At 40.3% G+C, this 63,832-nt stretch overlaps 5 protein-coding genes across 5 annotated transcripts; 1 reads left to right on the top strand and 4 right to left on the bottom strand.

The window, feature by feature from the left end:
- The first annotated feature begins 2,072 nt into the window (after positions 1-2,072).
- LOC107574263 (meteorin-like protein) lies at positions 2,073-3,441 on the top strand. Its single transcript, XM_016260712.1, has 2 exons — positions 2,073-2,191; positions 2,876-3,441. Exons 1-2 carry the CDS (start codon positions 2,167-2,169, stop codon positions 3,196-3,198), a joined length of 348 nt encoding a protein of 115 aa, XP_016116198.1. The 5' UTR covers positions 2,073-2,166; the 3' UTR covers positions 3,199-3,441.
- Positions 3,442-13,246: 9,805 nt separating this feature from the next.
- Positions 13,247-16,007, bottom strand: LOC107574262 (B-cell receptor CD22-like). Its single transcript, XM_016260711.1, has 9 exons — positions 15,942-16,007; positions 15,287-15,634; positions 14,940-15,188; positions 14,594-14,851; positions 14,256-14,504; positions 13,755-13,842; positions 13,623-13,665; positions 13,334-13,539; positions 13,247-13,256 (listed from the first exon to the last, which is right to left on the bottom strand). Exons 1-9 carry the CDS (start codon positions 15,994-15,996, stop codon positions 13,247-13,249), a joined length of 1,506 nt encoding a protein of 501 aa, XP_016116197.1. The 5' UTR covers positions 15,997-16,007.
- A 3,464-nt stretch (positions 16,008-19,471) lies between these two features.
- On the bottom strand, positions 19,472-25,635 carry LOC107574260 (B-cell receptor CD22-like). The gene is made up of 9 exons (XM_016260710.1): positions 25,581-25,635; positions 25,141-25,488; positions 24,794-25,042; positions 24,388-24,642; positions 24,048-24,296; positions 22,240-22,321; positions 20,036-20,072; positions 19,694-19,959; positions 19,472-19,523 (listed from the first exon to the last, which is right to left on the bottom strand). Exons 1-9 carry the CDS (start codon positions 25,633-25,635, stop codon positions 19,472-19,474), a joined length of 1,593 nt encoding a protein of 530 aa, XP_016116196.1.
- Positions 25,636-30,842: 5,207 nt separating this feature from the next.
- Positions 30,843-34,367, bottom strand: LOC107574264 (B-cell receptor CD22-like). The gene is made up of 5 exons (XM_016260713.1): positions 34,313-34,367; positions 32,076-32,420; positions 31,729-31,977; positions 30,999-31,247; positions 30,843-30,922 (listed from the first exon to the last, which is right to left on the bottom strand). Exons 1-5 carry the CDS (start codon positions 34,365-34,367, stop codon positions 30,843-30,845), a joined length of 978 nt encoding a protein of 325 aa, XP_016116199.1.
- A 6,904-nt stretch (positions 34,368-41,271) lies between these two features.
- Positions 41,272-50,658, bottom strand: LOC107574259 (B-cell receptor CD22-like). The gene is made up of 10 exons (XM_016260709.1): positions 50,580-50,658; positions 48,736-48,804; positions 44,901-45,248; positions 44,554-44,802; positions 44,085-44,333; positions 43,933-43,996; positions 41,921-41,966; positions 41,668-41,748; positions 41,442-41,507; positions 41,272-41,312 (listed from the first exon to the last, which is right to left on the bottom strand). The coding sequence occupies exons 1-10, from the start codon at positions 50,656-50,658 to the stop codon at positions 41,289-41,291; spliced, it is 1,275 nt and encodes a 424-aa protein (XP_016116195.1). The 3' UTR covers positions 41,272-41,288.
- Positions 50,659-63,832: the final 13,174 nt, after the last annotated feature.

The following is a 63,832-nucleotide window of genomic DNA, read 5'->3' as shown; positions in this document are numbered from 1 at the left end:
CCCCCGCGTCCCCCGCGTAATCTACGCCCCTGTGTGTGTGTGTGTTAGTGAGTGTGAGTATGTGAGTGTGTCTGTGTGTGTGTGTGTGTGTGAGTGTATGTGATGTGTGTGTGCGTGTGTGAGTGTGAGTGTGTCTGTGTGTGTGTGATTGTGTCTGTGAGTGTGTCTCTGTGTGTGTGTGTGTGTGTGTGTGTGTGTGTGTGTGTGTGTGTGTGAGTGTGAGTGTGAGTGTGTGTGAGTGTGAGTGCGAGTGTGTGTGTGTGTGTGGGTGTGTGTGAGTGTGTCTGTGTGTGAGTGTGAGTGTGAGTGCGTGTATTTGTGTGTGTGTGAGTGTGTCTGTGTGTGTTAGTGAAAGAAGTTTTTTAGGACTGTCCTAACTCTTGTCTTGTAAGCATTGAAAGTGGTCTGTGATTTATACAAGCTCCAAAAAAAGTACCATAAAAGTCATCCATATGACTAAAATCCCACTTTTGTCAGATTTTCAGTGAACAATTTTCATTCTGTTCATCATAGGGCTATCAAATTGTGATCTGTTGGTTCAACTGGCCACGACAGCTGTTACAGTCATTTCTGGTTCCCTTGAAGTTTATAAAAAAAAATCTAAGGTTTATAAGTAAAAATCTAAAACATAACCATTATGGAACGTTTTGTAAAAGTCACTTTACAGTTGTGAATATAAAACCTGAAAATAACCCGTAGTGAATGTGGGGTGGAAGGTGCTGAGAGTCGTTAAAGAGCGGTTTGAGTCGGGATCTGTTTGCAAGTGTGAGTCTGAATGTGTTAAATCAGGTGAGAAATCACATTCACATTGAATCGCTTCACAGGGCGAGTCTGGACATAAATGCTTTACATTTGCATTTCACCCAATGTGTGAGACTTAATTAAATGTGTTGAGGAAAAGATGATAAATGTCTTATTATTTTGTCTTCTATAACAAGCAAAAACAAACATGCAGCACGATCAGTGTAGTCTGATTCACTTCTGATCTGTTTGAATCATTGTAACAAATCTTTAGCTGATTCATCAGAACATCTGATTCACTTGAGTGAAACATGTCAGCCTGTTGCAACACTTTTTATAATAAATGATATTGTAGTTTTAATCAACATTAAACCACATTGATACACCTAGAATATTAAACTGTGACTCTTTAAAACATTGAAAATATTACTAGTTACTGTGCTTTTTTTCTATGCGTTTGTTTTGCGCAATATTTGTTTGCCAGAATGTTCTGAGAAAGATTTTGGTTCCCACAATACATTTTTAAGTTTTATATTAAGAGTGTAACATTTATAAATAAAAGTTATTTTATAATTGTACATTTAAAATGTAAAAATAACATTTAAGAAACATTCCGTTTTTTATTGTTGTAAATATAAAATCTAACCATTAAAGAACGTTCTATAAATGTTGTTTAATCGTTGTGAATATAAAACCTATTCTGAGAATTGTTATAATAATAACTGTTCAGAGAATGTTAGATTTTGGTTCACAGAACATACTTTTTTTACGATGTTACTCACTGAGCATTGTGAGTAACACAAACAACAACTCGACACTTCAAAACATATTGGTGCTGTCAAGCTCGTCGTCATCTTCAGCCAAGTGCTTTGTTTGTGTGTGTATGTGTCTGTGAGTGAGTGTGTGTGTGTGTGTATGTGTGTGTCTGTGTGTATGTGTGTGTGTGTGTGTGTGTGTCTGTGTGTATGTGTGTGTGTGTGTGTGTGTGTGCGTGTTCATGTGTGTCTGTGTCGTGTGTGTGTTCGTGTGTGTGTGTGTGTGTGTGTGGGTGTTTGTGTGTGTCTGGGGCGTGTGTGAGTGTGTGTTCGTGTGTGTGTGTGTGTGTGTGTGGGTGTTTGTGTGTGTCTGGGGCGTGTGTGAGTGTGTGTTCGTGTGTGTGTGTGTGTGTGTGTGGGTGTTTGTGTGTGTCTGGGGCGTGTGTGAGTGTGTGTTCGTGTGTGTGTGTGTGTGTGTGTGGGTGTTTGTGTGTGTCTGGGGCGTGTGTGAGTGTGTGTTCGTGTGTGTGTGTGTGTGTGTGTGGGTGTTTGTGTGTGTCTGGGGCGTGTGTGAGTGTGTGTTCGTGTGTGTGTGTGTGTGTGTGTGTGTGAGTGTTCATGTGTGTGTGTTTCAGCTGCATACAGGCCCTGTGCTGATGACGAGCTGCTGATGGCGATCTGCACCAGTGACTTCGGTAAGATCCACCTGCTTCTTACTGTTTTAAACTCTTATTTACCCTATTATTAAACTCCTGTGAAGTCAGAATGTATTTCCAGAAAATAAGTCACACCTGACTATGTCACACAGTCTCATTGTTGAGGGAAAAAAAGTTGCAAAATAAGTTGCATAAGTGGTAAAGTCACATTTTATTACTACATTCATAAATAATGTAAAATACAGGTTAATAACATTACTATAGACAGGTATTTTATGTTTTGTGTGCTTGACATTAATTGCATTACATAAGTTGCTTTGGAGAATAAGTCGTCGCATGTTTCAAAGTAAAGATCATGTTCCATGAAGATATTTTGCAAATGTCCTACTGTAAATATATCAAAACTTAATTTCTGATTAGTAATATGCATTGCTAAGGACTTCATTTTGACAACTCTAAAGATGATTTTCTCAATATTTAGATTTTTTTGCACCCTCAGATTCCAGATTTTCAAACAATTGCATCTCGGCCAAATATTGTCCTGTCCTAACAATGGAAAGCTTATTTATTCAGCTTTCAGATGGTGTATGAATCTCAATTTCGAAAAATGTACACTTATGACTGGTTTTGTGGTCCATGGTCATATTTCAGATGTTAAAGATTGTGACTTTTATTCTGTAAGTCGTGGTAAATCTCTGTCACTGCTGCTGCTCTTTCTCTCAGTGGTGCGCGGCAGTATTCATCACGTGGAGGAGGATGATGAAGATCAGATGTCAGTGGTGTTGTCTCTGAGTCACGTGTACCGTCAGAAGAGCCGTGTGTTTGTGTCCGGAGGCGGGGGGCGCGGGTGCACCCGGTGGACGGGTCGTGTGAAGATACTGCGGTGCTGCGGCCCGCGAGCAGCACAGGGCGAGCTCCTCTTTACGGGCGCGGTGCGGTTCCAGGAAGCATGGCTGCGATGTGCTGCTCTCTATAAAGACTTCATCAGACTGTACCGAGCGGCTCTGGATGCAGGAACAAACCCCTGCCACATAGACACAGACTGAGAGACGCACAGACAGACCTCTGCTGGCGTTGCAGGACTCTGGCTGAATCTCATCAAAACATGCATGCTTTTTTTGTTCATGCCTCGGTCCGGTTCACATTTTATCCCAAAATCCAAAGAAATAAATAAGAAACTATATTTAGGATGCTTGTAAATGAAATTAGGATTATTTTAGAACCAGTTTACATGATTTTAATAATAATTAAACACATTGCCCCTCCAAATTTATCATCACTGTATTTCATCCAGAGGCTTTTTTAAATTTATTTATTTATTCCATTTTTATTTTAATTTATAATTCATACTTTTCAGCTGGGGTTTCTTTAGATTTATTACTGCCAAATGTTTCAATTTTGCAGTAATACTGTTCTTTAATCAGCATAAATTAAATTTAAATTCAATACTGTATATTCTGCCATTATGTATGAATATTTCACTTATTTCAATATTTAATTTACTTTATCTTTGTTGATATAATAATAATAATTATTATTATTATAAATTATATTATTATTACAATTATTATTAAGCTTGATTTGTGAATAATAATTAAACATATTTAAACAAAACTTAATAATGTATGTTCTGTGACCCAAAACACTGTCATAATGTTAGAATTATAATAATAAAGTTAGGGGGGGAAAAACAATAACAGTGCATTTAAATAGTGAAATAGTTGTATATAATGGCTCTATTTGTCGTGCTGAATTTAAATAATATTTTTTTCATATTACTGTAATAAAAAATTGTCCTGAGAATAATGGCACAATTTATTTTTTGATTTATTCCCAAAATATTTCTTGATTTGTGTTGATTTTGGGGTGAAATGAGGCCTGGGTGTGTTTTGGCAGTTTTTCAGTGGGTCCAGATGGATGGATCTCTGTCATCAATCCTCCCTTAAGTTGCGGTTCTTGGTTACACACAGAAGTTGTGTTTGTTTGTTTCTGTCTGTTCTTGTTGCCTGATTTCATACGTCTGAAAGTGTGAGAGAAAAGAGAAAGTGTGTCGTAATGTGTGTGTATGTATGTGTGTGTGTGTGTGTGTGTGTGTGTGAGTGAGTGAGTGAGTGAGAGTGTGTGTGTGTGTGTGTGAGAGTGAGTGAGTGAGAGTGTGTGTGTGTGTGTGTGAGAGTGAGTGAGTGAGAGTGTGTGTGTGTGTGTGTGAGAGTGAGTGAGTGAGAGTGTGTGTGTGTGTGTGTGAGAGTGAGTGAGTGAGAGTGTGTGTGTGTGTGTGTGAGAGTGAGTGAGTGAGAGTGTGTGTGTGTGTGTGTGAGAGTGAGTGAGTGAGAGTGTGTGTGTGTGTGTGTGAGAGTGAGTGAGTGAGAGTGTGTGTGTGTGTGTGTGAGAGTGAGTGAGTGAGAGTGTGTGTGTGTGTGTGTGAGAGTGAGTGAGTGAGAGTGTGTGTGTGTGTGTGTGAGAGTGAGTGAGTGAGAGTGTGTGTGTGTGTGTGTGAGAGTGAGTGAGTGAGAGTGTGTGTGTGTGTGTGTGAGAGTGAGTGAGTGAGAGTGTGTGTGTGTGTGTGTGAGAGTGAGTGAGTGAGAGTGTGTGTGTGTGTGTGTGAGAGTGAGTGAGTGAGAGTGTGTGTGTGTGTGTGTGAGAGTGAGTGAGTGAGAGTGTGTGTGTGTGTGTGTGAGAGTGAGTGAGTGAGAGTGTGTGTGTGTGTGTGTGAGAGTGAGTGAGTGAGAGTGTGTGTGTGTGTGTGTGAGAGTGAGTGAGTGAGAGTGTGTGTGTGTGTGTGTGAGAGTGAGTGAGTGAGAGTGTGTGTGTGTGTGTGTGTGTGTGAGAGAGAGTGAGTGAGTGAGTGAGAGTGTGAGTGAGTGAGTGAGTGAGTGTGTGTGTGTGTCTGTGTGTGTATCATGAGCTCTTGCCTGCTGCAAGATGATGAACGCTGCTTTTGTTTAAAGCTTTGTTTATAGTTATTGAGCGGTCAATTCTTCTGACTGACGTCTGGACTGTGTTCATGAGTGAGTTTGTGGGGATAACGTGTTTATGCTGTGTGTGTTTGTTGAGTTTCTGTTCCTTGGACTCAGAACGAGTCTGGAATAAAAATCTCCTAATGGAAACATCATGGTGTCATTTTCATGTTCCTTGTGTTTGTGTTGCTGGGTGTTTTCTACAAACTGCCCAACTGTGGAGAACATTGTGAAATGTTCATTTTATCATGTGAGCACAAGCGCTTTCAGAAACACAAGCCTGATTTCATTGCTAAAAGTATGTTACCTGAACACCTTTATAACAGGATTTTGAGGAAACAGGTCTGTTTTCTTTCAGATCAACTGCCGTCATTTGGTTTAATAAATTATGCATCTAACCCTAATAAAGCAGGTTAGATAAACATGTTGATATATAGCTAGCTGTAATGATAGCACATCTGGTTTAATGACACATGTATTTGAAGGAAACTCTAGCGCCCCCTTGAGTTTTGCGGTTTAAAAACATTAAGTATGAAATTAAATGTTGAACAAGCCTTGAGAAAATACGGTAAATGAATAATTATGTGCATTTATTATGTCTATTAATTATTATTTCTTCCTAGACAATTCTAGGTTCCTCGAACGTTCTGGGAAGGTTATTTTCTGGATTTAAAAAAAGAACCAACAGAGATGTTGCTAAAATGTTATTAGGCTGTTTGGTTCCCAAAAACAGCCATATGAGAACGCTAGAGGAACGTTCTGTGTTTGTTGGGTTAATGAATGCACTGGTATTGTAATACACAATTCATCGGTGCTTCTTATTTTAAAGAAAAGGGCAATTTTTCCAATTTTGAAACGTTTGAAATGATATTAACCAAATTCCATGTCAGTTTCACATTTAGAAATGCTTCGCAGTGCAGATGCCAAATACATTGAGATAACATTTCATGTTGTCTTTGGCGTTCACTTTTTCTCCACCTTTAGCCTATTCCAAGTTAAAGTTAACAATAATAACACAGCAGCGCACTGTGCCAGTCTCATATTGTGTTGCGTTCACTCTGAGATTGGATTTCCAACCTTGTGTGATTCTGAAACCAAAGTTTTATTAATCCTTCATGTAAAATATGAACCGTTCTTTACCGCTTTACTGTTTTTCCATGAATTTTTGCCAAGTTGGATCATTCCTGTGTGTCGTTCAGGGACTCCATGTGTTCATGGATGAATACCGCTGTACTATACTTTCTCTCAAAGATTAAAGGGGTCATATGATGCAATTTCAATTTTTCCTTTCTCTTTGGAGTGTTACGCCGCCCAAATGTTGACGCAAAGAAAGGAGGTGTAACTTTTATTCTCACTGTAGTATTGTTGCTGCCGCCACCATGTCGTGAAGGCGCTGTGTGCTTCGTGGTGAAAGTGAAGCTACTTTGTTTGGTCTTCCAAAAGAGGACGATATCGCTTTGTCAAGCCTGGAGCTGATCCGTGCTGGTCGCTGAGGGAACACAACAACTTTGTTGTGGATCGCCGGATCGAAGCGGAGTCTAGCCCGGGGTCATCACATGTGGTTGCCGCAGGCATCACAGTATGGTGAGGGGCATAACATTTCCGTCACACACTTGAGGTATTCAGCCAATCACAACGCACTGGATAGCTGGCCAATCAGAGCACACCTCACTTTTTCAGAACGATGAGCTTTGTAAAAATCAATGCGTTTCAGAAAGGCGGGGCATAGAGGAGAAACAATAATGTACAGTATGTGGAAAATAATGTGTTTTTTTTAACCTTAAACCGCATAAACACATTTCATTATACCAAATACACAAAATAATGTTATGTTTATTTTTAGCAACATCATATGACCCCTTTAATGCAATAAAACCAATGACAGCCGATTGTGATTTAAAGTCATGCTTATCTACAAACCATTTCATGATTGATGTATTAGTATCAGCCTGTTTATTTTATGGTGTTACTATGTTTTCAATTAAACAACGTTTTGTATGCCAATTTTAATATGCAGAGATAGCTACGGTAGGCGAATAGGTTGACTTAACGTGACTGTGCAGAACAGTATAGCCTACTGTCATATTTCTGTGATCATAACTATGTAGGCTATTGAGCGGAGTACACATTTTCTGTATTAACGACGTACTTTGATGACCATTTGTCAAAAAGTGCAGTACACAACTGCACTGCATGGAATACCATGTCCCACAATGCAACGCGTTCGACTAGAAAATAAAAAAATAATCAAGAACTATTGAAAATAATTTCTATATTGAGGCATCACTATTGGTTTGCACAACGTTTTGTGTGTGTGTGGCCTATAACCCTTGACACATGTTTGTGTACTCACCTTATTTTTAACGTAAGGAAGTTTGTAACTTAACTGCAGTGTTGCCAAGTGACCGCCCACGAAATTGGGCTACTTTAACACTGTTTTCATGTCCAGGGGTTGAAACGACCCCAATGACGTGATATTTAGCGCATGGAATGCGACCGAATTTTACCTGGGGATCCCCGCCAAAACACGTGTATTTTATCCCCCGAATGCGGGAATTTTAAGGGCTATCACGCTGGCCTGACCCTCGAGACACCCAACAGCTCTGACACACACACCCCAGCACTGGACACCCAACACCCCCTGCGGCACACGAGTCTCTGCTGTCCGGGGTCAGTGTGACCGGCCGTCGGCTGGAGAGCAGCTGAGCGGAGAGAAACTAAAGCCTGCACTCAAATACGATTCTACGATAGACTACAGTGCAGGACAGTATAGGTAAGTGCATCACTGTATAGATTTACTGAAAATGCGTTTTCCCCAAGTGTGCCACACAAGTCCTGAAAAGTAAAGCCAAGTCGTTTTGATCGCCCCCAGGTGGTCATAAACCTCGCCCTCTCCATGTCTAATAGGAAGTGGGACAAACTAAATAGTTATTCTTTTTTTTTTGTCATTGTATGCAGTTTTTAACACGCTGATGTAAGTTCAAGTGCCCGTTTAATAAATAAGCTTGCTTTAGTTCATTATTTCATGCTATAAAAACATGAGTGTGACGTCATGATCGATGGCTGATACAGCTGTATAAAATATATTAATTTGTTACTTTTTAAATATGACTAGCCTAGGTGGTTAGTAGTTGTATTTATCTTATTTTAACAAACCTCTTCTACGGCAGTCGGCAGATATCAAAATTGGAGCAGTCAGGCTAATTGAAAAAGGCTCGCGATCGACGCACTACTGCGCATGCGCAGACACGGGTCCTGAATCAGATATAAAATCTGCGCCCTACAGATTGTTCGCATTTGACGTCATTGCTGTGGTGCGAAGTGCAGCTGGAGGGCAGGAAGCGATTGTTCTATATAGGAATTGCTAGCAGAAACTCAAAATTCCTATGTTTTGCGTTGGTTATCGATGCTCAAATCGGTCAAACCAAGAAACCACAAGGAGCTTTTTATCATGTACGAAAATGTTGTTGTTCATAAGTGGGGAAAAGGCAAGAAATTGATTGAAAACCGCAGGAAAAAGTGTCTTGTAAACCTGCGTCTGCGGTCGGGAGGAGCCGAGTCGGCTAATGCTCATATGTGCAAATGGTTAACATAGTAATATATTAATAATATATTAATAAAGAAATACATAAAAAGATACAGGGCTACCAACTCTCACCATTCAAGCATGATACAGTCAAAATTCACTCAATGCTAAACGCCACATGCAGACACGATTTAAATAAGATATTAAATGTGCAGTTTAGAGAGCTTCATTGATTATAACAGAGCAATGTGAGACTGTGATAAATTGGAGTGAGTGACAGCTTTTTAGTGATTATGTGGAAGCGCTATTTGCTTGCTTTCTAGGCTATAATCAGTTCAGAATTTGAATAAAAGTTTTGGTTTGCGTGCTGCTAACAGGACCAGCGGCCACATACCCTGCACGAAATTGGGCTACTTTAACACTGTTTTCATGTCCAGGGGTTGAAACGACCCCAATGACGTGATATTTAGCGCATGGAATGCGACCGAATTTTACCTGGGGATCCCCGCCAAAACACGTGTATTTTATCCCCCGAATGCGATTTTTAAGGGCTATCACGCTGGCCTGACCCTCGAGACACCCAACAGCTCTGACACACACACCCCAGCACCGGACACCCAACACCCCCTGCGGCACACGAGTCTCTGCTGTCCGGGGTCAGTGTGACCGGCCGTCGGCTGGAGAGCAGCTGAGCGGAGAGAAACTAAAGCCTGCACTCAAATACGATTCTACAATAGACTACAGTGCAGGACAGTATAGGTAAGGGCATCACTGTATAGATTTACTGAAAATGCGTTTTCCCCAAGTGTGCCACACAAGTCCTGAAAAGTAAAGCCAAGTCGTTTTGATCGCCCCCAGGTGGTCATAAACCTCGCCCTCTCCATGTCTAATAGGAAGTGGGACAAACTAAATAGTTATTCATTTTTTTTTGTCATTGTATGCAGTTTTTAACACGCTGATGTAAGTTCAAGTGCCCGTTTAATAAATAAGCTTGCTTTAGTTCATTATTTCATGCTATAAAAACAGGAGTGTGACGTCATGATCGATGGCTGATACAGCTGTATAAAATATATTAATTTGTTACTTTTTAAATATGACTAGCTTAGGTGGTTAGTAGTTGTATTTATCTTATTTTAACAAACCTCTTCTACGGCAGTCGGCAGATATCAAAATTGGAGCAGTCAGGCTAATTGAAAAAGGCTCGCGATCGACGCACTACTGCGCATGCGCAGACACGGGTCCTGAATCAGATATAAAATCTGCGCCCTACAGATTGTTCGCATTTGACGTCATTGCTGTGGTGCGAAGTGCAGCTGGAGGGCAGGAAGCGATTGTTCTATATAGGAATTGCTAGCAGAAACTCAAAATTCCTATGTTTTGCGTTGGTTATCGATGCTCAAATCGGTCAAACCAAGAAACCACAAGGAGCTTTTTATCATGTACGAAAATGTTGTTGTTCATAAGTGGGGAAAAGGCAAGAAATTGATTGAAAACCGCAGGAAAAAGTGTCTTGTAAACCTGCGTCTGCGGTCGGGAGGAGCCGAGTCGGCTAATGCTCATATGTGCAAATGGTTAACATAGTAATATATTAATAATATATTAATAAAGAAATACATAAAAAGATACAGGGCTACCAACTCTCACCATTCAAGCATGATACAGTCAAAATTCACTCAATGCTAAACGCCACATGCAGACACGATTTAAATAAGATATTAAATGTGCAGTTTAGAGAGCTTCATTGATTATAACAGAGCAATGTGAGACTGTGATAAATTGGAGTGAGTGACAGCTTTTTAGTGATTATGTGGAAGCGCTATTTGCTTGCTTTCTAGGCTATAATCAGTTCAGAATTTGAATAAAAGTTTTGGTTTGCGTGCTGCTAACAGGACCAGCGGCCACATACCCTGCACTGTACATGCAGCAAAGTTTCAGGAGTGACATATATCCCGCATCTCTCATATAAATGTGGGTTATGTCAGGGGTAGTCGCTTAGCCTATATTCACCGCCTCAATGGCAGGCAAGCATTCCAATTTAGTTGAAAAAAATCGCTCCTCTTCATAGCATTAGGATCATGTCCAACATATGTTGTGATTTTCTGTTTATACCTTTCTCTTGTAATAGTGTCTAAACCAGTACAGCACGGACTTTCCTCCATCTCATCCGTTCTGCTTTTCACTTCCTGCCCTCCATCTGAATTTCACACGTCATCAGAATCATGTGATTGCAAACAACCTATTGGGACACTGGCGGGTCCACGTTTTTACAATGGAAGAACGTGAAGGTGCGTCGTCCATCTTTTTTTTTTTTACAGTCTATGGTTCAGGGCGGACTATATTTATTGTCATTTTAGTAGGTTAATGTTGATGCTTCAGCTAGCCAGTTAAACTCTGCGGACCCGGATACGGGTCCAAAGTCCCGTAAAAAATGTGTATGCCTCATTTGCATAGCCTTCCTTATATGGTATCAGCCCATATATGGGTTCATTTGAAAGCTTGGAGTGTCTTCTTTACAAAGAATACCATTTCTTTTGGTTTTTATATTCATAAAGCAGTAAAATTAATCTTAGAAATGTATTAGTCCCACACACGATTTTCCGCCTAGCCATTGCGAACTTTTTTTACGAAGAATGGGCATTTGATATATTTTTTACAATAAAGTCAAGTCATATATCACAAGAAAGCTCTCATTCTCAGGAATTTCATGATGTAGGTTATTTTATTGTGTGACAATCATAGATCGAATTATCTTCAATAGATTTTAAGGGCTATCACGCTGGCCTGACCCTCGAGACACCCAACAGCTCTGACACACACACCCCAGCACTGGACACCCAACACCCCCTGCGGCACACGAGTCTCTGCTGTCCGGGGTCAGTGTGACCGGCCGTCGGCTGGAGAGCAGCTGAGCGGAGAGAAACTAAAGCCTGCACTCAAATACGATTCTACAATAGACTACAGTGCAGGACAGTATAGGTAAGGGCATCACTGTATAGATTTACTGAAAATGCGTTTTCCCCAAGTGTGCCACACAAGTCCTGAAAAGTAAAGCCAAGTCGTTTTGATCGCCCCCAGGTGGTCATAAACCTCGCCCTCTCCATGTCTAATAGGAAGTGGGACAAACTAAATAGTTATTCATTTTTTTTTGTCATTGTATGCAGTTTTTAACACGCTGATGTAAGTTCAAGTGCCCGTTTAATAAATAAGCTTGCTTTAGTTCATTATTTCATGCTATAAAAACAGGAGTGTGACGTCATGATCGATGGCTGATACAGCTGTATAAAATATATTAATTTGTTACTTTTTAAATATGACTAGCTTAGGTGGTTAGTAGTTGTATTTATCTTATTTTAACAAACCTCTTCTACGGCAGTCGGCAGATATCAAAATTGGAGCAGTCAGGCTAATTGAAAAAGGCTCGTGATCGACGCACTACTGCGCATGCGCAGACACGGGTCCTGAATCAGATATAAAATCTGCGCCCTACAGATTGTTCGCATTTGACGTCATTGCTGTGGTGCGAAGTGCAGCTGGAGGGCAGGAAGCGATTGTTCTATATAGGAATTGCTAGCAGAAACTCAAAATTACTATGTTTTGCGTTGGTTATCGATGCTCAAATCGGTCAAACCAAGAAACCACAAGGAGCTTTTTATCATGTACGAAAATGTTGTTGTTCATAAGTGGGGAAAAGGCAAGAAATTGATTGAAAACCGCAGGAAAAAGTGTCTTGTAAACCTGCGTCTGCGGTCGGGAGGAGCCGAGTCGGCTAATGCTCATATGTGCAAATGGTTAACATAGTAATATATTAATAATATAACATTTTGCAAGATTACTGTTTTTTTCTGTATTTTTGATCAAATAAATGCAGCCTTGATGAGCAGAAGAGACTTCTTTAAAAACATTACAAGTCTTACTGATCCCAAACTTTTGACCGGTAGTGTATATACATGTCATATAGAGTATATAATTAAAATAAATATATATAAAAGCATATATATATATCTCAAAGCATCAAACTTGTTTTATGAAGTATGAAAAACAGACACAAAACAGATGCTTACTGAAGAGTGACTAAGGCACAGGACGGAAGAATAACATCCAACATCGAGACTGCAATTCGTGGAAAATTACAAAATGTACCATTAAAAGAAAGTGTTTTGACATTTAATGCATTTTTCAGTTAGTCGATGCTGTAACTTCCCACACAGACACACCAAACCACAGTCTTAAAAAATCTTGGTAAATAAGGTAAAAGTAAATTACCACCATTGCAATTCTCATAGCTTGTGGTATTGGTACGGCTGACCAGTACTTAACTACAGGCAATCAACAGAGAAGGAGAAATGTGATGTGACGTGACACAATTAAATCATTATTATAAACATTTGATTTAAAGCTGCAGTAACTGAGGTATGTTTACATTCAGCGGGAGTCCAGCTTCATTTTCAATCCATTTGACGGGTGCTGGATCATTTGACTGTGCTGTAAATCACTGATGTATCCATCATCGCAACGGATCTGTGGAACAACATAATCAAATATGAAGGGTGAACGAGCATTTTTCTAGCGTGACTGAACTTTGATCAGCTCCTGAATTACTTGTGGTGGCTCTCAGTCTATTCTGAGGGATCATGCAAGTTGTTGTATAAAAATAAGTTTCGATATCACATGAGAAAAAAAAGCTATTTAGTTTCTCACCTCGCAGCAGAATCAGGATGGTGCATTCTCAGATTCTCATGCTTGCTTTCATTGTTTCTGATGTGCTGGATGCTTGCGTACTTGATCTTCTCAGTATCTGTGGATTCAGGAGTTTTTCCTGCGGTCTGATCTGTTCTGTTGGCCGAAACTCTAGCATACAGACCATCATCAAAGTGGTTTCTGTCAGAGCTGGAAGGCTGTTGAACCTGGAGAAAGCAGCCAAAACATTTTAGAAAAGTGTGTAATTTCAGCGTGTATTTTCACTTTGAAGATGGATGGATATTTCTACACTGCATGTTCTGATCTGCATCTGCCTGACTCCTTTTCTCTTCCTGTAGAGCAGAGATAAACATGTAAACGCAAACACATTAATAATTATGAATGAGTACACCGATGCGAAATATAAAACCAAAGATCTCACCTCAAGAACATGATGATGCAGCTAAGAAATAAAACTCCACATCCGACTGCAATCACAACAGCTGCATACAGGACTGTATTATGTCCACCTAAAACAGAAAAAAAGATGACTAACATATGATATAATGTCTGCATAGGAATAGAAACAATGTTTTTATTATCTGAAAAAAATTGAAAATGTTTGTTGGCAATCTTGCACTAACCTATATTTTGCTTTGTGCTATTTATTTTTTTTGAATAGCATATTTCAGTCCATTAACTATAATTGCTTAAACAATTATGCACACATTATATTAAAAGTTTACTTTAATGTTAAATTGTTGATATTTCAATTCTGATATTGTCTCAGAGCAGCAAATGTTTATCCACTCTAATAATTATGGAAGCATTTCACAAGAAGGGACAGTCCAACTAGGTTCTCTAGCAACCTTACCACAAAATGATTTATATTAATGAGCTTCAAAACTTGCACTATGATTATTTTTGTGTCAAATCGATTTACCTATAACAGTTACAGTAACAGCGTCTGATCTCTGAGATCCATGTTGATTGTGAGCCTCACAGTAGAAGCGTCCACTCTGTAGTGCACTGAAACTCTGTCCAGATCCAACAGCTGAGCTTTGATTCTCCTTAAACCAGCTGAAGTTCAGAGCAGGAGGGTTTGCATCACTGCTGCAGCTCAGAGTCACTGAATCTCCCTCCACTATTTCTCCAGATCCAGTTATGGACACTGAGACGCTCCTGGGAGAATCTGAAAAGGACAAATTAAAATTCACAATAAATATTAGTAAATTGTGAATTTGGAAATGTTGAACAATGTGCAGATGATCATTAACTCACACATGACGTTTAAATTCACAGCAGCAGAGTATTTCTCTATATTTTCATATCTAGACTTGCACTTGTATTCTCCACTGTGATCAGAGCTGATGTTTGAGATGCTGTAGATTCTTCCAGATCCTACAAGAGTTCTTCCTTTAAACCAGCTGAAGTTCAGAGCAGGAGGGTTTGCATCACTGCTGCAGCTCAGAGTCACTGAATCTCCCTCCACTATTTCTCCAGATGGACTGATGGACACTGACAAGTTTTTTGGTGCATCTATAAAGGATACATATTAAATCCTTATATCATCCCATTCAAACACAACTTCCAGGTTTTTAAAAAGAACAAATTAATCAGTACTCACACGTGACACTGAGCTGAGCAGCAGGAGAGATGTAACTGTGTCCATGTAGAGCACAGCTGTATCTGCCTGCATCCTCTCTTCTGACTGACTGCAGCAGGAGTTGATTGTTTCCGTCTCTTCTCTCAGTTAATGGCTGTGAGTTTCTGTACCAGATGAATGTTGCTCTGTCAGTCAGAGTGCAGCTGCTGTTACATGTCAGACGGACATTATGACCCTCTGTCACTCTCTCAGGAGCCTCCACCTGAAGATCTGAACACAACACACACATTATATCTAGTGCTGCTGTCATACACTGATTATTATTCAACATAATGCACAGAAGAAGAGCTCAGCCTCATGAAAGTCACCTGTGACAGTAAGAGTGACTCCTGGATTGCCAAGCCATTTTCCATCAGGTTTATCAGTGATGAATCTGAAATAGTACATGTGTTCATCTTTCTGTGTCACATGACTCAGTCTGATGGTGCGGTTCTGCTGTGTGTCTCCCAGATACTGAAGCCTCTGACTGTATTCAGGATCCTCAGACAGATCTGGATGCTCTTTACCCTTTACAGGGTTTTTGGTCCAGAACACTTTCTTGATCTTATATCCAGTAGGGTATGTATAAGTGCAGCTCATTATCACTGATGAGTCCTTTAGTGCACAGATGTGTGAAGGACTGTAACTCACACCCCAATCATTTTCACTGAAAACATCTGAAATTAGTTTTGTTTTATTATTTAAATGAATACTACAATTACTATCAATATTTGCTAATTAAAACAACAAGATTATTTTGGTATTACATTAATAAGGAAATCACTGGATAAACATAGCAAAGACACACATATGTGGGACTTCATGCTGGTATTGCTCCAATGGTAGGAACATATATATTTGGTCTTTTTTAAATATAATTAATGGAACTAAATTAACATGTTAAATACTCTTGAGCCATGAACAACATGCTGCACTATTATAGAATGACAGAAATGAAAGCACATACAAGCGTCTCAAACTCACAGTGAATCACGAGGAGAAAGATCAGAGGAAGAGGAGGAGCCATTCTGACTGACATCCCCAGAGCAACACCTACAACACAGCAATTCCTATAATCCAGTATGCTTGAGATGAAATTGTGAGATGGATATTTTACAAGTAAAATACTTTTCATTCTTTCTACCTCAAATTTGCATGTTCTTTTGTAATTATTTGTGAAATGTACAGCAATTTATGAGTGAAATCTGTTTCAAAGGAAACTCTGCACCATTTTTTCAGTCTAGTAGAATTAAAAATGTATTCTTCAGACAAAAAAACAAACAAACAATCTTGATAACAAAATGTTCATACCTCAGTGCAGGACAAGCAAATGACACATGAGAAATAAGGAAGGTTTACCAGCCTCATTTATAACCAGAGCTGCATCATTTCCTGTCTTTTTTTTTAAACCTCTAGTAACGTAAAAAAAACAAAACAAAAGAAAAAAAAAAATTCTGTTTATTTTTGCAGATTTTCCTATAGATCAGAAATACTTTCTTGTAAATGAAAACCAGGAATAAACATGCATATTGCATGTAAGCTGGACTTTCATGACATATACTAAACACACGAGAAAAAAAAGAAAGAAAAAGTACCCAAAGTCTTAAAATACAAACATCTGACACTGACATGTGAGGGCCTACATTCAGGCTGGACTGGGACAAAAAAATCAGCCCTGGCACCACTATGATCAGAATCAGTCCAGTCGGACAGCACCCATATATACACCATAATTTAAAACACACACACACACACACACACACACACACACACACACACAGACAAACACACACACTTGGACCCCATAACGTTGGGAATAGCAGGTACACACAAGCTGAACTGGCCTTAAAAAGAAACAAACTGTAGCCATTTGTAATTAGAGGCAACCACTGCATTTGAATCACAGTCCAAACAAACATGCTGCATACATGTAGCATGAGCAGTTATTTTTTATTTAAATACAATTGCACAATTACAAGATTTAAGGCAAACAGAGTGGTCTGACTATCTTTGTGAAATTATGCTAAAAATGCAATTTCACTCTCTGACAGCAGGGGGCGCTCATGAAGCAGCTGCAATATAGCGTTTCCTTGGTTCTCGCTGGAAACAAACTGCTGCGCTTATAAACACTGCTTTAATATGTATTATACAGAGGTAAGATGAAAAGAACTTTGAACATTGAAACTTTTCTAAAGGCAGTAATTTCCCTTCAGAAATACATTCTTATAAATCTCCACTGCAAATTCAATGTTTAGATTTTTCTTCCATTTTTTATTATTACCCAACAACGGTAAGTTTCTGTAAATCTGTGCCAGTTACGGAAGCAGCGGATTCACGGCAGCTTTGGCGGCTCCGGTCTGTCGCGGTGACTCGTCATGATTATAGCGCGTTCTCATTGGTTTGCGGGCGGCTGATTTGATGCGCGAGGTAAAGCTGTCAGAAAATCACATTGTGTTTGATGCAATACTAACACGATTAATTAATCAGGAGAAGAAAAAAAACTGTAAAGGTGTATTTTCACGCTTTCTCAAGCAAAGCAAATTTTGAAAGTCCTCTGAAAACATATCTTCTTACATTTTTGGTCATATATGTATGTTATATAGGTTGGCAACAGGAATAAAGTGACAAAATAAAATAAAAATGTTCATGTAAAATTTTAAATATTAACAAACATAAGAAAAACAAAGGAAATAATAAAATCATCAGAACGCTTTTCTAAATATTTTTTTTTGTTCCCTTTGTTTTCCTCATGCTTGTGAGGCTTACAGTTAAAGTTATTCTATGGTTTTATTCTTGTTTGCAACGTTAGAACGTTTTATTGCCAATATTTTAAAAATATGATTATTTTTGGTATTTTGCATGCTCTATTGTTGGAGTAGCATCACCCGGGTGTTTTTATTCCTATTATGGGAATAAAATAATCCCCATCTCCCCTCCCCCTCTCATTTGGCAGTTTTTACTTGGAAAATCAACTATATCTTTTTCTAGCATTTGAATAACTATGTATATAAACCTGAAACGTATAAGGATCAGAGAATAAATGTAATTAACAAATAAGGTAGGAAATGTGCATAATTGTAAATCGACAGCTGCCACGGTGTTTCTTATTTGTCTGTGATTCCTCTTTGAGTGTGAGGGGTGGATCAGATCTTAGCACTCAGCATACCGGTTAAAAAACTGCTACATATCTATTATTATATTCTGTGTCAATCTATTAATAGGCAAAACATGACAGCGACTGTGTAGATGCTTCCTGTTGCAGACCAGCAGATCTCCAGTGTGTCGAAATACATCTACAAAAGTTTAATGGCTTGTGGCTTTTTTTGCTGTTATGATTTTCCATGTATGTATTTAAGATGTTTTTTTTTTAACAAATTCAATTTAATTTAATTATTCACAAAATTAAAATCAGTATCATATGCATGTTACCCTTAAATTTGGTTTTGTTGGTGTAACCTTATTTAAATCAGAAATAACATTTCAGAAATAACATTGAACAGATGTTGCAACATTAAACATATTGAGCTTACAGTTTATTCAATGCTTGTATGTGTCCATGTCTGAGTAGAAAGTGGTTGGGCAAGCAGAGGTTTCAGTTCCTTGACGTAACCAGCAGAAGCTATAGTTAGACTTCTAGTCACTCAAACTAAAGATAATGTACTAACCAACACCAATGTTATTTATATATCTGAATGACGGAAATGGGCCTTAAGGGTTTGAAGAAAACTTTAAGTCATCTGCATCGTTCTTGGTAAACGAGACATTTCTACACTTTCTAAGAGTAGCTAAAATAGATTTGCTTGTTTGATCATGAGTTGGACGGCCCCTATAAGGTGCCGTTTCAAGCAAAAATACTTCTACAAGGATCCGTGTGATACGAAAGACATACTTATTCACTCAATCAGGTCAATTAGGAAAAGATATTGCATGCATCGCAACATGCATCCTAAGATATACTTGGATATTGTGCTGACAATGCAGGTCACCACAGGCTTTGGTTGAAAATTCTATAATTTCCACTAAAAGCTTTGACAAAAAATGTATCTTGACAAGTTTTTGTCAGAAGTCTCTCTAGATGAAACGTGCCAAATTTCATACAAATCAGATGAGGAGTTCTTATTTTTTTTAAGGGTTCCCTGAAAATTCAAATGGGTGGAAAAATGTAAACAAAGACCTAAAGACTAAGACAACAAGAATGTAGGGTAACATAACATATTCAGTCATTATATTGCCAAACATTAATCTGCTTCTACCAACATTTTGTCAGGATGGTCTCTAGATTTTGCACAAATTGGATGAAGAATTTAGGATTTCAGCAACATCCTGATCAAAAGGACCAGTGAGAGAAAATGCTCTTTGCAAAATCATGGCATAATCCAGCTCTTAAGCAAAACTAAAAAAAAGAAATTAAATGTCAGAATCAGACTTGCAGAGCCACAGTCCCACCACATGAGGACGATGTCAACATGCAAATCAGTTTTCCCAGGAACAATTTCACCAAACTGATCTCTTGATCATTTGACTGTGCTGTAAATCACTGATTGATCCTCCACCTTCTGACCAGATCTGTGAAATTAGTAGATTCATTGTATCAATGACCTTTACAGATCAGTACTGCCTGATGCAGATACAACCTCAACCAATGCAAGTGCTAAATTAAAACCATTTAAGTGTCCTCAGAAGTGATCTGATTAAATCTAAATATGTTATGAACATGTTATGATTGAGTTTCTCACCTCATGGCAGCATCAGGCTGGTATTTTCTAATGTTGTCGTACTGGCTTTCATTCTCTTCCGGTTGGTTCATCCCTTTGTTTCTATGATGCAGGACGGTTGCATACTGGATTTCTTCTGTATCTTCAGAATCAGACACTTTTACTTCAGTTTGATTGCCGCTGATATTGCTGAGACTAATTAATGAATAGAGGGCATCATTTTGATTCACAGGATCAGATTCAGACAGAGGTCCATCATGAGCTGATATGTTGACATAAAGATCATCCTAAAATGAAAAAAAATGACTTTATCTGTGGCAAACAATGTGGTGTTTGCATTTGCTTATTGCTCATTTGATTTACCTGCTTTTGTGTGATGTGATCTGGTCTGTGTTTTTTCCTCCTGTAATAAAGAATCATTTTAATTCTATGTAGGAAATAAAAATAAGTTGTCTATCAATACTTCACTCATACTGCATCTTGGTTAAGACACTATGGGGAAAACTCCTTGATCTCCGAATACTGAAGACTTACTGTAGTACAGGGAGGCTCCCCTGCACGTTGCTGACAGTCACGGCGAGTGCGTTTCATGCTTGGGCGCCGCCCATGCTGAAGCTGCACTTACCGAGATGGAATGTCCTCATTGCGAGGATATGAGTCTCACCTTTCTGCGCTCGCGGATAGCTTTCTTTTCAGAAAGCAACTTCCGCTTTCTTCCTCCCAGGAACCTGTGAGGAAAAAGCAAGTGGGCAGAGGATATCGGCGCTCAGTGACGAGTGAGCCCACGCCGGCTGAGCCCCCGCGTGCCTCACTCTCTCCACATAGAGAGGCTTCCCCCGTTCTCTTCTCTCACCCAGACCAGCATCCCTCAGCGGCTGCGAGCGATGTGGTCTCGTTCGGTGGGAGCGAGTATGACGACAGTGTGTCTCTGGCTACTTCAGATGCGGAGGAGCTGTCTTTTGACCCCACCCCCCTGCCCTCTGCAGAGCCCAGCGCTGCCAGCACGGGTATGGACGCCGCACTTTTCCGCGTCTTGTCTAAAGCTGTGCAAAAGCTGGGTTTGGATTGGTTTCTGCCAGAGGAGCCCACCCGCAGCTGCCTGGATGAATGGTTCTTGCCGGGGCGCCATCAAGCCCCTCGACAACGAGCTTCACCATTCCTTCCAGAGGTCCATGATGAGATCACTAGATCTTGGTGTGCCCCTTACTCGGCCTGTCTGCGTGCCTCCTCTTTGTCCGCCCTCACAACGGTCAACGGCACCAAAGAGAAGGGGTATGACAAACTGCCTCCCCTGGATGAGTAAGTGGCCGCGCATCTCTGCCCGCCCACGGCCATTGGCTGGAAGGCAAAAGCCGCCCACCCATCCAAGCCGTGTAGGATGACTTCAGCGCTCGCTGGAAGGGCCAACTCGTCTGCTGGACAAGCGGTCTCGGTGCTTCACTCTATGGCAGTCCAACAGGTCCTTCAGGCCAAACTTCTCCAGAATATGGAAGAGTCTGGACCGAACCCCACAGCTTTCAAGGAGCTGCTCAGCGCGACCGACTTGGCTTTGCACGCCACGAAGATGACTGCTCAGGCAATCGGCAGATCCATGGCCAGCCTTGTGGCACATTTTCAAATGGATAATTTATGCTATCAAACTAGCATACTCTTCTTTGGGCCTACAATGCCCCATGGGAGTAAGAGGCCACTCAACAAAAGGTGTTGCCTCTTCCTGGGCTTTGTCTAGCAGAGTCTCCATTGCAGAAATGTGTGCGGTGGCCGGCTGGGCCTCGCCGTCCACATTTACCAGGTTTTATAGTCTGGATGTTCTGGCCTTACAGGCTCGGGTCCTTTCTGCTTAAATGGACTTACGCTGGCCTTATGGCAAAACTTCACTGTACGCTCTTGGCCTCCACTGGGTTCCGAGGCTGAACAATTTATTTTGGAACGATTACTCAGTGCCGGGCCGACCTCTGTGAGTTTGGCCCTATCGTCTCCTGCAGGGCTTCCCTGCAAAATACTTGGTGGTCAAGGCAAGTTCAAGCATTAGTCGTTCCTCTAGCATAGCATGGAGGGATTGTACTGGTTCACCATAGTGTCTTAAGCAAGACGCAGTATGAGTGAAGTATCGATAGAGAATGTACTCGGTTACTAATGTAACCTCGGTTCCCTGAGATACGGGAATGAGTACTGTGTTGATGGCCTTGCTATGTAGCTGCATGACACAGTCGTCGCTTCAGTCGAAGTAACTTGAGGATCCTATGGCGAAGTGCCCGCTTATATAGCCAGATGCCCCACCCATTTTGGCGGGCTCTGGCGGGCTGTGTCGCCATAGGCTCATGCAGCTCCGCTGCCGAGCCATTGGATCGTTTTTAATACACTGCACAAACCAATGGCCGTGCAGTTACACTGCGTTATTGAAAGGATTCAGTATTCGGAGAAAAATGAGTTTTCCCCATACCGCCTTAAGCAAGATGCAGTACTCGTTCTCGTATCTCAGGGAACCGAGGTTACGTTAGTAACCGAGTACGTTTGGTATACTAATGTGTTTTCCGACAGACTTCGATGACTTCGTATGAACTTACATGAGCAACACGATGATGAAAATGAAAATGAAACCTCCCAATCCACCAGTGACCCCAGCAACTGCATACAGAAATGTTCTTCCTACAACAAGACGAGTGACAGGACAATGTTTTGATCACTATACACAATGACAAAACAAAACAGCAGTAGGACAGTGTGTACACCAGTAGGACGCCTGCATTTCAGTACAATGTTTATCTTCATAGTCAAAGATTTTGCGACATTATAATGCCTCCTCAAACACAATTTTGTGCAATTGACAATATACAAACAAATATTACAAAATACAATTATTACTAAATCAAATAACACCCAATTTCGTAGAGTAGCATCGTCCTACAACGACACCAATGGAAAGTGCATTCATTGAGGTGAATGTGAAGTGAATCGTGAGATCATGTGAGAGAAAGCGAAACCTCAACAGTGCATTGATTGGCTCATTACCTTGTCAATAAAATAATGCCTGCCAATCGTGTTTGTAACGGGGCTGACGAGACGTGAGGATCCATCTGCAAGCTTTATTCAAAGAGACGTGGTATAACAGGCAGGGTCGAACAATGGCAAACAGGTATATGGCGGGCAAAAACACAAGAATAGTCCTAGGGCTAGCGTAGGTCACCGATCAGCAGACAGAATCACAGGGGCAAGACGAGAGGGAGAAATCCAGGAAAACAGGCAAAGATCAGATACCGCAGAAACAGGCAAGGCAAAACAAGGAAAACACGGAGACTCGGAAAGAGGTACAGGCTAAACAATACTCAGCAGAGAAAGGTGGTTAGAGTGGGTGTTATATAGTGAATGAGGTGATTAGAAACAGCTGTGTGCAATGAGTGCAATCAGGGCAGTGTGCAAATTGTGCAAAGAATGATGGGATATGTAGTCCGGGGTGCTATGCAACAGTTTGTGTAGTGCGAGAGTCAATGTAATGGAAAGGGTGACCTCTGGTGGTGAATAAACGGAAGTCCATGGACCGAATTCGTGACAGTGTTCTCTTGCCAGCTATGATTTGCTGATTATTATTTCATTGCGACAACCACCTTTTATGCTCGCAATCAGACTGAACCGGTTCAAAGACTTTAACAAGATGGTTCACCCATATTACTATGGGAGAAAGTGTAATGCGAAATATGTCATAATAAGTCCCGCCATCTAAATGAAAGAGCCAATCACCAATTGATAAAGTCATTGCATTACTTTGTTGAAGGTTTGAATTATGTTATTTAAATGTGAGCTTGGCAAACATTTTTTGAGATTTCAGGATTTTTCCATTCATGTAGTGAAGATTTGGATATTCACGATGCAGCTGCTCGGAGGTGTTGCAAAGATGGCCGCCATGTGAACTAAGTTTTCTTGAAAGGGTCTTTGATCCATCCAAGTGCTGGAAATGGACGGACTTGTTATAATGAAATCAGCTCACCCTCTCAGATATGACCACTTTCAATTATGTCCAAATCAAAATAAACAAAACATGAAATAATCTGTGAGAATCCTGTTTTTAGCGAGTGAACTACATTAATACCGTGTTTATAGAGGAGTTCCCGAATTAATTATTTTTTTCTTTTATTATTGATGTGCCTTTAATCTATAATAACAGAATGGAATGAAAACATTAAATTACATTGGACCTAAAACTCCAAACATCACTTACTTTATGGGATTTTATAAGTACAGTCATAAAATAACAGTAAACTTATTTTATATTTTTATAAATTGATATTATAATTCTTGATATTTGCATCACATTTTCTTTTTTTCTTAGAGAATATCAGTAGCAGAAAAGTTTGTCTAATCACAGATTGATACACACCATGTACAATGACAGTAACAGCGTCTGATCTCTGAGATCCATGTTGATTGTGAGCCTCACAGTAGAAGCGTCCACTCTGTAGTGCACTGAAACTCTGTCCAGATCCAACAGCTGAGCTTTGATTCTCCTTAAACCAGCTGAAGCTCAGAGCAGGAGGGTTTGCATCACTGCTGCAGCTCAGAGTCACTGAATCTCCCTCCACTATTTCACCAGATCCAGTTACGGACACTGAGACACTCTTTGGAGGATCTAAAAAGGACAAAAATTTAAATTCAAAATACATATTAGTAAATTGTGAATTTGGAAATGTTGAACAAGGTGCAGATGATCATTAACTCACACATGACGTTTAAAGTCACAGCAGCAGAGTATTTCTCTCCATGTTCATTGATGGACTTGCACTTGTATTCTCCACTGTGATCAGAGCTGATGTTTGAGATGCTGTAGATTCTTCCAGATCCTACAAACCTTCCTCCTTTAAACCAGCTGATTTCTGCAGGAGGGTTTGCATCACTGCTGCAGCTCAGAGTCACTGAATCTCCCTCCACTATTTCACCAGATGGACTCACTGCTACAAAAGCCCCCTGTGGAGGATCTAGAGGTCCGGTATATAGAATGAAAATAATATTCATAAAAACATTTAACATTCTAACCAATTTGGTCTTTTACACAATATGAATTCTTCATTGTACATGTCTCATATATGAATACATTTACTCAAGTTGGCAAAGTATGACTGTACTCACATGAGACACTGAGACGAGCAGCAGGAGAGATGTAACTGTGTCCATGTAGAGCACAGCTGTATCTGCCTGCATCCTCTCTTCTGACTGACTGCAGCAGGAGTTGATTGTTTCCGTCTCTTCTCTCAGTTAATGGCTGTGAGTTTCTGTACCAGATGAATGTTGCTCTGTCAGTCAGAGTGCAGCTGCTTTTACATGTCAGACTGACATTATGACCCTCTGTCACTCTCTCAGGAGCCTCCACCTGAAGATCTGAACACAACACACACATTATATCTAGTGCTGCTGTCATACACTGATTATTATTCAACATAATGCACAGAAGAAGAGCTCAGCCTCATGAAAGTCACCTGTGACAGTAAGAGTCACTCCTGGATAACCAGTCCATTTTCCATCAGATTTATCAGAGATGAATCTGAAACAGTACATGTGTTCATCTTTCTGTGTCACATGACTCAGTCTGATGGTGCAGTTCTGCTGTGTGTCTCCCAGATACTGAAGCCTCTGACTGTATTCAGGATCCTCAGACAGATCTAGAGACTCTTCACCCTTTACAGGGTTTTTGGTCCAGAACACTTTCATGATCTTATATCCAGTAGGGTATGTATAAGTGCAGTTCATTATCACTGATGAGTTCTTTAGTGCACAGATGTGTGAAGGACTGTAACTCACACCCCAACCATTTTCACTGAAAACCTCTGAAATTATATATACATATATTTCTTTTATTCAAATTAACTGCATCAGTAGAGCTGGAGGATGCTGAAAAGCAGAAACAGGTCTGACTTACCCGGAATCATGAGCAGAACGATCAAAAGAAGAGGAGAAGCCATCCTGACTGACATCAGAATAGCAACATTTACAACACAATCAATGTAGTGCTTTATTTTATCGTCTGTGAAGGTAAATATCATGAAATCCATCAATAATTTTCATTACAGTAAAATAAGAAGTAAAAATATGGATTTCATGTTTAATGCACATTAATTTTTTTTTTCATATGACTCTCAGGTGAAACAGAAATGTTTTTGTGAATTTCACCAATTATGTACAGGTCAAAACTGAACAAACATTTTTTTTTTTAATTGCACAAACAAATAAAAATACTATATGTTGAAACAGTTTCCATCTTCGAAATCAAGTCTGTAAAATTCCAGTCTTTTTTTTTTTAATGCAATGACTAAACATTTGTGTCTTATAAACATGCAGCATGAACACGTACAGAGGACAAGGACATTTCTAATTTTTCTTTTAAAATGTAAATTCATAAACTACAAACAGACAAAATCTCCCTTACCGTTTTTCAGAGATGAAGCTATACGGAACATTACAATCATAAGATGACTTCTCTTGAAGATGAACTCTTTTCAAGTGCATTTTACCCTCAATTGTTGCTTCCAAAGCATTTTTTTTCTAACTTAAGAAAACACCTCATCATAAAAAGGACAGGGCAAATGAAGCAGCATCCGCCAGTGCATGAGAATTAGTCAAACACAAAAAAAAAAGAGGAAGTGAAAAGAGACGAGAGAACAACATGCAAAGTTTTTCACATTTTCAAAGAGATTCCCGAAGATACATATGATTTTCATTCACGGTTTTTATTTCTTCATAGACCGGACTGTCCACAGATATTGAGTTCCTTCAGAAGGAAAATAAAAATGCAACCATGTTCTTTTTTTCTTGAAATTAAATTAGTGAGATTTATATGAGCTTTTAAGACAATACAAACTACTAAGCTTTTAAACTACGTTTCTCTTCCTCTTTGTGTGTTGATAAGAAGCCTGTGAACCGCATTAAACCTTTATGCAAATCCTGAACCGACAGAATCTGTATCCTGTACGACACGGATACTCTCAGTTCCTTGTTCATTGTTGCACACACTGCAAGGGAACCACATCAGTACTAGGCTGCGTTCCAGTCCAATTTTTTATGCCCTTCACTTGCAAACTTTACTTGGATGTGCATCATTGATTACGTTGCATGAGTGCCCACTACTGGCGGAACCCTTGGAATGTCCTGAACTGGAACGACCTAAGCCCTTGATCACTTAGTATCTGCTATGGGGTTGGTTTATTGTTTAAATTTGTTTCCCTTATGAATTTGTTTGGTGCAGCATTCTATATGTATATAGACATGCTTGGGCTGTTATAAATGTAAAAAAAAAGGTAACACTTTATTTCGATAGTCCACTTTAGACTTTCTATTAACAGCAAGTAACTTTGCAACTACATGTCAACTAGCAGTTAGTAGAGTATTAGTAGACTGTCTGCTTAATATCGTCTAACTCTTTCTTTGTCAACTTATTCTACTAACCCTAAACCTACCCTAAGTCTACTCTGAGAGTTAGTTTACATGTAGTTGCAAATTAATGAGAATTAGTTGACATGTAGTTACAAAGTTACTTATAGTTAGTAGAATGTCTAAAGTGGACTATCGAAATAAAGTGTAACCAAAAAAAAATAAATAAATTATAGAGTTGTTTGGGGTGGGGTTAAATTAAACCCGATCTGCGATGACGTCATAATCGTGTTGCATTGTGGTCTATGGAGCGGTCTGAAGTGTGCATATGAAGCAGACTCGCTCCCTCGGTCAAAATCGAGAGGTCGAGGGTATGTCCCTGTAAACTTCCCTCGTCCACTTGACGAAGTGGAATGCACTTCAAAATGGCAGCGGGGATTCCCCCGAGGGGAAGTGCTTAGGGAAGTTTGAGAGTGCGCATCTAAAAGTGAACTGGAACACAGCCCTAGTGTTAATTTTGTCAGCCATTTTTAATTTAGTCTTAGATTTAGTCTTTTAAATTGGTCTTAGTCCTGGTGTCAAATGTACTTTTTAGTTACCATATTTAGTCAACCTTGTCCTGTTTTTGTTTAGTCAAGTTTTAGTCGACTAAATGTCGGAGCATTTTAGTCTAGTTTTAGTCAATGAAAGCGCTTTGTCACATTCGTTATTCGTCATGCTGTATAATAGTTCAACTGATAACATTTTTTGGGGCTCAATTTTAAATCACAAAGGTTGATGTCATTTGGGAAATGTATTTTTACATTTCAGGTATTGCACTTTCACTAATACGCACAAATCAATAGAATGTGGACTCATACAGATGCTTTATTTAACCTCATCTATTGTACTGATTTATTGTAGGCTATTTAATATATAAATTAATATCAAAGACTTGGATATGCACTCTCTCTGTCTACATTATGAATACTAGCAAAAACAAACAAAATATTTCAAAATTAAAATTTCTAACAATAATTCCAAATTGCAATAATGTTTCTCTATTAAAACAAGAGCGGTTGAGTTAAGTGTATTTATTCAGCAAACACAAATGCAAACAAAATATAGTCGAGCGCTCCTGACAGAACACAGACAGGCTGAATGACACTTTCATTTAAGCTGAACATCTCACATGGAGATCGCTAAACTTCAGCTTACTTGTTTGTCTGTGTTTTTAGATCATCGTCGGCGCTTCTGTAATAAAGAGAGAGTGTGTGAGCATGGTTGCCAGATTGCAAAAAAATTGCAAAACACCAGGCAGAAATGCATCCTTTTACTCTAACAGAGAAGCTCTGAATTACGGATTTGAACTCTTGATGTCTGGCAACCGCACACATGAAAGCTAGAGGCGTGTACAGCAGTCTGCAATAAAGTTTGACATTTGTTAATCTGACGTCACGCCTCACCGCTTCTAGGTCCAAACGCTCTATCACATAGGTCTTCAACCCTTCTCCTGGGGACCCACTGTCCTGCAAAGTTTATTTCCAACCTGCTTCAGCACACCTGGCCTCTGACTTTTCAAGTGATCCTGAAGACCTTGATTAGCTGGTTCAGGTGTGTTTGATTAGGGTTGGAGCTAAACTCTGTAGGAAAGTGGGTCCCATGGAGCAGGCCCAGAGACCACACGTACGTCTGCAAGATGTCTGTTAAAGATCGCTTCATCTGGAAAGCATCTGCTGTGTACAAACATCTGATAGACGTCTTTAAGATGTCAGTTTTACATGCATTCTAAATCATAAACATCTTAAAGACATCTTCTAAACGTCTGTTTGACATCTGATAGGAAACATTCTATAGACGTACTGCAGATGAGCAAACACTCTAAAAAATATGTCTTGCAGATGTAATGCAGACATCAAATTGTCGTCTCCGTGATGTACGTGTGCTATCAGGGGGGTTGAAGACCTACAGTATGCTCTATCAGATGCCACAAGAAAACAACAAACAGTGGTCATATACACTCACAATGTGATATAATACCACCAAAAATTATAATCCTAACCCTTAACTCCATACCGAAATTCCAGATAGCAGAAAAATGAAAATATAAATATAAATAAATAACTATAAAAATTATTTGTGTCTGGGACACTGTGAGCACGGAGACGGTTTTTAAATGTTTAGCTTAAACGTGTAATAAAACGTATTTAGCTTAAACAGTGCTCATAAACAGCTGTTGAGCAAAACAAGTTGAGGCTTGGACCCGGAAACAGCATTTCTTACAAAAAAATGTAAATACATTTTGGTATAGTTTTTATTTTTATTTTCGTCTTTTTCATCAACAATATTGCATGTTGATATACTCACAGTTATCGTTTATTGACCTTATTGTCGTCTCGTCATCGTTTCGTCTTAAGCCCGAGACACTGCACAATTTCAGCAATCCTGTATGATCATTGCAAATCACACTGGATTTGATAAACTCGGGTACTACATGTATGCAGACTGTACGATGATGACACCTATTGACTCTAGGCTGCGACGCACGCTACTATGGAAGAATAAAACGTTATCAGCATGCGCTAGTGGTAAACAAAAAGAGCTTGATAAATCACACTTGGGAAGTTGTAGTTTTTATGTGTGCTGAAAAAAAGTGGAAGCGGTGAAAGAGGAAGGGATACGAGCTTGAGGTAAGCAGTTTTATGTTTTAGCGCCATGTCGCGTTAATTTCATGTCGCATTTCTATTGGCTGGTCAGTAATCGTGGGTCGTAGCAGCAGACACACTGTGCGATGATCACTCTGAATCTCTGACACTGTCAGAAAATGATCGTAGGCTATCTTTGGTCGCAAGACCGTGACAACGGCCGTCTTTGAACCTCTCTCACTGTACGACATAAGACCACCGATTAGGAGCCACGATCACAGATAACCCGCGATAACCTCCCCGTGCTGGGTTGTGTCGTATCATGTGTCGACAGCCAGAGATATTGTCAAAAACATCAAATATTGGCAATATTAAGAGGATTTGGCATTTCCAATTAATGTAGGCCTGTTACATTCTTCTTATTATTAGGCCTATTATTATTATTAGATTATTTGTATTATTAAATTACAATTAATTTGCCCTGCAACAATTTCATAGCACATCACTGCATAACTGACGCACTGTGAGGATAATAAAAGATTAGGCTATTGGCTTACTCCTCATTAAAAATGTATTTAAAAAGGTCTTTTAAAACAGGTCTATTAATTTATACAATGAATTATAGGCCTATAATTCAAATTATTAACACTGCAGTCATCAATGAAAATTAAGAACAGCTTTATTTCAAGCACCGACTTTCAAAAACAATGTTTAACGCAAAATACATTTATCTTTGTTTTTCACTATGTATGGGCCACAAGAGAAATATTAAGGGAATAACTCAAGACAGTTATATCAGCTGTTCACCGACATAACTCTTGCGCAAAGTTTGCACATTGCTTAATATCAGCCTTCACGGTTTAAAACATATATATTTCCAATATTGCGACATAACAAGCCCCCAACATGTAAAATTGCATAACTAGCCTTTTTATGGAAAATCTGAAAAATACTGATATCTAAGCTTAAAAACATTAAAAATTTAAATGCAGCAGGCTTAAAAGATTGTATAAAGTGTAAAGAGAAAACAAACTTAAGTGATTACACCATTTTATCAATTAATTAACTCTTTATTTCCATTTTCACTTAACTATCACTGCTGTCTCATCCTGACCGTGTCAAGGACACACACACACACACACACACACACACACAGACACAGAAACAGACACAGACACACACACACAAACTTACCAAATCAGCAATATCGTTATGATAACTGCAGCTCCACAAACCCCTCCAACGGATATGTACAAAATCACCAGACGTCCTACAACAGAGACAAGAGAGTAAAACATCTGAACAGATTCACTTCAGAAAGAGAAATATAAATATATGAGCTGCACCTTTAAAAGTGACAGTAACAGCGTCTGATCTCTGAGATCCGTGTTGATTGTGAGCCTCACAGTAGAAGCGTCCACTCTGTAGTGCACTGAAACTCTGTCCAGATCCAACAGCTGAGCTTTGATTCTCCTTAAACCAGCTGAAGCTCAGAGCAGGAGGGTTTGCATCACTGCTGCAGCTCAGAGTCACTGAATCTCCCTCCACTATTTCACCAGATCCATTTATGGACACTGAGACATTCTTTGGAGGGTCTAAAAAGGACAAACATTTTAATTCACAATAAACGGAAGAAAATTGTGTGTTTGGAAATTTTGATCATTAACTCACACATGACGTTTAAAGTCACAGCATCAGAGTATTTCTCTCCATGTTTATTTCTGGACTTGCACTTGTATTCTCCACTGTGATCAGAGCTGATCTTTGAGATGCTGTAGATTCTTCCAGATCCTACAAACCTTCCTCCTTTAAACCAGCTGATGTCTGCAGGAGGGTTTGCATCACTGCTGCAGCTCAGAGTCACTGAATCTCCCTCCACTATTTCTCCAGATGGACTCACTGCTACAAAAGCCCCCTGTGGAGGATCTAGAGGTCCGGTATATAGAATGCGAAATATTAATAAAAACATTTAACATTCTAACCAATTTGGTCTTTTACACAATATTAATTCTTCATTTTACATTGTCTCATATATGAATACATTTACTCAAGTTGGCAAAGTATGACTGTACTCACACGTGACACTGAGACGAGCAGCAGGAGAGATGTAACTGTGTCCATGTAGAGCACAGCTGTATCTGCCTGCATCCTCTCTTCTGACTGACTGCAGCAGGAGTTGATTGTTTCCGTCTCTTCTCTCAGTTAATGGCTGTGAGTTTCTGTACCAGATGAATGTTGCTCTGTCAGTCAGAGTGCAGCTGCTGTTACATGTCAGACTGACATTATGACCCTCTGTCACTCTCTCAGGAGCCTCCACCTGAAGATCTGAACACAACACACACATTATATCTAGTGCTGCTGTCATACACTGATTATTATTCAACATAATGCACAGAAGAAGAGCTCAGCCTCATGAAAGTCACCTGTGACAGTAAGAGTCACTCCTGGATAACCAGTCCATTTTCCATCAGGTTTATCAGAGATTAATCTGAAACAGTACATGTGTTCATCTTTCTGTGTCACATGACTCAGTCTGATGCTGCAGTTCTGCTGTGTGTCTCCCAGATACTGAAGCCTCTGACTGTATTCGGGATCCTCAGACAGATCTAGAGACTCTTCACCCTTTACATTGTTTTTGGTCCAGAACACTTTCATGATCTGATGTCCAGTAGGGTATGTATAAGTGCAGCTCATTATCACTGATGAGTTCTTTAGTGCACAGATGTGTGAAGGACTGTAACTCACACCCCAACCAGCACCAGAAACCCCTGAAACACAGAATTCATACCGAACAATAGTTTTTTCATTATTATTTTTTTATGTTTTGCAAGCAAGATGGAAGCAAGCATTGATGCAGTGACTCCACGCTCTCACTCTAATTGCTCTGTATGTGTGTTCTTGTTTATATGCGTGTTTGCCAAAGTTATGTTTAGTAGTGCAAATTCCACATACAGTAACCAAGATCTTCCGATCATATAACTACAGCTTAAGCAGATCTTGAGTGAACTTTTGCACTTAGACAATATACCAAGGGAGATAGCCTGGACACCGGGCTCTACATGAATTGTTTTTGGGTCCGACAGGTGTCAGGGGCATAGGAGACACAGCAAACAAAAGCATGAATGCCAGTTCGCCCTACTTGCCAGACGACTGCACAAACCAATGCTACCCTGGCATTCTCACCAATGCCAGATATTTTAGCAAGAAAATGGATGAACTGAATCTACAAAAAAATAAATACAAAAATAAAATTATTTATTTTTTTTAGATTTACCTATATCATGGGTAGATAGGTAGGTTTTTCCAATTTGGAGTACCTGACAGTCAAATGTATCTATCATGTTTTTCAAGTAACTAGTAAAGTAACGCATTACTTTTTAATTTACAAGAGAATATCTGAGTTACTTCTTCAAATAAGTAATGCAAGTTACTTTTTTTCCAATTTATTGATTGACAACTCTGGTGTCCCCATGTTGAGAGAAATCAGATGTTACTGTAATTCTAAAATAAATATGAATATGCATTAATTCATCTCACTCACAGATTCAGTATTCCTCAAAATGAATAAAAATAATGCAACTCCGAATATGACGCAAACCTGCAATAATTAAATGTTAAACAAAACACATATCCTTTATGTATTTAATCCCATTCTATTAACCAATGTCTTTGCTTCTGACCTTCGATGATCCAGTTCAAGCGTACTAATAAGCACAAATAACTCTAGACGAACATTTGTGTGTCTTTTTTTATTGCTGAAGTGTGTTGAAATGTCTTCTTATGCATTCTACTGCACGGACGTAAATTTACATTCCTTTCAGCCTGAGGCTTATTCATTTCACTTTTGGTGTGAAATGGCTTTTATATTTGCCAAAAATATAACTTTTTTTATTTTAAAAACAAAACAGCAAGCCCTGTCCAGATTTAAAAAATAAACATAACCCCCCCCCCCAAAAAAAAAAAACACCTTAAACATCAATGGCGCTATTTGAGGATACTGTTTATATACTTTAACACAGTCTTCCCAGGTAGATTGGTCGCCAAACTTGATGACTTAAGAATTTCACAGTCCGTCTGCCGTTGGATAAAGGACCATCTCTTTTCCTTCCTCACACTCAGCACTGGTGTGCCACATGGCTTAGTGTCGAGTCTGCATCTGTATTCTGACTACACTCATGACTGTACCCCCAATACCATTGTTAAATAGTCAAGAATGTCAAGAAGCCACAGTAGATATTCCACTTCCTGGGGATCCTCAGGTAAAACCACCTGCAAGAAACGCTACTGTCCTGAGGGTCATCAGCCAACATTTCGAAACACTGTCTTTTTGACTTGCTGCCCTCAGGTAAATGCTTCAGGTCCATTGTATCATAGACAAATGAATCACAGACATTTTATCACAGGCTCAAAAGCAGTTTCTCCCCAAAACAAGAACCAAACACCGTCAAATACTGACTTCCCCATCGGTTGAAATCACCGGCACCCTCAATAGCTGGGGGCCCTGGTTATAGGTATACATATTGTTTTTGTTGTGTTATTTTTGCTGTATAATGTTGTTGTACTCTGTGCAATGAGAATAGAGTAACTAAACTGAAAAGATATTTGAAAAAAGCATAATATCGAATCTTGATAAAGTGTTGCTGAAACATCAGTGACTCACCGTGAATCATGATCAGAAAGATCAGAGGAAGAGGAGGGGCCATTCTGACTGACATCACTACAGCAACTCCTACAACAAATGTACAGTGGCTTATTTCAGCATTTGTGATTCTGACATTCTTTAAAACTTATTTGTGTCTTTTTGAAATGCTTTATAAGGCAAAAATGTAGATATTACAGTAGTTAATTGTCTGTAGATGCTTTGAAGCTTATCATATGGTGTGTAACTCATGGCGAGTTAAGTTTTACTCAAAACTTACAATCTATTATCTATTTGTCTATTTTGTATTGTTTTTACATATTTTTACTCACTTATTATTTTGTTATCTGTGTCTTATCCAGTCTGTGCACCTGAAACTTTTGTCACCAAGACAAATTCCTTTCTGATTAGATATTAGCTTGATTATGATTGCACGTGCAAATGTACTAGTTTGTGGTTAACTTAATGTAGTATCAATTATCTTCCTCTTTCTTGTCAGGCCAAATCAAACACCATCTGTTCTGAGATTGAGCAAAGAACAAACCAAAAAGAGAACTATGTTCTAGTTCTTATAAAAGTCTATTAAACAATATAATTTGACAGAATATTTGACAGAATGGTAATAAAATCATGCACTTACCCATTTCACCAAGACTCATGACCAGTGACAGCACTACAATAGATCAAGATGATACCAGCACTGCTGTTTTCACACTCTAAATATCACGTGATTAACACATTATATTTTAATATGTTTTTAACACCTCAACTAGTGCTAGATAGAGCAGGAGAAGCGTTTTAGCAGAGGACATTAGGCTAAAGGCCAATGAAAGTTGAACTGATAGAAACATGAATTTAGGTCATAAAGATGATCCTGTTAATTTTTCAAACTTGGGAATATCTAAACATAATCAATTGCATACAGATGGCGATGACAAGGAGATTGTTGTCACTGCACCACCCGGCCAGGCGGCTCACCTCGCTCCTGTAGTTTGTCTCATCTCTGCTGCTAATGAGACCCACTACAGTCGTGTCATCCACAAACTTAATAAGGAGGTTGGAGTTGTGTGACGGTCCAGATCACAAGTCCAGACAGTCCAGATATCCTGGTTTGAGAACTGCTGGACCTGGGATTGTGAAATACCGTAAAACATTGCATTGGCAGTGACTGCAATATGCTGTGCATTTGATGAACCTTAATTCATTACCAAATTTATATTAATCAATCAATGGAATAAACGTAAAATATGTTGATGAAGCAGAATTTATTTCATCTAAATGTCTTAAAAGCTATAATGAACTTATAAGCTTTTTCTGTCAGCAGCCTGTTCTTGTATACACGCTGAGTCTTTAAATATGGCCATAAATGCAGTTTCCGTTGTAATGAGAGAGGCGAGAAAAAGAAATGCAGGTAGGCACCTGACAAAGTAGGCGGGGACATCCCGCTAAATGGTCAACTTCAGAAGGAGTGAGCTTTGACCCCCAAAGGAGAGGGGAGATCAGGAGGACTCGAGGCTATGGAACAGCATCCTGATCCACCGCTTAACATAAGCTTCTCTGGCCAGAGGCCTCAGCGCACTGTGGAGGAAACGTGTATCTAGGGGGTGTCTGCCCACTGACTGGCCACCGATAGGGGTGTGGTAGGCCGCAACAACCGCCACGTAGATTTTCAAGGTGGAGTGGGTCAACCCTGCAGAGAATCGGGCCTGCAGGAACTCCAGCACTGTACCAACTGGGCAGTAAACTGGGTCGAGCTAACGGTCTCTGCACCAAGAAGTGAAAACTTCCACTTCAGGGCATACAGTTTCCTCGTAGAGGGCGCTCTGGATTGGAGGATGTCTCAACAACCTCGGTTGAGAGACCGGAAGCTACGAGTTGTGCCCCCTCAGAGGCCACACCCATGGCTTCCACAGCTCCGGGCAGGGGTGAAAGATTGTACCATCCGCCCGTGAGAGGAGATCCCTCCTGACGGAAATCTCCCATGAAGATATAAGAGACCACCGCGCTGTGTTGCCGGTGCGCACCAACACATGGCGATCTCTTATGTCCGGGAGGAAGGGTTTCAATGCTAGAAACATGGCCAGCATCTCCAGGCGAGCTCATCGACACCCTCCACATCAACCTCCTCGGAGGAAGACCCCTCTCCCTGGGAGGAAGAACCGCAGCGCGGGCTTCCGATCCCAGAGAGTGGGCACTGGATCATATGCGAACCCCACGAGCACAGCCGCTGCTCTCGAGAGCTGACTCTGCGTGCTTCGCTCCCAAGCAGACAACACACAAACTGTGTGTCCCCACCCGAAATATAGCGCGGGCAGGGAGGAAAACACAGCCTGAACGCTGCCTGCTCTCGCCCAAATGTTTCTTCTTGACTGAAGCTTTGACATAATGGAGCTCATAAGTGGAGAAAGAACACTAAATAAGACTAACAACAAACAGCGACTGAAACACACACAGAGCACTTGCTGAATGACAGAAAGCTGATGCCGGTTCCACCGCATGTGCTTTTATAGCTTCCTGGTCTCTACGTCACCTGCCTGTGATGTCTCGCCCTTCCATTGGACTGATTGTACATGTGAGTCAGAACGTGGTCACGCTGAAGGCGTTCCCAAAGCGTTTTCCGATGCAGCTCGAGTTCCTGAAGGGGAACTACATTTATGGACCAGTTTATGTCTGAGTTTATTGCTTATTTTAAATGTGATCAGTTTGGCAAGCAGTTCTTGATATTTCAGCATATTTCTCCATTCTAGCAGACTGGAGAGAAATAGCTGCAACTGTCTTCACTTGTAACACATTTCAAACAAGAAATAAAAATTAAAAATAAAAATAGAGCGGGCCTTAACTTTATCCACTGGTTGTTGGATTGGATTGTAAAATTGGATTGCATACCGAAATTAAATTTATTTTGTCTGAAATATGCATTACACCATGTCCTAACCAGCCACAACAGCGACACGCGACATAGGGATTCTATTTCAGAAACGGTTTCTATTTTCTGTGACATTGCGGATGGAACAAAAACGTACAAACTATGACAATAGTGTTTTATTCAATGTTACAAGTGTCTATTGTGAGTTTGAATATCATTTTGCGTGATTTCTATAGCCATACTGAAAGCAACAACAGATAGTTTACCCGTCACGTCTTAGCTGTGTAGTAACACACACAAAGACGAAGATAATCCAAAAACAGTCTTTAATATTCTGAAGAGGGCAAATCCAACTGAGAACAGGGAATCCAAACACAGCAACACAAAGACCAGACCTGACAATGAAACACAAGGAGAACAGAACTTAAGTAGTGATGTTAACGAGATCAAATGAAAAACCATGATGACAAACAGGGAGCAGGAAACAGTGCAAGACACATATAAAGTTCATGGTGGTGTGACAGAACACCCCCTCCCGGATGGTGCATCCTTACGCCGTAATAGGAGGCAGAGGCAATGCCACAGGCAAGAAGCCAGGAGATGGTGAAGGGATGGCAAAGGGCAGGTACACCGGCAGAAGAAACTGGTGGAGGTTCAGGCGGAGGATGTCTAACTGGGAGAAGACAGAACTGAAGGGTCCAGGGCAGTGCAGACAGAGGTGAAAGCCAGGGAAGTGATGGTGGTGAAGTCCATGGAGGAGCCCTGAGCAGGAGAGGGTAGTTGGAGACACAGGCCACAGCCAGGACTGCGCTCCATGGCAGCATCACTGGAGGGAGGAGCCAAGGTGTGATGGGAACATGCAACGCCATGGGGACAACTGGAGGTGACAACAGCATTGGAAGTGCAGCCCACAGCGCAGACAGTGAGCCAAGGAGGTGGAGCGATGTGGAGGATGCAGGTGGCCGCGACGGAGCCATAGAGATGATCGCCTGAGATGTAGGTGGGGATCCAGAGGCCAGAGGGCAAGCTAGAGCGACCGAGGAAGGAGGTGGAGCCTGAGGGAGGGCCAAATGCAGTTTCTGCCTTTCACCCACCTAGAGACTGATTCCTAAGATTTGGCCTGTGACCACCATAAAAATTCCTCAGGATCTCCGGATGCAGCAGCAGTAGGTGAAATAAAGAGAGATCACATAGATCCATCCAAATCCATTCATAACTCTTTTCAAACCTTAAAACTGATACAATCTACAACACAATCATCTTATACTTATTCAGAGAAGTAAGTATTCTCAGTGACAGCGATGTGTAGTGTGACATCTTACACAAACTCAGCTGTTAATGGACAAGTGAATGCATGCATGACAGTTCAATCTTTTTACATTGTAATTGACCCAGTGAGATTGCTCAAAGGGGCCAAATCACAAAATAATTTAGGAGAGGGTCCCTCAACTGAAAACCACACAGAACACAGTAGGCCATTTCAAAGTGTTTATATAAATAAAGGCAATCCACAGATCCCTACAGCACATGCATGATAAACAGTCAATAAAGTATTTTTGAGTGCAAAACAACCCATTGAGTTTATCATTAATCAAAGTAAAGGACAAAAACAGAAAACGTATCTGGTTGAAGGAATACTCGTCTCTAAGCCGAAGCATGCACTGAATTTGAATACTGAAGTCTTTGATGATGATAGTCCGATAGCAAGAGTACCACAAAGATTCGTCGATCTGAGTTTCCTTAAAACATAGAGTGCTTTGCAATTCTTTAATGTCGATTTGTCCCGTTCTGATGAAGTTATTTCTTAGTCCATTGATGAGGAATTCATGGTAAAAAAGAAAAACGGAGAGACAGAAACAAAAATAGTTCTTCTACAAAACAAACAAACAACTAGCATTAGCATTTAACAGTCACAAAAGTTCACCATTAGTTAAACTATTTACAAAATAAGTGCAAATTTACACAGCGCAAAATAAACTGATACACTTACATGACTGAGCTGAAAACCTTAGTTTCTCAATCAGAACTCCATTTGCATTAAGGTAGGGTGACCATACGTGCCATTTTCCCAGGACGTGTCCTGGCCAGGATTTCTATATTGCCTAAAATTCCCTGCCCTAAATTGCCATATTTTGATGTCATACACACCGATCGGTCTGCACACGCAAACAAAGCCAAAACCTAGATATTTTAGGCAATATAGAAATCCTGGCCAGGATGCGTCCTGGGAAAATGGCACGTATGGTCACCCTAATTAAGGTTATGTAAGTGAATGCCATGCGTTCCCTTAACCAAACAGGTATGTCTTACTCTACTGCCTACATCCTTTTGATCCCTTAGCATAGAAAATTATATAGGGCCCCCTGGGGCACAGTAGAGGAACTACACAAAAAAACAACAACAACATAGTAACCGTACCATGGTCGGTTACAACACCATGTTTGGACTGAATGCATTCTTAATATTGCCAAAGGTATTCTGGTTATGGTTTGGAATAATGCATCAGTAAAACTTTAGTGACACTTTTCTAAATGTGTGTTTGGACTATGCAAATAAGTTCCACAGGAGGAAAGAAGAGTGGGCCACACAGTTTACCCCTGCTCTGATGGAAACGGCCAATCACACCATGTAAATGGAGACGAGCCAAATTACAATTTACTCCTGATCGGAAAGAGATAAATGTACCCTTTCAAAACTCCTTGTTCTGAGTCTCTGTGGTAGGAGATCAACAAAGTTCTGAGTCTCCTGTCCAGAGAGACAATAGCAGATATGCCGTTCTGAGTCTCCAGCCTGCAGCCTGTTAGGAAAGAGATACCGTGCATTCAGAATCTTCATCCAACAAGACAACAACTGATGCAGCACTCTCCATCCTAGAGAGACAAAGCGAACTGACCAAGCTCTGAGTCTCTAGCCCAGAGAGCAGAAGACATAGAAACATTTGCAACAAGGTTAAGGTCTGGCGAGCAAACCTTCACTCCAAGGTACTTTCGTCTGCATGCTCCAGGACAAGGACCTTCTGCATCTACTCCAGGGCCACATCTGCGTTCCAGATTTTAGGACCCTTTGGTGCTCCAGGAGATCAGCATCATACAGTGCTTCGTGTTCAAGGCTGTTTAAATGGATTCCTGCTCCTTTCCCCACTGCATTGTTACCAGCACAGCCAGTGGATGAAGTCCCCGCCACCAGACTGCTCACTTAACCACAGAGAACATAACTATCACTTATCCAAACCTCTTCCAGAGACCTTAGCATTATTGCATATTATCGGTATATGATTTTCTAATTTACATTAGATGATATAGCTGATCAGGACAAATAATCCTTCATTTCAGATTAAACAGTTTATCTTTTAATAAGATAACACAACTCTGCCATAGTATCACCCAATTAATCACTTACATTTTATGCATCTTATGCACTTTATTCCTTTTTATTGATGGTATTCATTTAGTAGTTGTTGATTACTCATGTCTGTCTTTTGTTAATAACATTTATTTTATCACAATTGTGTTTTTGTTGTGTTGATAATACAGTAAGAGTTTCTGCAAGTTAGATATCCCACCAATCTTTCTTATATGATGTACTCATCATCGCATCTTAAGTGACACGTGATCCAAAAATCACTACATCATCGGTGACGTCTAAAAGGCGCACGTTGTCACAAAATGGCACAACATGTCATAGAAAATAACAGATGCCCATAATAACCCTGTATAACTGGTCACCCACCACTCATAAGGGAAACTTGTTCTGCATAGCTGTACTTGTGCTACGGTGGCCGACACAGGACAAAGATGTAATGCTGTTTAATATTTGTTGTGGTGTCGTTCTGATGAACTGAATGACTGAAAAGTGTAAAATTGAACAGCTAGAGCCTGCCTTTAATGCAAAACATGAATCTTACACTGATTCATATTAAAAACATAAAAAATATAAATTAAGTACTTTAAACTTGATATAAAGCATAAAGGAAAACACACTTGTGATTACATGCTTTTAATCAATTCAAAAACTTTTATTTTTTTTAACAAATTACTTCAGCCATATCATGACACTTCTGTCAATCAAACAGGTCTTCACCAACAAAGAGATTTGTAAAAGCTGTAAAATGTTTGCTGTGTGTCCAAAACACTACATGCTCTTCTTCTTTTTAGTCTGAATAAGAAATAAAGCAGGCAAAAACATTAATAATGAAATATTTCAATAAAAGCATCAAGAACATTAGTCATGAGGAAAGGCTAATAGGTTGTGATTTGTCTCTATCTAGTATGTGTTCTTACTTACTGGAATATTTTCATACACAGAAGAGTTTGGTTCAGGTTTACAGATATTAGAGTCATGTTGAGCAGCCTTTATGAATGAAGAGACAAAGTATATTCAGCAATGTGTCATTTAAATTTCCATGTACTTATTATTCATAAGACATTTGACATTGTCGAGTGTTCAATTTCTTTTTGGCTAGAGGTAAGGTGAGTTTAGTCTTTAGGAAATTCTCAGCTAAAATACTTACGGCCACATTATCATACACAGGATCAGTCATCTCAACATTGCAAGCTTTGTGTAGGCCATCATGAGGTCTGGACTGATTAATCTTTGACATAAAAAAGATAGATAGATAGATAGATAGATAGATAGATAGATAGATAGATAGATAGATAGATAGATAGATAGATAGGGTCACAGCTCTATTCAGACTTTCAATCCTTGACAAGTTCATTTACCTGAACAGTAAACTACTGATAACAAAATATTTTTTTTCTCACCTGAGACTTCTGTGCACCATTTCTGTTTTTAATCCATCTGCTTACCCTTTAAAGACAATGACTTACACAATTACTGTCAATCAGAACTTATCAGATGTTATGATTTTGAAACAATGTCATTTCTCAATAGACTGTTTTGAATGTGATGAAATGTGGTACATCTACGGTTCGCTTTTGGCATGGTTCACTCACATTACATTTACCACGCTGTGGGCAAACTCATGCTAATATAATATATATGATGTCTCCTTGCTGACTCAGAAGAAGAAGAAGAAGCCCTCCTGCTTGCTGTAGAAAGGCCCCAGCCGTGGATTACAGCGCTAACAGCAGCACTACTCCTCTGCACTTATCCAGCAGGACTATTAAAGCACATTTTTGCTAAGAGAGCATATTTCTAGTGGCGTTTGACATTGTTTGCTATTCTGAAAACTTTGCTTTAATTTTGTGCAATATAATTTTACTTGCATTTTAAAATTTTGGTTTCAAGCTTTTTTTTTTTATCCGTGACTGCAATACATTTGGCGGGAATATGATCCCATACATTCAATTTCTTTTTTGCCAAAGGTGAGGAGAGTTTAGTCTTTAGGAAATTCTCAGCTAAAATACTTACAGTCACATTCTCATACACAGGATCAGTCATCTCAACATTGCAAGCTTTGTGTAGGCCATCATGAGGTCTGGCTTGATTAATCTTTGCCATAAAAAAAAAAAAGATGTGAGTTTAGATAGATAGATAGATAGATAGATAGATAGATAGATAGATAGATAGATAGAGTCACAACTACATTCAGTCTTTCAATCCTTGAGTGACAAGTTCATTTACCTGAACAGTAAACTACTGATAACAAAATATTTTTTTTCTCACCTGAGACTTCTGTGCACCATTTCTGTTTTTAATCCATCTGCTTGCCCTTTAAAGACAATGACTTACACAATTACTGTCAATCAGAACTTATCAGATGTTATGATTTTGAAACAATGTCATTTCTCAATAGACTGTTTTGAATGTGATGAAATGTGGTACATCTACGGTTCGCTTTTGGCATGGTTCACTCACATTACATTTACCACGCTGTGGGCAAACTCATGCTAATATAATATATATGATGTCTCCTTGCTGACTCAGAAGAAGAAGAAGAAGCCCTCCTGCTTGCTGTAGAAAGGCCCCAGCCGTGGATTACAGCACTAACAGCAGCACTACTCCTCTGCACTTATCCAGCAGGACTATTAAAGCACATTTTTGCTAAGAGAGCATATTTCTAGTGGCGTTTGATGCAAAATGCCGCACCATGAGTGTTGCTCATGCAGGGCATTCCTGCACTCCTTGGACGAGCACTCTGCCTTAGTGCTCGGGCAAGCCCACACAGAGACTGTGCTTACTGAGATGAGCTGCTCTCACCTGTCTCACCTCACTGCACTCATGGATGGCTTTCTTTAATGATAGCAACCCCATCCTTTGTGCTCCCCCGTTTCTTCCTCTCAGGAACCTCAGAGTTAAAAACAGTGGAGTTATGGGGCAGCGCAGATGGGTCCGAAAGAGGTCATGCCCTGGAATGGTAAGCCAAGGCTGTCCACCCTTTTTAGCCCTGCAGAGCCACTTCAGTCCTAGCAGCCTAGCCTACTCCACAGCTGGTCAAGCTGGTTCCGCTCCCTGTCGGTGGTCAGGACTATTTTTTTCTGAGAACTCCAGGCTCATGGCCTGGGCCTCGCTGATCCCGGGTTAATTGTGCCTTGCCGACGCTATTGGATTTTGTTCCCCATAACGTGGTACACACAATGTGAGTAAACCGTATCGGAAGGGAATGTTCTAGTTACGTATGTAACCTCGGGTTCCCTGAGATAACAGGAATGAGACACACACACATACACACACACACACACACACACGCACGCACACACACACACACATATATCATACATTATTACGACAAAACAGGAATGAGACACACACACATACACACACACACACACACACACACACGCACACACACACACACACACATATATCATACATTATTACGACAACTGCTGCTCCACAAACCACTCCAATGGATATGTACAATATCACCAGACGTCCTACAACAGAGACAAGAGAGTAAAACATCTGAACAGATTAATTTGCTTCACTTTAGAAGGAATCATGAAAGTAAATGAGCTGCTCTACCTTTAACAATGACAGTAACAGGGTCTGATCTCTGAGATCCATGTTGATTGTGAGCCTCACAGTAGAAGCGTCCACTCTGTAGTGCACTGAAACTCTGTCCAGATCCAACAGCTGAGCTTTGATTCTCCTTAAACCAGCTGAAGTTCAGAACAGGAGGGTTTGAATCACTGCTGCAGCTCAGAGTCACCGAATAACCTTCCCAGATCTGACCAGACTGTATGATGGACACGGAGACATTTCTGGGAGAGTCTAATAAGAATCACCAAATTAATTAAGATGCTGACACAATCTTAAAATTGCTAATATGAACTGAAGTGAAAAAAAACAGAGAATTAGCTTTTTTTTATGATAAACTTACACATGAGATATTTTTTGGTGCATCTATAAAGGATACATATTAAATCCTTATATCATCCCATTCAAACACAATTTCCAGGTTTTTAAAAATAACAAATGAATCAGTACTCACAAGTGACACTGAGACGAGCAGCAGGAGAGATGTAACTGTGTCCATGTAGAGCACAGCTGTATCTGCCTGCATCCTCTCTTCTGACTGACTGCAGCAGGAGTTGATTGTTTCCGTCTCTTCTCTCAGTTAATGGCTGTGAGTTTCTGTACCAGATGAATGTTGCTCTGTCAGTCAGAGTGCAGCTGCTGTTACATGTCAGACTGACATTATGACCCTCTGTCACTCTCTCAGGAGCCTCCACCTGAAGATCTGAACACAACACACACATTATATCTAGTGCTGCTGTCATACACTGATTATTATTCAACATAATGCACAGAAGAAGAGCTCAGCCTCATGAAAGTCACCTGTGACAGTAAGAGTCAATCCTGGTTTACCAATCCATTGATTTATATTGGTTCTGAATCTGAAATAGTACTTGTGTGAATCTTTCTGTGTCACATGACTCAGTCTGATGGTGCAGTTCTGCTGTTTGTCTCCCAGATACCGAAGCCTCTGACTGTATTCAGGATCCTCAGACAGATCTGGAAACTCTTCATATTTATCTTCTTTGTCTTTTGTATTGGTCCAGAACACTTTCAGGATCTGATGTCCAGTAGGGTATGTATAAGTGCAGCTCATTATCACTGATGAGTTCTTTAGTGCACAGATGTGTGAATGACTGTAACTCACACCCCAATCAGCACCAGAAACCCCTGAAACACAATTCATACTGAACAATAGGTTTTTTTTTATTATAATTTTTTTTATTTTTGCAAGCAAGGTGACAGCAAGCATAGACAAAGTGACTCCACGCTCTCACTCTAATTGCTCTTTATGTGTGTTCTTGTTTATATTTGCCAAATTTAAAGGGGTCATATGATGCTGCTAAAAAGAGCATTATTTTGTGTATTTGGTGTAATGAAATGTGTTTATGCGGTTTAAGGTTAAAAAACACATTATTTTCCACATACTGTACATTATTGTTTCTCCTCTATGCCCCGCCTTTCTGAATCGCGTCGATTTTTACAAAGCTCATTGGTCTGAAAAGCGAGGTGTGCTCTGACTTGCCAGCTATGCATTGTGTTATGATTGGCCGAATACCTCAAGCGTGTGACGGAAATGTTACGCCCCTATCATACTGTGATGATGCCCTGTCAGGCCAGAGCGATGATTCAAAAACATGAAAACCCATTATAAACAAGGCATTCGTTGCATCCAGTGGGGACATAATTATGTATTATAATGACTTATACTGTCTTTTTACGTGTTGCGTTGCATCGCACCGCATAACAATAAAACCATGTCTGCATTTGTGAGCGGAGAAACGACAAACAACAAGCCCTACTCTACACTGCCCAAAAAAACTCGCTTTAAATATAAAAAAACTTACTTTCAGTCTCTGAGTCAGAACAGCCGGCATTGTAGTCTACTCTACTAGGATCAGGAAACGGTCCTCCCTTAAATTTGCTGCACACATCTGAATATTTGGGTTGAAGTGTTCTGGAACAGTGTTGTAAATACAACGTAACCACTGATTTCTAGTCGTGTCCATTTTTGGAAGGCCAAACAAAGTAGTTTCGCTTTCACAATGAAACACAGCGTCACACACGGTGGCCTAGAGTGAGCGGCGGCGGCCTACAGTGAGCGGCGGCGGCCTACAGTGAGCAGAGGTCAGGGTTAGAGTGAGGAACAGCTGGAGGGCTAGAGTGAGTAGAGGCGGCGGGCTTGAGAACAGTGCGGCCGGCGGATTCGACGAAGGCGCGTCCGGCGGGCTTGCGGCAACCACATGTGACGACCCCAGGCTGGACTCCACTTCGTCCACGGTAAAAGCCGATCCGGTGATCCACAGCGCGAAGTTGTTGTCTTTCCTCAGCGACCAGCACGGATCAGCTCCAGGCATGACGAAGCAGATATTGTCCTCTTTTGGAAGGCCAAACAAAGTAGTTTCGCTTTCACAACGAAACACATAGCGTCTTCACGACATGGCGGCGGCAACAACAATACTACAGCGAGAATCAAAGTTACGCCTTCTTTCTTTGAGTGAACATTTGGGCGGCGTTATGCAAATCTTCCCACATAGTGACGTAGATATGTGGGGGCGTCTTAGAACGAGCCGTTTTAGGTAGGCGTGGCTGACTCTTAACTTTTACAATGAATATCTCTTTGGATTTGTGACTTTAGTCTTTGCAACTTTACAGATCTTCTTTATGCACCAAGAGCTTGTAACACTCCAAAGAGAAAGAAAAAATTGAAATCGCATCGTATGACCCCTTTAAGATTAGTCGTGCAAATTCCACATACAGTAACCAAGATCTTCCGATCATATAACTACACAAAATCCATTGCTACCCACCATTTTTCTCACCAATGCCAGATTATTGAGTAACAAAATGGATGAACTGAATCTACGAATCTATATAAAAAAAGTAGATTTATGAAAAACATAGGTAGATACCTGACAGTCAAATGTATCTACCATGTGAATTTAATGTGTTTATAGTCACAGTCAGACATTCCACAAGATGCCAACTTCAACATAGCTTTAGGCCGCCTGCTCAGTGAAATAGCCGATTAATTTAACCAAGCAGATTTAAAGGCTGTTCTCCAGAAATTTGATCATCATATCAAATGTGCTACCAGGGGGACAAACACACTAGACAGTTTGGGCCTACCACTTTTAGACCACTCAGATCACTTAATCATACTCCTATTCATAGCATACAGGAGGAGGAAAGCTCAACCCACAACAAAGACTGGTAAAACCTGGCCTGAAGGAGCTTTTTTGCAGCTGCCTTGACAGACAAACTGGAATATTTTTGACGTTCATGACTTGGGGGAATGTACATTCACTGTACTTTGTGTCGACAAAAACATCAGAGTATACTCCAACCAGAAGCCCTGAATAACAAAAGGCTTCAAAACATAGCCTTCAAGTCTGGAAACAGAGCTTTATACAGCATTGCTAGAGCAAACCTGAAGAGAGGCAGCAGTGAGGCAAAAGTGGCCTACAAGTTCTTTGAGGGCCACCACCAACAACGACTCACAGCAGGTGTGGCAGGGCATCCAGCATGTCACCAGCTATAAGACCAGCAACTGAATGACTGTTAACTGTGACGCCTCCCTGGCAGAGCCTCCAGTAGTCACACCCTCATGTTGGAGGAGCATGTTGTGAGGCATGTGCTCAAAGCCAAACCAGCTTTCTGAGGTTTTTCACTGGGATCTTTAACCAGTCTCTCTCTAAAACGTCTAAAATCATTCCAACTTGCCTGAAGTCTGCCACAATCATTCCACTGCCAAAAAAGACCTCCACCCGCAGCCTCAAAGATTATCATCCATTGCACCGGTCATAATACTGCGCTTTTAGAGCCTGGTTCTATAGCATATCAAAGCCAGTCTCCAACTCACCTTTTATCCACATCTGTTCACTTACAGAGTTACAGACAATGCCATCATCACTGCCCTGCATATGGCAGGGCTGACACACCCTCAACATCAATGGAGCTATTTGAGGATACTGTTTATATACTTTAGAACAGTTTTCCCAGGTAGATTGGTCACCAAACTTGATTACTTAAGAATTTCACAGTCCTTCTTCCACTGAATAAAGGACCATCTATTTTCATACCTCGCACTCAGCACTGGAGTGCCACAGGGCTTTGTGTTGAGACCGCTTCTGTATTCTGTCTACACTCATGACTGTGCCCCCACCCATCCCACCAATACCATTGTTAAGTAGTCATGAAGGTCAAGAAGTAGTCAAGAAGGCACAGTAGAGATTCCACTTCCTGAGGATCCTCAGGTAAAACCACCTGCAAGAAACGCTACTGTCCTGAGGGTCATCAGCCAACATTTCGAAACACTGTCTCTTTGACTTGCTGCCCTCTGGTAAATGCTTCAGGTCCATTGTGTCATAGACAAATGTATCACAGACATTGTATCACAGGCTCAAAAGCAGTTTCTCCCCAAAACAAGAACCAAACACCGTCAAATACTGACTTCCCCATCGGTTGAAATCACCGGCACCCTCAATAGCTGGGGGCCCTGGTTATAGGTATACATATTGTTTTTGTTGTGTTATTTTTGCTGTATAATGTTGTTGAACTCTGTGCAATGACAATAGTGTAACTAAACTGAATAGATGTTTGAAAAAAGCATAATATCGAATCTTGATAAAGTGTTGCTGAAACATCAGTGACTCACCGTGAATCATGATCAGAAAGATCAGAGGAAGAGGAGGGGCCATTCTGACTGACATCACTACAGCAACTCCTACAACAAATGTACAGTGGCTTATTTCAGCATTTGTGATTCTGACATTCTTTAAAACTTATTTGTATGTCTTTTTGAAATGCTTTACAAGGCAAAAATGTAGATATTACAGTAGTTCATTGCCTGTAGATCCTTTGAAGCTTATCATATGGTGTGTGACTCATGGCGAATTAAGTTTTACTCAAAATATACAATCTATTATCTATTTGTCTATTTTGTATTGTTTTTACAATTTTTTTTTACTCACTTATTTTTTATTTTGTTATATGTCTTGTTATCCAGTTTGTGCACTGGAAACTTTTGTCACCAAGACAAATTCCTTGTGTGTGTGTAAGCACACTTGGCAATAAAGCTCTTTCTGATTAGATGATATTAGCTTGATTATGATTGCACGTGCAAATGTACTAGTTTGTGGTTAACTTAATGTAGTATCAATTATCTTCCTATTTCTTGCCAGGCCAAATGAAACACCATCTGTTCTGAGATTGAGCAAAGAACAAACCAAAAAGAGAACTACGTTCTAGTTCTTATAAAAGCCTATTAAACTATATAATGAATCTGTCTTCATTATATAGTTATCTGTTGTTAAAGATAATTATTTGTACCAGAGGTATTTGTAATTAACATACAAAACTGCTGCTAAAGAAAACACTTTTTTTTAAACCTTATCGTTACTGAGAAACAGCCCAATGACAACTAACCCCAACCAATCCTCAATACATAAGATATTTGACAGAATGGTAATAAAATCATGCACTTACCCACTTCACCAAGACTCATGACCAGTGACAGCACTACAATAGATCATGATACCAGCACTGCTGTTTTCACACTCTAAATATCACGTGATTAACACATTATATTTTAATATGTTTTTAACACCTCAACTAGTGCTAGATAGAGCAGAAGAAGCGTTTTAGCAGAGGACATTAGGCTAAAGGCCAATGAAAGTTGAACTGAGAGAAACATGAATTTAGCCCATAAAATGATCCTGTTAAATTTTCAAACTTGGGAATATCTACACATAATCAATTGCATACAGATGGCGATGACAAGGAACCTGTGCCTGAGAGACAAATACATATGATTGATTGAATAACTCAAATTTGAATATACAGTCCAGTTATACTGGTTTGAGAACTGCTGGACCTGGGATTGTGAAATTCTGGAAGACATTGCATTGGCCGTGACTGCAATACGCTGTGCATTTGATGAACCTTAATTCATTACCAAATTTATATTAATCAATCAATGGAACAAACATAAAATATGTTGATGAAGCAGAACTGATTTTATCTAAATGTCTTAAAAGCTATAATGAACTTATAAGGTTTTTCTGTCAGCAGCCTTGTTCTTGAATACATGCTGAGTATTTAAATATGGCCACGAATACAGTTTCCGTTGTAATGAGAGAGGCGAGGAAAAAAAAATGTGTGAATGTCGACCATGTGCTCAGCGCCACGTGACAAGTGACATAGGGATTCTATTTTAGAAATGGTTTCTGTTTTCTGTGACATTGTAGCTGGAACAAAAACATGCAAAATATGAAAATTAAAATCTCAGGTACTGATTATGTGCTTTATTCAATGTTACAAGTCTATATTGTGAGTTTGAATATCATTTCGCGTGACCTCTATAGCCATACTGAAAGCAACAACAGATAGTTTACCTTTCACGATGCCACATGCAAGAAGTCAGGAGATGGTGAAGGGATGGCAAAGGGCAGGTACACCGGCAGAAGAAACTGGTGAAGGTTCAGGTGGAGCACGTCTAACCGGGAGAAGACAGAACTGAAGGGTCCAGGGCAGTGCAGACAGAGGTGAAAGCCAGGGAAGTGATGGTGGTGAAGTCCATGGAGGAACTACACTATTTCACACTATTTCACCGAAAGCAAAATCACTACAAGTTATATCATCATCAAGTTTCTAAAAGACACACATTGTCACAAAATGGCACAACATGTCATAGAAAATGACAGATGCCCATAATAACCCTGTATAACTGGTCACCCACCACTCATAAGGGAAACTTGTTCTGCATAGCTGTACTTGTGCTACGGTGGCCGACACAGGACAAAGATGTAATGCTGTTTAATATTTGTTGTGGTGTCGTTCTGATGAACTGAATGACTGAAAAGTGTAAAATTGAACAGCTAGAGCCTGCCTTTAATGCAAAACATGAATCTTACACTGATTCATATTAAAAACATAAAAAATATAAATTAAGTACTTTAAACTTGATATAAAGCATAAAGGAAAACACACTTGTGATTACATGCTTTTAATCAATTCAAAAACTTTTATTTTTTTTTTAACAAATTACTTCAGCCATATCATGACATTTCTGTCAATCAAACAGGTCTTCACCAACAAAGAGATTTGTAAAAGCTGTAAAATGTTTGCTGTTTGTCCAAAACACTACATGCTCTTCTTCTTTTTAGTCTGAATAAGAAATAAAGCAGGCAAAAACATTAATAATGAAATATTTCAATAAAAGCATCAAGAACATTAGTCATGAGGAAAGGCTAATAGGTTGTGATTTGTCTCTATCTAGTATGTGTTCTTACTTACTGGAATATTTTCATACACAGAAGAGTTTGGTTCAGGTTTACAGATATTAGAGTCATGTCGAGCAGCCTTTATGAATGAAGAGACAAAGTATATTCAGCACGGTGTCTTATTTTAGTCACAAGACATTTGATATGTTTACACTGATATTGAAGAGCATTCATATGGGATCATATTCCCGTCAAATGTATTGCAGTCACTGATAAAAAAAATAACAAGCATGAAACCAACATTTAAAAACGCACGTCAAATTATATTGCACAAAATGTAAAAATTAAAGCAAAGTTTTCAAAATAGCAAACAATAGTCACAGATCAAAACATAATAAGTGTAAATCAAAAATTGAATAATGCATTTAAAAAAATTGTCGAGGAACTAGGGTTACATACGTAACCTGAGGCGTTCCTCTTCAGGAACTCGAGCTGCGTCGAGAAACGCTAGGGGAACGAGAATGCCCATGCCGCCAGACTTCTAAGTCTCTGCCGAGTGTGGAAGACTGCACAGCTACGGCGAGAGGACGGAAGAGCCAGGAGTGGCTCCCCAGTCTAGACCCTAAAACCTAACAAAGGTAAGGGGCGTGGACCAACCCGCCGCGTTGCAGATGTCCTGCATTGGAACACCCGCTAAAAAAGCCTTAGAGGCTGCCACACTACGAGTTGAGTGAGCCTTGACCCCTAACAGCGAAGGGAGATCAGAGGACTCATAAGAGAAGGAGATGGCATCCACTATCCACTGACTGAGGGTCTGTTTAGTTGCCGGCAGACCTCTCTTAGGGGGACCGTAACAAACAAGCAACTGGTCCGCCCTCCTCCACAGGGCAGTTCTGTGGACGTATGCATCTAGTGCATGCACCGGACGCATGCAGTTTAGCCTCTGCTGGTCTGGATCCTCAAAGGTATGAGGACTGAAGGCCTGGAGTACGACAGGCCGCGGTGCAGAGGAGTGGACCTTAGGGACATATCCCACTCGTGGGAACAGAAACGCCTTGGCCAGCCCAGGCGCAAAGTCTAGGTAAGACGGGGCCACAGAAAGGACCTGCAGATCCCCAACTCTCTTGAGGGAAGATATCGCCAGAAGAAAGGTAGTTTTTATAGTCAGGAGGCGATCAGATATCTCCTGAATAGGCTCGAAGGGAGGCCTACAGAGAGCCTGTAGCACCACAGCCAGGTCCCACGTGGGGACACAAGATCGTACCGGAGGCCTCAGCCTCAGTGCACCACGGAGGAAACGTGTAACTAGGGGTTGTCTACCCACTGACTGGCCACCAAGAGGGGCGTGGTAGTCCACAATAGCCCCCACGTAGACCTTCAGGGTGGAGTGGGTCAACCCTCCGGAGAAACAGGCCTCCAGCACTGTACCAAGCGAGCAGTTAACTGGGTCTAGCTGGCGATCTCCGCACCAAGAAGTGAAAAGTTTCCACTTCAAGGCGTACAGTTTCCTCGTGGAGAGAGCTCTGGATTGGAGAATGGTCTCAACAACCTCAGTTGAGAGACCGGAAGCTATGAGTTGTGCCCCCTCAGGGGCCACACCCACAATTTCCACAGCTCCGGGCGGGGGTGGATGATCATACCCTCCGCCTGTGAGAGGAGATCTCTCCTGATGGTAATCTCCCACAGAGCGCCGTCGAGGAGAGAAATCAGGTCCGAGAACCATACTTGGCCCGGCCAGAACGGGGCTACTAGCAGAAGACGGACCCCGTCCCGGCGCACTCTCTCCAGAACTCCCGGGAGCAGAGCGATCGGGGGAAAGGCGTACAGACAAAGCCTCGGCCACATCTGTACCATGGCATCCAGCCCCAGTGGAGCTGGATGACTTAGAGAGAACCAGAGGTGACAGTGCGATGTCATGCGAGTCGCAAACAAATCCACCTGGGCCTGGCCAAAGACTCTCCATATCTGCTTCACCACCATGGGGTGAAGCATCCATTTCCCGGGCCTCGGCCTCTGCCTCGACAGGATGTCTGCTCCCAAATTGAGATGCCCAGGTATGTAAACTGCTCTCAGCGAGAGAAGTTTGCCCTGGGACCACACAAGGATCTGGTACGCTAGTTTGTACAAACGGTGTGAACGCAGACCTCCCTGGTGGTTGATGTAAGAGATCACCGCTGTGTTGTCGGTACGCACCAACACATGGTGACCTCTCAGGTCTGGGAGGAAGTATCTCAGTGCATGCAGCACGGCCAGCATCTCCAGGCAGTCGATGTGCCACGTGAGATGGCGACCACTCCATAGACCACGGGCAGGGTGGTCACTCATGACCGCTCTCCAACCGGTGAGGGATGCGTCCGTCGCTAGCGTTACGCGGCGACAAGGAGCTCCCAGCACCAGGCCCTGAGCCAAGAACCAAGGTTTCCTCCACATGTCCAAGGCACGTAGGCATCGCCGTGTGACCTTGAACATGCGAAGCGGGTTTCCCCTCAGGGAGAACCCCTTGGTCTTGAGCCACCACTGTAGGGGCCTCATGTACAGCAGGCCAATAGGTATCACGTTGGACGCAGCTGCCATCAGACCCAGCAGTCTCTGAAACTGCTTGACAGTGAGTGACCGGCCTTCTCTGACTCTCGCGACTGCGGTGAGGAACGACTCGACACGAGCAGGGGACATATGTACCTGCATCGTGGTCGAATCCCACACCACGCCCTGAAAGACAGACACATATAACGGTGTCCTGTACGGAAAGATGTTTCCCAGCCGACAGTTGTCCATGTTCACCTGTACAAGTGAACAGAACACGGAGCATCGGCAGTAATGAGGCGCTTAGGAGTGACGTCACCGCCCCTCTTCATCTGATTGGCTGAGCAGGAGCTGTCAATCTATAACTAGTGGACCAATGATGATGTTTTAGCCCACCCTGATTTACATGAAACTCTAACCGCAACATTTGGAAGAAGAAGCGCAGAACGTGGAATAAAGAGCAAAGGGAAAAACAGCATAAGCATACAACAAATAAAAATATGTGCAGAAAATATCTGAGAGCACAAAAAACTGAGAAATATAACCAAGGTAAACATGATTTTGTGTGCAATTCGGATAATTTTGCATTAATATTTCAGTTTTGTGCAATATGATTTTAAATGTGTTTAAAGTTTTGATTCGTGCTTATTATTTTTTTAAATGCATTATTACATTTTTTATTTAAAATTATAATTTTTTGATCTGTGACCATTGTTTGCTATTCTGAAAACTTTGCTTTAATTTTGTGCAATATAATTTTACTTGCATTTTAAAATTTTGGTTTCAAGCTTGTTCTTTTTTTTTTTATCCGTGACTGCAATACATTTGGCGGGAATATGATCCCATACATTCAATTTCTTTTTTGCCAAAGGTGAGGAGAGTTTAGTCTTTAGGAAATTCTCAGCTAAAATACTTACAGTCACATTCTCATACACAGGATCAGTCATCTCAACATTGCAAGCTTTGTGTAGGCCATCATGAGGTCTGGCTTGATTAATCTTTGCCATAAAAAAAAAAAAGATGTGAGTTTAGATAGATATATAGATAGATAGATAGATAGATAGATAGATAGATAGATAGATAGAGTCACAACTACATATTACTAACTAATAATAACTAATATTTTTTTTCTCACCTGAGACTTCTGTGCACCATTTCTGTTTTTAATCCATCTGCTTGCCCTTTAAAGACAATGACTTACACAATTACTGTCAATCAGAACTCATCAGATGTTATGATTTTGAAACAATGTCATTTCTCAATAGACTGTTTTGAATGTGATGAAATGTGGTACATCTACGGTTCGCTTTTGGCATCTCACATTACATTTACCACACTATGGGGAAACTGTTTACTTTGAATGCTGAAACCTGATTTGTTAACATTCGTGTAGCTGCACAAACAAATGGGCAGCACAAAATGGGCGGGGCTGACTGCCAATATAATATATATGATGTCTCCTTGCTGACTCAGAAGAAGAAGAAGCCCTCCTGCTTGCTGTAGAAAGGCCCCAGCCGTGGATTACAGCACTAACAGCAGCACTACTCCTCTGCACTTATCCAGCAGGACTATTAAAGCACATTTTTGCTAAGAGAGCATATTTCTAGTGGCGTTTGATGCAAAATGCCGCACCATGAGTGTTGCTCATGCAGGGCATTCCTGCACTCCTTGGATGAGCACTCTGCCTTAGTGCTCGGGCAAGCCCACACAGAGACTGCGCTTACTGAGATGAGCTGCTCTCACCTGTCTCACCTCACTGCACTCGTGGATGGCTTTCTTTAATGATAGCAACCCCATCCTTTGTGCTCCCCCGTTTCTTCCTCTCAGGAACCTCAGAGTTAAAAACAGTGGAGTTATGGGGCAGCGCAGATGGGTCCTAAAGAGGTCATGCCCTGGAATGGTAAGCCAAGGCTGTCCACCCTTTTTAGCCCTGCAGAGCCACTTCAGTCCTAGCAGCCTAGCCTACTCCACAGCTGGTCAAGCTGGTTCCGCTCCCTATCGGTGGTCAGGGCTATTTTTTTTTCCAGAGAACTCCAGGCTCATGGCCTGGGCCTCGCTGATCCCGGGTTAATTGTGCCTTGCCGACGCTATTGGATATTGTTCCCCATAACGTGGTAAACACAATGTGAGTAAACCGTATCGGAAGGGAATGTTCTAGTTACTTATGTAACCTCGGTTCCCTGAGATAACAGGAATGAGCATTGCTCATTTACACACACTACATTACACCACACACATACACAGACACACACATACACACACACACACACACACACATATCATACATCATTACGACAACTGCCGCTCCACAAACCACTCCAATGGATATGTACAATATCACCAGACGTCCTACAACAGAGAGAAGAGAGTAAAACATCTGAACAGATTAATTTGCTTCACTTTAGAAGGAATCATGAAAGTAAATGAGCTGCTCTACCTTTAACAATGACAGTAACAGCGTCTGATCTCTGAGATCCATGTTGATTGTGAGCCTCACAGTAGAAGCGTCCACTCTGTAGTGCACTGAAACTCTGTTCAGATCCAACAGCTGAGCTTTGATTCTCCTTAAACCAGCTGAAGTTCAGAGCAGGAGGGTTTGAATCACTGCTGCAGCTCAGAGTCACTGAATCTCCTTCCCAGATCTGACCAGACTGTATGATGGACACGGAGACATTTCTGGGAGAGTCTAATAACCACATTATATCTAGTGCTGCTGTCATACACTGATTATTATTCAACATAATGCACAGAAGAAGAGCTCCGCCTCATGAAAGTCACCTGTGATAGTAAGAGTCACTCCTGGATAACCAAGCCATTTCACATCAGGTTTATCAGTGATGAATCTGAAACAGTACATGTGTTCGTCCTTCTGTGTCACATGACTCAGTCTGATGGTGCGGTTCTGCTGTTTGTCTCCCAGATACTGAAGCCTCTGACTGTATTCAGGATCCTCAGACAGATCTGGAAACTCATTATCAGCATTTCTAACATTTGTTTTGGTCCAGAACACTTTCATGATCTTACGTTCAGTAGGGTATGTATAAGTGCAGCTCATTATCACTGATGAGTTCTTTAGTGCACAGATGTGTGAATGGCTGTAATTCACATCCTCCTTCTCACTGTATGTCCCTAAATAAAATCACACTGAATAAATTAGCAGCAGCTTGTGCATAAAAAAAATCAGTGTGCAAAATCTCTTAAGGGTTCTGTTGCAGCGACTCACTGTGAATCATAAGCAGAAACATCAGAGGAAGAGGAGGAGCCATTCTGACTGACATCACCATAGCAACACCTAGAGCAAATTCACAGTGGCTCATTTTTTCAGCTTTAAAGTCAGCGTGAAACATAAGAAAAGAATACTACTTCCTATTTTAAAGAAAATGGCAGCAACTCTGCAGTCATTTTTGTACTGCATGAGTTTGTAATCGTCCAACTTCTTTCCCCGCCCACTTTAGAAAGTAAAGTGAAATGCTGCCAATAACAAATAGTTTTTAATTTCATACTCAGAAACTGTTATAAAGCTCCTCAGTTGAGTTCAATGCATCACTGGGGCTAGTTGTCACACTTTTATTCCAGTGAATATTTCTCATGGCGGGTTTATGTTTAACAGTCACTCTCTGCATAGATACACAATTTAAAGTTGTGGGTATAAAAGTCTATTGAATATTATCACTGTTATCACTCAGCAGAAAATATAGAGTTAATTAAACACGGTATTGTGACACCTTGCCCCAACCCTTGTCCCGGGAACACTGCTGAATCGTTCAATCTACAGTCATTATGCTGTTCTATAACAGATTAATGAGGATTTTATCGAGGTGTTTCTCACCAAAATACAAAACACTGCTAGGAAAAAAAAATATATATGTGCTGTTTAAACCTCATACCTAGAGACAGCCCTGTGACAACTAGCCCCAACCAGTCTCCAAAATGTAAGAATTTGAATAAAATTATGTTCTTACCCATTTCATGAACACTCACGAGCAGTGACTGCACTATAAATGATCAGGATAAAACTTGCATTGTTGATTTCACACTCTAAATGTCATGTGATTAACACCTATATTAATAACAGGCAGCAATACTCGTGCTGATAGAGCAGAAGCAGAGTTTTAGCAGATGCTCATAATGTTTGTAACTAGGAACCTGCTCTTAAGAGACAGAGAAAATAATTGCTTCAATAACTGACTTTAATTTGCATATGCAGACCAGCTATCATGGTATGGATCGGGATTGTTAAACCCTGGAAAGCTTTGCCTTAGTAGTGACTGCAACATTCTGCATAACTGTGCATTTGATAATCCTCGAATTAATGGAAATTAAACAAAGAATTTAAAATAAGCTGATGAAGAAGCTAGATAGAGTCTCTATGCTTTTAGTCTGTCAGAGGTTTTGTTCTCAGAAGTGTCATTTCTCTCTAAATATGGTCACAAATAGAGTTTCCTTTTTACTGAGAAAAAAAAAGTGTTTGTAATTTGTACTGCAGCATCCCACTGAAGAACGTCACACCCAGAAAGCGGAACTCAGTGCTGTCAGAGTAAAGCTTGAGGCCTTTTCACATACCCAATATGGCGGCTCTAGTAATGGAAGTCCCGCCTTCTAAATAAAACATCCAATCAGCAGTTGGTAAAGTCATCGCATCACCGCAGCTGCTGTTAGAAGCTCCGGTTCCCATAAAAACTGTTCTGAGACACACATTCAGGACTGTACACGTGCACTGGCTGGACAAAAATTAAACAAATGCTTTTTGATGCTATTTGAGTGTAAGTTTGTAAGAAACAGTTTATGTTCATTTTATTGTCGATTTAAAATGTTATTGAAATATCTCAAGCTTTTGAGATGTTTTGCAAATAGGGCAGCAGAGGGAACTGACTTTCCTCGAAAAGGATTTTGATTATGTTTGATTAGCAAAAGGTAAAGATCTAGTATTACCTCAATGTTGGCATTAAAATGAAGGTGCAATCAACTTCACTTCCATATTGTGATGCATTTCAAAGTAAAATGGCATATCAAACAAGAATAAAACATAGAGTGGAAATGTATTTTATCCACTGGCATTGACTGGATTGTGAGAAGTGAGAATTGCATACAGGATGGAATAATATTTGTCTGCAATGTACATTTAGTAGCCTGTAAATGATCCATGGGTGTGTCAAATAACACTACTAGTATTGAGACTACTAATTAATTGAATGAAAGAGCAATCAAAAATGTTAAATAAAAATAAATCTCCAAAAAATAAATAAACAATTATCAATAACTATAAGTAATTACAATAAAACTAGTCACAATGCTAATAGCAACAACATATTCCTATGATGATATTATTAGACGGCAAGCCTTGGACTTCCAGATGTATCCATTGTTGTCAATCTTTTCAGAATTCTCCAGTAAAGCGTCATCAGACACACCTGTCAATCATCCAGGGCTCCACCCACACAGAGCATAAGGGCAGTCATTTTTTTTTATTTTTTGATGTGTGCCATCGTCCGCTACAGCATATTCCTGTTAGTCTGAGCCAACGAGACAAAAACGAGATCCATTTACAAAGTTTAACTACTTTGAAATTTTTAAAAGACACTTATTGTTGTCAATCAGAATATTGCAGGGGTGTACACTGATGAGCCATTGCATTATGACCACCCCCAGCCTACAGCAATGAACTGGCCTGGCAGGTGCATAGATCATTGAGATTGAATGAAAAAGTGGCCTGGTGTGATGAACCAAGATTCCTGGTGCATCACTTCGACGGCCGAGCGTGGCATGCACTGTTGAGGCAGACACAGGCTGGTGGTGGTGGTGGTGTTATGCTGTGGGTGATGTTTTCTTGGAACTCTTTAGGCCCCATTATCTCAATATCCCACTTATATCCCATTTATTATCCCACTTGCGGACCAAGTGCACGCATTCATGGCAACCATGTTCCTTGCTGCTGTTGGCCATTATCAACAGGATAATACGCCATGCTAACCGCCAAAAGCGGTTTGAGCAACATGATGGTGAATTTCTGTTAACGCAATGACCTCCAAAGGTATTGTGACACCTTGCCCCAACCCTTGTCCCGGGAACACTGCTGAATTGTTCAATCTACAGTCATTATGCTGTTCTATAACAGATTAATGAGGATTTTATCGAGGTGTTTCTCACCAAAATACAAAACACTGCTAGGAAAAAAAAATATATATGTGCTGTTTAAACCTCATACCTAGAGACAGCCCTGTGACAACTAGCCCCAACCAGTCTCCAAAATGTAAGAATTTGAATAAAATTATGTTCTTACCCATTTCATGAACACTCACGAGCAGTGACTGCACTATAAATGATCAGGATAAAACTTGCATTGTTGATTTCACACTCTAAATGTCATGTGATTAACACCTATATTAATAACAGGCAGCAATACTCGTGCTGATAGAGCAGAAGCAGAGTTTTAGCAGATGCTCATAATGTTTTCAAACTTGGTAATATAACTAGTTAATCAGTTGCATACAAACTGCGATAACTAGGAACCTGCTCTTAAGAGACAGAGAAAATAATTGCTTCAATAACTGACTTTAATTTGCATATGCAGACCAGCTATCATGGTATGGATCGGGATTGTTAAACCCTGGAAAGCTTTGCCTTAGTAGTGACTGCAACATTCTGCATAACTGTGCATTTGATAATCCTCGAATTAATGGAAATTAAACAAAGAATTTAAAATAAGCTGATGAAGAAGCTAGATAGAGTCTCTATGCTTTTAGTCTGTCAGAGGTTTTGTTCTCAGAAGTGTCATTTCTCTCTAAATATGGTCACAAATAGAGTTTCCTTTTTACTGAGAAAAAAAAAGTGTTTGTAATTTGTACTGCAGCATCCCACTGAAGAACGTCACACCCAGAAAGCGGAACTCAGTGCTGTCAGAGTAAAGCTTGAGGCCTTTTCACATACCCAATATGGCGGCTCTAGTAATGGAAGTCCCGCCTTCTAAATAAAACATCCAATCAGCAGTTGGTAAAGTCATCGCATCACCGCAGCTGCTGTTAGAAGCTCCGGTTCCCATAAAAACTGTTCTGAGACACACATTCAGGACTGTACACGTGCACTGGCTGGACAAAAATTAAACAAATGCTTTTTGATGCTATTTGAGTGTAAGTTTGTAAGAAACAGTTTATGTTCATTTTATTGTCGATTTAAAATGTTATTGAAATATCTCAAGCTTTTGAGATGTTTTGCAAATAGGGCAGCAGAGGGAACTGACTTTCCTCGAAAAGGATTTTGATTATGTTTGATTAGCAAAAGGTAAAGATCTAGTATTACCTCAATGTTGGCATTAAAATGAAGGTGCAATCAACTTCACTTCCATATTGTGATGCATTTCAAAGTAAAATGGCATATCAAACAAGAATAAAACATAGAGTGGAAATGTATTTTATCCACTGGCCTTGACTGGATTGTGAGAAGTGAGAATTGCATACAGGATGGAATAATGTTTGTCTGCAATGTACATTTAGTAGCCTGTAAATGATCCATGGGTGTGTCAAATAACACTACTAGTATTGAGACTACTAATTAATTGAATGAAAGAGCAATCAAAAATGTTAAATAAAAATAAATCTCCAAAAAATAAATAAACAATTATCAATAACTATAAGTAATTACAATAAAACTAGTCACAATGCTAATAGCAACAACATATTCCTATGATGATATTATTAGACGGCAAGCCTTGGACTTCCAGATGTATCCATTGTTGTCAATCTTTTCAGAATTCTCCAGTAAAGCGTCATCAGACACACCTGTCAATCATCCAGGGCTCCACCCACACAGAGCATAAGGGCAGTCATTTTTTTTTATTTTTTGATGTGTGCCATCGTCCGCTACAGCATATTCCTGTTAGTCTGAGCCAACGAGACAAAAACGAGATCCATTTACAAAGTTTAACTACTTTGAAATTTTTAAAAGACACTTATTGTTGTCAATCAGAATATTGCAGGGGTGTACACTGATGAGCCATTGCATTACGACCACCCCCAGCCTACAGCAATGAACTGGCCTGGCAGGTGCATAGATCATTGAGATTGAATGAAAAAGTGGCCTGGTGTGATGAACCAAGATTCCTGGTGCATCACTTCGACGGCCGAGCGTGGCATGCACTGTTGAGGCAGACACAGGCTGGTGGTGGTGGTGGTGTTATGCTGTGGGCGATGTTTTCTTGGAACTCTTTAGGCCCCATTATCTCAATATCCCACTTACATCCCATTTATTATCCCACTTGCAGACCAAGTGCACGCATTCATGGCAACCATGTTCCTTGCTGCTGTTGGCCATTATCAACAGGATAATACGCCATGCTAACCGCCAAAAGCGGTTTGAGCAACATGATGGTGAATTTCTGTTAACGCAATGACCTCCAAATTCACCTGACATGAACCCATACGTACTCTGAAAACAACATGGATCATTTGGGTTAAAAACGTGTAAATACGCAGTATGACGATCTGGAACAGACAATGTAAGAGGCAAAAGCACGTTTACTCACACTTATGTGTTGCGACATTACTGTTGGATCTGCTCAGCGTCTCTCTTGTCCTACTACAAGCATGTATCAGTGGGCGGGGCTAAAGAGGCAGTGACGTACAAGTAGGTTGATCTTCTGCTGTGGAGGCGGGGTTTAGCCACACTATTACGTCATAAAGTGGCACATTCCAAAACGAGTCGTTTTTTGAGCTTGGTTTCAATAAAAGCTGTTTTTAAACTAACGAGAAAGTTTTGAGTTCTGAAACTTACAGGATTTTTTTTAGAGTGCATTGACCTAGTTGTATGTCAAATGATCAAGGGAAATTTGATTTCTCAGTTCATAACCCCTTATAATCACAATATATGTATGTATTTGATATTTATTTTATCTTCAACTTCATATGAAATACTTGAAATGAATGCAAAACGAATATACTCAGTGTCTACAGAGTGAACAGCTGCTGTGACTCACCGTGAATCATGAGCAGAAAGATCAAAATAGGAGCAGCCATTCTGACAGACTTCAGCATAGCAACAACTACAACAAATATACCGCAGATATTTAAAATGACATTATTATGACATTATTAGCATCATTTGAACTGTGTCTCTACAATGGCTGGAAAGCCCCTTTGAGTTCACCAGTCAACCAGCAGAAGGGAAGAGCCCAGGACAAGTTGGGTGACTACATGTATCTATTAAACTTCAGACAATGAAATGTATACCTGTTTCTCGAGGCACTTTAATTTTTTGAAAAGAAAAAAAAAACAATTTCAAATTAATTTTATTTTATGTATAGATTTTGTTGTTTAACTATGTCCCAGATCTTTAATAGTAGAGGATGAAAATCCGTCATAAAAATGTTAACTATTGTATGTTTACAAATGTAATCATCTAAAAAGTAGTGACGTAAACATAAACCAACATGCCTTGAATCAAGAAGTGGTCAATGTTTATTTATACAGCTTTTTTTTGAGAGCTACTGTATGCTGATTTCAGTCTCGTTCAGTCAGATCAGTCTCATTTCTTCTCGTCTGAAGACTTTACCAACATAAAACCTGGCTCAGCATACCTCACTGCTGACACTGACGTTGACTGAATGATTTTACAGTATAATATCAACAACTGATAATGCGTTCGAAAAAAATAAACAAAGACAAAGACAGAGACATAGAAACAAAAGAACAGAGAGATATCAAAAGTCTGTCTTACCGAGCTCTTAAAGCCTGAATGACAAATAATGAGATCAGGGCACACACAGAGCTCTGAAGCACAACATGGTAAACCAGCATGATTTAACTTCCCCTCTCCGAGTGAGTTCCTGGGTTTGTGGCAAAAAAGAAGAAACATACCATTAACTTGTAGGCAGACACAGACAGACAGATAGACAGACAGACAGACAGATAGACAGACAGACAGACAGACAGACAGATAGATAGACAGATAGATAGATAGATAGATAGATAGATAGATAGATAGATAGATAGATAGATAGATAGATAGATAGATAGA

This window comes from Sinocyclocheilus grahami, unplaced genomic scaffold (assembly GCF_001515645.1).
Source record: "Sinocyclocheilus grahami isolate Dianchi unplaced genomic scaffold, SAMN03320097.WGS_v1.1 scaffold2164.1, whole genome shotgun sequence".
In the NCBI taxonomy this organism is placed as follows: domain Eukaryota; kingdom Metazoa; phylum Chordata; class Actinopteri; order Cypriniformes; family Cyprinidae; genus Sinocyclocheilus; species Sinocyclocheilus grahami.
Note: the sequence above shows the minus strand (reverse complement) of the source record. Positions and strands in the feature narration are given on the sequence as shown.

Bases quoted from the DNA above. Each gene is read 5' to 3' on its own strand.
- LOC107574262 (XM_016260711.1), bottom strand. From the start codon at position 15,996: ATGTCAGTCAGAATGGCTCCTCCTCTTCCTCTGATCTTTCTCCTCGTG. The intron at 15,189-15,286 runs GTGACTTTCATG...TGTTGTGTTCAG, and splicing joins AGTCACTCTTACTGTCACAG to ATCTTCAGGTGGAGGCTCCT. The intron at 13,540-13,622 runs GTAGAAATATCC...TGCTTTCTCCAG, and splicing joins TGCAGATCAGAACATGCAGT to GTTCAACAGCCTTCCAGCTC.
- LOC107574263 (XM_016260712.1), top strand. From the start codon at position 2,167: ATGGCGATCTGCACCAGTGACTTCG. The intron at 2,192-2,875 runs GTAAGATCCACC...TCTTTCTCTCAG, and splicing joins GATCTGCACCAGTGACTTCG to TGGTGCGCGGCAGTATTCAT.
- LOC107574259 (XM_016260709.1), bottom strand. From the start codon at position 50,658: ATGGACTTCACCACCATCACTTCCCTGGCTTTCACCTCTGTCTGCACT. The intron at 44,334-44,553 runs GTGAGTACTGAT...GATTCTTATTAG, and splicing joins TGCTCGTCTCAGTGTCACTT to ACTCTCCCAGAAATGTCTCC. The intron at 41,967-43,932 runs GTATGATATATG...TTGTCTTTAAAG, and splicing joins GCAGCAGTTGTCGTAATAAT to GGTAAGCAGATGGATTAAAA.
- LOC107574260 (XM_016260710.1), bottom strand. From the start codon at position 25,635: ATGTCAGTCAGGATGGCTTCTCCTCTTCTTTTGATCGTTCTGCTCATG. The intron at 24,643-24,793 runs GTGAGTACAGTC...CCGGACCTCTAG, and splicing joins TGCTCGTCTCAGTGTCTCAT to ATCCTCCACAGGGGGCTTTT. The intron at 20,073-22,239 runs GTAAGTTCATAC...TTATTACAGGAG, and splicing joins TTCATCATCGTGTTGCTCAT to GAAAAAACACAGACCAGATC.
- LOC107574264 (XM_016260713.1), bottom strand. From the start codon at position 34,367: ATGTCAGTCAGAATGGCCCCTCCTCTTCCTCTGATCTTTCTGATCATG. The intron at 31,978-32,075 runs GTGACTTTCATG...TGTTGTGTTCAG, and splicing joins AGTGACTCTTACTGTCACAG to ATCTTCAGGTGGAGGCTCCT. The intron at 31,248-31,728 runs GTGAGTACAGTC...TGTCCTTTTTAG, and splicing joins TGCTCGTCTCAGTGTCACGT to ACCCTCCAAAGAATGTCTCA.